This window comes from Pristiophorus japonicus, chromosome 26, assembly GCF_044704955.1.
Source record: "Pristiophorus japonicus isolate sPriJap1 chromosome 26, sPriJap1.hap1, whole genome shotgun sequence".
NCBI classification, from domain to species: domain Eukaryota; kingdom Metazoa; phylum Chordata; class Chondrichthyes; family Pristiophoridae; genus Pristiophorus; species Pristiophorus japonicus.
In genome coordinates, this window is record NC_092002.1 from 7,239,015 (window position 1) to 7,304,556 (window position 65,542).

The 65,542-nt window shown below is 53.6% G+C and overlaps 1 protein-coding gene across 1 annotated transcript; it reads right to left on the reverse strand.

Annotated features, from left to right (window-relative positions):
- Positions 1-780: 780 nt before the first annotated feature.
- On the reverse strand, positions 781-58,365 carry exoc3l2b (exocyst complex component 3-like 2b). The gene is made up of 12 exons (XM_070867583.1): positions 58,248-58,365; positions 37,828-38,531; positions 26,256-26,898; positions 23,484-23,598; positions 22,631-22,735; positions 21,283-21,383; positions 16,192-16,302; positions 15,366-15,501; positions 11,742-11,864; positions 10,608-10,763; positions 7,725-7,846; positions 781-1,049 (listed from the first exon to the last, which is right to left on the reverse strand). Exons 2-12 carry the CDS (start codon positions 38,507-38,509, stop codon positions 809-811), a joined length of 2,535 nt encoding a protein of 844 aa, XP_070723684.1. The 5' UTR covers positions 38,510-38,531; positions 58,248-58,365; the 3' UTR covers positions 781-808.
- Between the last annotated feature and the right edge of the window lie 7,177 nt (positions 58,366-65,542).

The following is a 65,542-nucleotide window of genomic DNA, read 5'->3' on the forward strand; positions in this document are numbered from 1 at the left end:
TCCGCACTTTCGGAGCGACAGTACTGAGGGAGCGCAGCACTGTCGGAGGGGCAGTAATGAGGGAGCGCCGCACTGTCAGAGGTGCCGTCTTTCAGATGAGACGTTAAACCGAGGCCCCGTCTGTCCTCTCAGGTGGACGTAAAAGATCCCACGGCCACTATTTCAAAGAAGAGCAGGGGAGTTCTCCTCGGTGTCCTAGGGCCAATATTTATCCCTCAACCACCATAATAAAAACAAACAGATGATCTGGTCATTATCACATTGCTGTTTGTGGGAGCTTGCTGTGCGCACATTGGCCGCTGCGTTTCCTACGTTACAGCAGTGACCACTCTCCAAAAAGTACTTCATTGGCTGTAAAGCGCTTTGGGACGTCCGGTCGTCGTGAAGGGCGCTACAGAAATGCAAGTCTTTCCTGTCAATTAGTGCCACTTTCGATACAAGCCAATCGCCCGGGCTGGATTTCAAAACGGGAGCCAGAAGTTGGGGGAACAGTGTCTGACTCCCCGGATTGTGAGACGGTTTTGCTCCCAACGTCTAGACGCCACCTTTAAGGGGAGGAGGGGAAGGGGGGGGGGGAACCGTTTGAGGGTACGTCTCGGAGGGGGTCTCCTGCTAACTCTGGGTGAGCCTTGCGATCTCGGTCGAGTGCATGCCTTAATTCGGTGGGCTTCAGCCGCTGAATATTACCGCGATCTCACTCTTCCTGTTCACGGGGGTGGGGGGGGGGGGGGCTGATGGGGGGCCTCCGTCACCCCGCCCGCCCCCCCCCCCCCCTGCCCCGCCCCACCCCCACCGCCTCCGCCGGTGGTCACCGGGCGCAAATGCTGCGGCGGCGGAACACGGAGAAGCAGCCAGCGGTGCAGCTCGCGTCGAGGTTGACGCACCACATTTCCGCCAGGACGTCAATCTCGGCGAACAGCGCTCTGTCGCGGGAGGGGCCCTGGCTGCTCTCGCCCCCGTCAAAGTCCTGCAGCGTCTCCAAGATGTTCTGCCGGTTGGCTTGACTGACGTCTCCTCTCACGTTCAGCACGGCAGCGATGTGCTTCTTGCTGTGGGGTGGGGGGGCAAACGGAGAAAGAAAGTTAGCGATTTATTCTTTGACTTCTGTCACCCCCCCCCCCCCCCTCCCTTTCCCCCACTCCCGCTCCCAGAGACCGGGAGATGGTACTATGGGTGTCGCCAGTGGCTCAGTTCAGTGCTCTCCTGAGTCAGAAGGTTCAAGTCAACGATAAGGGAGTCGCGGGTTATGGGGAGCGGGCGGGGAAGTGGAGTTGAGGCCAAGGTCAGATCAGCCACGATCTTATTGAATGGCGGAGCAGGCTCGAGGGGCCGAATCCGGCTCCGATTTCTCATGTAAGTCCTGCTCCAGGGACCTAAGCACGTAAACCAGGCCGACACTCCCAGCGCAGTACTGAGGGTGTTATGTACGCAATAAAGGTTCACACTGAGTACTGTTTAACTAAACAAGGTACAACCTTGCTTCTGCTTTATTTTGGCCCAAAGCGCCTGACTCACAAAATGGCTGGCCTTTTATACCAGAGCAGCACTATGTGCGCGCTGCTCAGTGGCCTCCAACAATGAGGCCACCTGCTGGCTACAAACAGCATCTACATACATGACAGACGGAGCGCCGCATTGTCGGAGGGGCAGTACTGAGGGAGTGCTGCACTGTTGGAGGGGCAGTACTGAGGGAGCGCCGCATTGTCGGAGGGGCAGTACTGAGGGAGTGCTGCACTGTTGGAGGGGCAGTACTGAGGGAGTGCTGCACTGTTGGAGGGGCAGTACTGAGGGAGCGCCGCACTGTCGGAGGGGCAGTACTGAGGGAGTGCTGCACTGTTGGAGGGGCAGTACTGAGGGAGTGCTGCACTGTTGGAGGGGCAGTACTGAGGGAGCGCCGCACTGTCGGAGGGGCAGTACTGAGGGAGTGCTGCACTGTTGGAGGGGCAGTACTGAGGGAGCGCCGCACTGTCGGAGGGGCAGTACTGAGGGAGTGCCGCACTGTTGGAAGGGCGGTACTGAGGGAGCGCCGCACTGTCGGAGGGGCATACTGAAGGAACACCACACAGTCGAAGGGGCAGTACTGAGGGAGCGCCGCACTGTCGGAGGGGCAGTGCTGAGGGAGCGCCGCACTGTCGGAGGGGCAGTACTGAGGGAGCGCCGCACTGTCGGAGGGGCAGTGCTGAGGGAGCGCCGCACTGTCGGAGGGGCAGTACTGAGGGAGCGCCGCACTGTCGGAGGGGCAGTGCTGAGGGAGCGCCGCACTGTCGGAGGGGCAGTACTGAGGGAGCGCCGCACTGTCGGAGGGGCAGTACTGAAGGAGCGCCGCACTGTCGGAGGGGCAGTGCTGAGGGAGCGCCGCACTGTCGGAGGGGCAGTGCTGAGGGAGCGCCGCACTGTCGGAGGGGCAGTGATGAGGGAGCGCCGCACTGTCGGAGGGGCAGTGCTGAGGGAGCGCCGCACTGTCAGAGGGGCAGTGCTGAGGGAGCGCCGCACTGTCGGAGGGGCAGTACTGAGGGAGCGCCGCACTGTCGGAGGGGCAGTACTGAGGGAGCGCCGCACTGTCGGAGAAGCCGTCCTTCGGATGAGACGTTAAACCGAGGTCCTGTCTCAGGTGGCTGTAAAAGATCCCACGGCACTATTTCGAAGAAGAGCAGGGGAGTTCTCCCCGGTGTCTTGGGGCCAATATTTATCCCTCAACCAACATCACTAAAACAGATGATCTGGTCATTATCACATTGCTGTTTGTGGGAGCTTGCTGTGCACAAATTGGCTGCTGCGTTTCCCACATTATACATTGGAATGTATACAAGGTAGTTTTCTGGATCAGTATATTGAGGAACCAACTAGGGAGCAGGCTATTTTGAGGGCGCAGAAAAGATTTACGAGAATGGTCCCAGGGATGAGGGACTTCAGTGACGGGGAGAGACTGGAGAAGCTGGGGTTGTTCTCCTTGGAGCAGAGAAGGTTGAGAGGAGATTTGATCGAGGTGTTCAAAATCATGAGGGGTCTGGACAGAGTAGATCGAGAGAAACTGTTCCCATTGGTGGAAGGGTCGAGAACCAGAGGGACACAGATTTAAGGCGATTGACAGAAGAACCAAAGGCGACACGAGGAAAAACATTTTTACGCAGCGAGTGGTTAGGATCTGGAATGCGCTGCCTGAGAGGGCGGTGGAGGCAGACTCAATCGCGGCTTTCAAAAGGGAGTTGGATAAGTACCTGAAGAAAAACAATTTCAGGGCTCTGGGGAAAGGGCGGGGGAGTGGGTCTGGCTGAGGTGCTCTTGCAGAGAGCCGGCACGGGCTCAACGGGCCGAATGGCCTCCTTCTGTGCTGTAACCATTCGATGATTCTGTGCTATGATTACAACAGTGATTACACTTCAAATGGTACTTCATTGGCTGTAAAGCGCTTTGGGACATCCTGAGGTCGTGAAAGGTGCTATATAAATGCAAGTTCTATATAAATGCTGTGTGTATTATTTGGCAGGTAAGCCATTTACGTCTGACTGCCCACCTTTATGTCAACTTGCAAGCGAGTGTGTTTAATTATAAAATGAGTCTGTTTAACGTTAGTGTACCAAAGAGTGAATGCCAATGTCTGTCTATCTCCTCAGCTTAGTCATCTAATGGGAAAGTTGACGATTTATTTCCCGATCTGACCTCCTGCCTTTAGACTAAACATAGTTTTTAATTAACGGTTTCCGTAACTGCTGGATTGGTCTCCTAACATCACACTCGCGAGGAACCTCCCATGATCCTTCTGAACCTCTAGACTTGACTATTCCAACGCACTCCTGGCCGGCCTCCCATGTTCCACCCGACGTAAACTAGAGGTGATCCAAAACTCGGTCCTAACTCGCACCAAGTCCCGCTCACCCATCACCCCCTGTGCTCGCTGCCCCCGTGTCCTAACTCGCACCAAGTCCCGCTCACCCATCACCCCCTGTGCTCGCTGCCCTGTGTCCAACTCTCACCGAGTCCCGCTCACCCATCACCCCCTGTGCTCACTGACCCGTGTCCTAACTCACACCGAGTCCCGCTCACCCATCACCCCCTGTGTTCACTGACCCGTGTCCTAACTCGCACCGAGTCCCGCTCACCCATCACCCCCTGTGCTTGTTGACCCCGTGTCCTAACTCGCACCGAGTCCCGCTGACCCATCACCCCCTGTGCTTGTTGACCCGTGTCCTAACTCGCACCGAGTCCCGCTCACCCACCACCCCCTGTGTTCACTGACCCGTGTCCTAACTCGCACCGAGTCCCATTCACCCATCACCCCCTGTGCTCGCCAACTTACATTGGCTCCCGGTCTGGCAACGCCTCAATTTCAAACAGAGAAATACAAGGTGGTGGTGGTGTTGTTGTTGTGACTGGACGCTCTGTGTCACCGTGGAGCAAACGAGCATTGGAGACAAAGAGCTTTATTTGTGTGTCTTGACAATTTTCGTTGTCTGTTTGTGGGAGTTTGCCGTGCGCAAGGCTATAGTCAGACAGAGAGAGGTGAGGGGGAGAGAGAGAGAGAGGTGTCAGAGAGAGAGAGGGAGGGAGGGTGAGAGAGGGAGGGAGAGAGAGAGAGGGTGAGAGGGAGGGTGAAGGAGAGGTGAAGGAGAGGTGAGAGAGAGAGAGAGAGAGAGAGAGGGAGGGAGGGTGAGAGAGCAGGTGAGTGAGAGAGCGGGTGAGTGAGAGAGCGGGTGAGAGAGAGAGAGGGGAGAGAGAGGGTGAGAGAGAGAGAGAGTGAGAGAGAGAGGGTGAGAGAGAGAGGGTGAGTGAGCGAGAGGAGAGGGTGAGAGAGAGGCGAGAGAGAGAGGGAGATGAGAGAGAGAGAGAGATGAGAGAGAGAGGGTGAGAGAGAGAGGGAGGGAGGGTGAGAGAGCAGGTGAGTGAGAGAGCGGGTGAGAGAGAGAGAGGGTGAGTGAGAGAGAGGGTGAGTGAGAGAGAGGGTGAGAGAGAGAGAGGGTGAGTGAGAGAGAGGGTGAGAGAGAGAGAGGGTGAGAGAGAGAGAGGAGTGTGAGAGAGGAGAGGATGAGAGAGAGGAGAGGGTGAGAGAGAGAGGGTGAGAGAGAGAGGGTGAGAGAGAGAGGGAGAGAGAGAGGAGAGGGTGAGAGAGAGAGAGGGTGAGTGAGAGAGAGGGTGAGAGAGAGAGAGGGTGAGAGAGAGAGAGAGGAGTGTGAGAGAGAGTGAGAGAGAGAGGGTGAGAGAGAGGGTGAGAGAGAGAGGGTGAGAGAGAGGAGAGGGTGAGAGAGAGGCGAGAGAGAGAGGGAGATGAGAGAGAGAGAGAGAGAGGTAAGAGAGAGAGAGAGATAGGGAGAGAGAGTGAGAAAGCTCCCACAGACAGCAATGTGATAATGATCAGGATCATCTGTTTTCTGAAGTTGGTTGATGTAAAAGATCCCACGGCTAGCATTTCGAAGAAGAGCAGGGGCTTTCTCCCTGGTGTCCTGGCCCAATAGTTACCCCTCGACCCCTCAGCCAACATCACTAAATCAGATGATCTGGGTCATTATCACATTGCTGTTTGTGGGAGCTTGCTGTGCGCAAATCGGGCTGCCGCGTTTCCCACATTTATGGGCTCCAGTAAAGCACGTCGGGTGGTTGTGAAAGGCGCCGTATAAATGCAAATCCTTTCTTTCACTGGCACCGACCGCGCTCTGTGTTCCTTCCTCCCGAGCGTCTGTTGTTGGTTGGCATGATCCCGGCGGGCGAGTGTCGTCAGCCTGCTCGACCGTGGGGGGGGGGGGGGGGCGTGGCTGACGCCAACCCCGTCCTCAGCATCCCTGGGGGGGGGGGGGTTCAGAAAAACCCGCCACGGTTCTTGCTCCCGATCACCGCGCGGTGTCCACGGCGGAAACTGCGTCCGCGCGCGCGGAAATCGAGCGTGGAAGGGGGGGGGGGGGGGGGGGCGGGATCCGACGCGCCCCGCGACGCCTCCCACGGCCGAACAGCCCCGCGCTCTCGCCGCGGGGAGCCGCACCGAGCGCGAGGCGGCGTCCTTCAGTGGCGGAAGGAAGCGATCAGGCTCCAGTTCAGTTCTAAAATAAACCCCCCCCCTCTCCCCCACCCCCCCGCACCCTCCCCCCAAACCCCGAGGAATGCCTCCCACGCAGAAGATGAGCTTTGTTTTCCCCTCACGCACCGATTCATTTTTGACGTGGCGATGGCACCCAACGCGGCCAGTGGGGCAGGAAGGGCTGCTGATTTCACTTCCTGTGCACAGCCCCTTGCCAGCACCCCGCTTCCTGCTGAGCTATAAGTAGGATTCCAAACCAAACAGGAAATGGACGCCTGTCACAGTCCAGCGCCACTCGTCAGGATGTCGAGCAGTCGGGGAAAAAGATCAGGGAAAAACAACAAAATAAAAACTAAAAACCCGTCAATTGATAGCACGAGGCCGAGACCCCTCCCTCGCTGACGCACTGTCGCGATGCCAAGAACATCTCAGTCGGAATGGCAGGGATATTTTTGTTGAGATATTTTTTCACATTCCTTGGCGTCGGGCTCCCGAACACTCTTGGGAGTTTGCTAAAGTTCAGGAAGATCTTGTTGGCTTGAAGCGTTTCCCATTGTTTGCACATTGCAACAGGCAAGCGGAAGGATTTAAACTAAGAATACCGGAATCAGGAGCAGGAGTAGAGCCATTTGGCCGCTCCAGCCTGCTCCCGCCACTCATTGGCTGATCATCGACCTCAAACTCATCATCATCACCGTCACAGGCAGTCCCTCGGAATCGAGGAAGACTTGCTTCCACTCTTAAAATAGGTCCTTAAAACAGTCCAATACGAGAGCCACAGTCCCTGTCACGGGTGGGACAGACAGTGGTTGAGGGAAAGGGGAGGGTGGGACTGGTTTGCCGCACGCTCCTTCCGCTGCCTGCGTTTGGTTTCTGCACGCTCTCGGCGACGAGACTCGAGGTGCTCAGCGCCCTCCCGGATGCACTTCCTCCACTTAGGGCGGACTGGTCTTTGGCCAGGGGCTCCCAGGTGTCGGTGGGGATGTTGCACTTTATCAGGGAGGCTTTGAGGGTGGTCCCTTGTAACGTTTCCTCTGCCCCACCTTTGGCTCGTTTGCCGTGAAGGAGCTCCGAGTAGAGCGCTGGCTTTGGGGAGTCTCGTGTCTGGCACGCGGACAATGTGGCCCTGCCCAGCGGAGCTGGTCGAGTGTGGTCACAGAACAAGGGGTACGATGGCATAGTGGTTATGTCACTGGACTAGTAATCCCGCGGCCTGGACTAATGATCCAGAGGCCGGAGTTCAAATCCCACCACGGCAGCTGGGGAATTTAAATTCTGTTAATTAAATAAATCTGGAATTAAAAAGCTCGTGTCAGTAATGGTGACCATGAAACTACCGGATTGTTGTAAAAACCCATCAGGTTCACTAATGTCCCTTTAGGGAAGGAAATCTGCTGCCCTTACCCGGTCTGGCCGGTATGTGACTCCTGACCCACAGCGATGTGGTTGACTCTTAACTGCCCCTCTGAAATGGCCCAGCGAGACACCCAGTTGTCCCAAACCGCTCCGATAAAGTCAGCGCTGTGGGAGCACCTTCACCACACGGACTGCAGCGGTTCAAGAAGGCGGCTCACCACCACCTTCTCGAGGGGCAATTAGGGACGGGCAATAAATGCCAGCGACGCCCACATCCCAGGAACGAATTAATAGAAATTAAACAAAAGGGGGAACTTGAACAGGCAAAAGAGCTGGCGAAGAAAAGAGGGTTTAATTTTACCGGACATCGGGGTAACTTCCCACCATGACACCAACTTCCATCTGGATGGAGGAGGTCTCCTTCAATTTGATGATCTCTGCCAGGTGATCGATCGCAGGATCCAGCCAGGACATTGTGGAGTCCTGGGGAAAGGAACAGCAGCAATTAGTGCTGGGTATCTACCATAGGGCACACCCTGGCCATGTGGTTTCCAGTCTCGGGCGGTTTCGTCCAGGGTCTGATCATGGCTAAAAGCGGCCACCTGTTACTGTCACATAGGCCTTTGTTACCTCCAGACTTGACTATTCCAACGCATTCCTGGCCGGCCTCCCACGTTTCTACCCGACATAAACTTGAGGTGATCCAAAACTTGGTTGCCCCGTGTCTTAACTCGCACCGAGTCCCGCTCACCCATCAACCCCTGTGCTCGCTGACCCTGTGTCCTAACTCGCACCGAGTCCCGCTCACCCATCACCCCCTGTGCTCGCTGACCCCGTGTCCTAACTCGCACCGAGTCCCGCTCACCCATCACCCCCTGTGCTCGCTGACCCCGTGTCCTAACTCGCACCCAGTCCCGCTCACCCATCACCCCCTGTGCTCGCTGACCCCGTGTCCTAACTCGCACCCAGTCCCGCTCACCCATCACCCCCTGTGCTCGCTGACCCCGTGTCCTAACTCGCACCGAGTCCCGCTCACCCATCACCCCCTGTGCTCGCTGACCCCGTGTCCTAACTCACACTCAGTCCCGCTCACCCATCACCCCCTGTGCTCGCTGACCCCGTGTCCTAACTCACACTCAGTCCCGCTCACCCATCACCACCCCTGTGCTCGCTGACCTACTTTGGCTCCCGGTTAAGCAATGCCTTGATTTCCAAATTCTCATCCTTGTTCACAAATCCCTCCATGGCCCTCGCCCCCTCCCTATCTCTGTAATCTCCTCCAACCCCCCGAGATGTCTGCGCTCCTCTAATTCTGCCCTCTTGAGCATCCCTGATTATAATCGCTCAACCATCGGTGGCCGTGCCTTCTGTTGCCTGGGCCCCAAGCTCTGGAACTCCCTCCCTAAACCTCTCTACCGCTCTTTCCTCCTTCAAGACGCTCCTTAAAACCGACCTCTTTGACCAAGCTTTTGGTCACCTGCCCTAATTTCTCCTTAGGTGGCTCGGTGTCAAATTTTTTTTGTTTTATTCTCCTATGAAGCTCCTTGGGACATTTCACTGCGTTAAAGGCGTTATATAAATGCAATTTGTTGGTGTGAAGGCACAGCCTCATTCACCCCATTCGTATCCTCTTTCCCCCCCCCACCACTTCTAATACATTTTTCTCGTCTTTTAACATTAGAAATAGGAGCAGGAGTTGGCCATTCGGCCCCTTGAACCTGCTCCACCATTCAATGAGATCATGGTTAATCTTCTACCTTAACTCCACTTTCTCGCTCGATCCCCATATTCCTTGATTCCCTTAATATCCAAAAATCTATTGATCTCCGTCTTGAAAATACTCAACGACTGAGCCTCCACAGCCCTCTGGGGCAGAGAATTCCAAAGATTCACCACCCTCTGAGTGAAGAAATTTCTCCTCATCTCAGTCCTAAATGGCCGACCCCTTATCCTGAGACTGTGTGACCCAATATCTCTTTGTCTCCATCTCTCTGTCAGAACTGATAGGGTAGATAGAGAGGGGCTATTTCCGCTGGTTGGGGAGTCTAGGACTAGGCCCGAGGGGCTGAATGGCTTCTGCTCCGATGTTCCGATGTCTGTCTCTCTCTGTCTGTCGCTCTGTGTTGTCACCAAATGCCTTTTGGTTACAATCCTTGAAGAGCGAAAATGTAGGAGACAGCAATGGAGGCATAAATATCCCAGCACTCATAGCAGTTGTGAAAAGCCCCTGTTAGGACAAGTGGGACTAGAGGTTTATTCATAAAGCAAAGGCGCGTGTGTCTATTCAATGTCAAGCGGTTTATTACTATAATAACTGAGATTTATTCCCGATGTTAGAGTTTCGAGGGATCTTGTATCAGCTGAAAATTAACCATCACAACACAAGTCCTGAAATTGTCCCGATCCCATTCACCCTCGCACTATCCTGTCCACATCTCCCCCACAGATCTGGCTACTGCCCCACTCTCCATCGCACCTAATGTCCCGCTTCACTACCCCCTCTCCATAACCCGCAGTCCCCCTCCCCCCATTACCCCACTTCCCACTGCCCCACTACCCCCCACTGCCCCTCCCCCCCATTCCCCCCCTCCCCCTCCCCCCACTTACCCACTCACCCCCACTCCCCCTCCCCCCATTCCCCCTCCCCCCACACACCACTCAGCCCTCCCCCCCCACTCCCCCTCCCTCCACTTACCCACTCACTCCCACTCCCCCTCCCCCCACACTCCCCTCCCCCCACTTCCCCCTCTACCCCCTTCCCCTCCCCCATTCCCACTCCCCCCACTGCCCCTCCCCCCATTCCCCCTCCCCCCACACACCACTCAGCCCTCCCCCCACTCCCCTCCCCCCACTTACCCACTCCCCCCCACCCCACACTCCCCTCCCCCCTCCCCCTCCCCCCACTTCCCCCCATTCCCCCTCCCCCCCTCTACCCCCTTCCCCTCCCCCATTCCCACTCCCCCCACTGCCCCTCCCCCGCTCCTCCACTTGCCCCCCCCACCGCCCCACTCCCCCTCCCCCCACTCCCCCTGCCCCACTCCCCACCACTGCCCCACTCCCCCCACACCCCTCCCCCTCCCCCCCCACTCCCCCATTCCCACTCACCCCACTGCCCCTCCCCCCACTCCCCCCCCCACTCCCCCTCCCCCCCCCACTCCCCCTCCCCCCACACCCTGGAAGCTCCAGACACAGCTAGCCGCCCCAGTTGAGCCTCGACATCGCCGTGAACAAACAGTGAACTCACCAGACTTTTGAAGAGCTCCTTGAGCTGTGTGGACTCCTCGCTCAGCCGGCCAGCCACCTTGGTGCGCATCTCCGCCGAGCTGCAGGTGATCCGAACCTGGAGCACCGCTGTCAGGTACCCGGTCACCACCCGCACGTGAATGTTGTTCACCAGGACCTGGGGGAAAGACACGTGTGTTGCTTTTAATCTGACCTAAGTTGATGTGCGGAGGGTTCAAATCCTCGCAGGGTCACACGTCCTTTCGTTAAAGGAGTAAATGTGTATCGCATCTTAGGGTGTGGGGGAGGGGGGGGGCAAGAGAACAGGGGGTTGTAGGGACTGTACACCAGGGGGCTGTACACCGAAGTTCTGTACACCGGGTGGGCTGTATACCAGGGGGCTGTACACCGGGTGGACTGTATACCAGGGGGCTGTATACCAGGGGGCTGTACACCAAGGGGCTGTACACCAGGGGGGCTGTATACCAGGGGGCTGTATACCAGGGGGCTGTACACCGTGAGACTGACAAGTGGTCCTTCTTCATGTAACTTAATGGCAAGCGATCAGGAGCAGGAACCCTGGCTGATTTCCTCTTCCCGAATCCAGCCATTTGCAGGTCAAAGGGAACAAGAAATTAAAGACTTGCATTTAAATCGCGCCTTTCATGACCTCAGGATGTCCCAAAGCGCTTTACAGCCAATGAAGTACTTTTGGAGTGAGGTCACTGTTGCAATATGGGAAACGTGGCAGCCAATTTGCGCACAGCAAGCTCCCACAAACAGCAATGTGATAATGACCCAGATAATCTGTTTTTTGTGATGTTGATTGAGGGATAAATATTGGCCCCAGGACACCGGGGAGAACTCCCCCCTGCTCTTCTTCGAAATAGTGGCCATGGGATCTTTTACATCAACAAGAGAGAGCAGACGGGGCCTCGGTTTAACGTCTCATCCGAAAGACGGCCCCTCCGACAGTGCGGCGCTCCCTCAGCACTGCACTGGGAGTGTCAGCCTGGAATTTTGTGCTCAAGTCCCTGGAGTGGGACTTGAACCCACGACCTTCTGACTCCGAGGCGAGGGTGCTGCCCACTGAGCCACGGCTGACACCGGACGAGGTTTAGGATGCAGGTCGAGGAACAGGGGCAGGTTACCCTACCTGGTAGGGTGGAGATTTCATTTTGCGGAACTGGTTGAAATATTGCTGGATGGTGCTGACGACGCTTTCAAAACTCTCTTTGCTTTGGAGCCATTTCTTCTTCAGCAGCTTTGAAAAGCTTGGCTGGAAGAGAAACCCGCAGACATGGGAATAAGGTTAGGAAACAAATCCAAGCACATAACAACATAAGAAATAGGAGCAGGAGTCGGCCATACGGCCCCTCGAGCCTGCTCCGCCATTTAATACGACCATGGCTGATCCGATCATGGACTCAGCTCCACTTCCCCGCCCGCTCCCCTTATTCCCTTATTGTTTAAGAAACTGTCTATTTCTGTCTTAAATATATTCAATGTCCCAGCTTCCACAGCTCTCTGAGGCAGCGAATTCCACAGATTTACAACCCTCTGAGAGAAGAAATTTCTCCTCATCTCAGTTTTAAATGGGCAGCCCCTTATTCTAAGATCATGCCCCCTCGTTCTAGTCTCCCCCCATCAGTAGAAACATCCTCTCTGCATCCACCTTGTCAAGCCCCCTCATAATCTTATACGTTTCGATAAGATCACCTCTCATTCTTCTGAATTCCAATAAGTAGAGGCCCAACCTCCTCAACCTTTCCTCATAAGTCAACCCCCCTCATCCCCGGAATCAACCTGGTGAACCTTCTCTGAACTGCCTCCAAAGCAAGTATATCCTTTCGTAAATATGGAAACCAAAACTGCACGCAGTATTCCAGGTGTGGCCTCACCAATACCCTGTATAACTGTAGCAAGACTTCCCTGCTTTTATACTCCATCCCCTTTGCAATAAAGGTCTTCCTGATCACTTGCTGTACCTGCATTTTCTTTTGTGTTTCATGCACAGGTACCCCAAGGTCCCGCTGTACTGCGGCACTTTGCAATCTTTCTCCATTTAAAAAATAACTTGCTCTTTGATTTTTTTTCTGCCAAAGTGCGTCGTGACCTCGCACTTTCCAACATTCTACTCCACCTGCCAAATTTTTGCCCACTCACTTAGCCTGTCTATGTCCTTTGGTGGAGTGGGAGGGTGGGGGCGGTTTAGTGTCTCCCCGCCTCAGAAATACTGACCGGATCATCAGTCCTCTCAGGATCAGGCAATCGGTTCATTATTTGATTTCTTTCACATTCTCTCCCGAGAGGCACCACCTCCTTGTATCTCACCCAAGAGGTCATTGTTCACATCTGACCTTCGACCCTGGGCTCAACCCATGTCCACACCTGCCCCCACTGTAATGTATTTGCTTCATGGGTTCTTTGCTTAAGAATCCATAGCAGCACATTGCTTTAAGAACCAGTTGGTTTATTAACAAAGGTTTAACAAATCACACTACACATTAACAGTTCAGCCACTAGGCTCACAACCACCTGCCCCATCGTGGATCCCCCGAACCCAACTGGCTGGGGTTTTATTCAGTCGTGTGAACATCACGTGACTGGCTAAGCCATTCACAATTCAACAGCTCTACAACTATTTTAAGTAGGACATTAATCAAGTGCCCCCTGATTAAGGGGGGCACTAAAACCGACAAACTTAAACAAATTAAACTTTAGACAGTAAACTTGAATCAAATTAAAATTTGGTTGCCGGGGGTGATGAGGCACTCCAGTCCCTCCGGCGCCCACCTCTCGCGGAAGGCCGCGAGCGTACCGGTAGCACTGCGTGCTCCATCTCCCGGGACGCCCTGGCTCGGATGTAACTGCGGAAGAGAGGCAGGCAGTCGGGCTGAACGACCCCCTCGACCGCCCGCTGCCTGGACCGGCTGATGGCCCCCTTGGCAAGGCCCAGGAGCAGTCCTACGAGGAGGCCTTCCGACCTGCCTGCTTCAACAGCTCTACAAAACCTCTGAGCATGCTCACAGGTGCATATCTTACACCCACTATCCGGCAGGATGTCGCAGTCACGCACAGGAGCGGGGGGACCCAGATTGACGTTCTCGTTTCTCTCAACCCTGGGGGCCAATTGTAGCGCTCCCGAGCTGTTACCCCAGCTGAGATCTGCTATCAGCAGAGACTGGGGACAGAACACCGGGACCTCATGGTCTATTTGTCTCAGTAACGCATGGGCTCTCCGGAGACCTCCTTTTGTCAAGTTGGGCCTTGGCCTGGAGGGTGTTGCATGGGGCAGTCCCGTGACATAAGATTTTAAGTCCTTACCTAAGGAAGGATACACTTGCCATAGAGGGAGTGCAACAAAGGTTCACAAGACTGATTCCTGGGATGGGGGGATTGTCCTATGAGGAGAGATTGAGTAGACTAGGCCTATATTCTCCAGAGTTCAGAAGAATGAGAGGTGATCTCATTAAAACATACAAAATTCTTACAGGGCTTGACAGGGTAGATGCAGGGAGGATGTTTCCCCCCGGGCTGGGGAGCCTAGAACCAGGGGTCACAGTCTCAGAATAAGGGGTCGGCCATTTAGGACAGAGATGAGGAGAAACGTCTTCACTCAGAGGGTGGTGAATCTTTGGAATTCTCTGCCCCAGAGGGCTGTGGAGGCTCAGTCGTTGAGTATATTCAAGACAGAGATCGATAGATTTTTGGATATTAAGGGAATCAAGGGATATGGGATTGGGCGGGGTAGTGGAGTTGAGGTCGAAGATCAGCCATGATCCCATTGAATGGCGGAGCGGGCTCGAGGGGCCGAATGGCCAACTCCTGCTCCTAACTCTTATGTTGTCAGTCGGTTCACGGACTCCCGGGCCGCCTGCAATTTCTGCGGTCTGGAGGAGTCCGTGTCCACGTGTATGTTCAGTGTGTGAGGTTGCAGCCCCTCTTCCATTATTTGAAGGGGCTGCTCCTCAAATTCTGGCTGCATTTCAGTCCCACGCTCCTGATCTTTGGGCACCCTGTGCGGAGGGGAGCGGGCCAGTCGGAAGGCCTCCTCGTGGGACTGCTCCTGGGCCTGGCCAAGGGGGCCATCAGCCGGTCCAGGCAGCGGGCGGTCGAGGGGGTCGTTCAGCCCGACTGCCTGCCTCTCTTCCGCGGCTACATCCGGGCCAGGGTGTCCCTGGAGATGGAGCACGCGGCGTCCACCGGTACGCTCGCGGCCTTCCGCGAGAGGTGGGCGCCGGAGGGACTGGAGTGCATGATCACCCCTCCCCCCACCCCCCTCCCCCCCCGGAAAGAGAATTCTGATTTAATTTGTTATGTTTCCTTCAGGTACTTGTCCAATTCCCTTCAATTGCGGCTTCCAAAAGGGAGTTGGATACGTACCTGAAGGGGGAAAAAAAATTGCCGGGCTACGGGGAAAGGGCGGGGGGAGTGGGACTGGCTGAGGTGAGCTACCTTGGGCTGGAGGGGCTGAATGGCCTCTTTCTGTGCTGTAACCATTCTATGATTTTACGTTAGTTTTATTGGTTGTGTCCCTTTAAAGGGTGGGCGGGGGGTCGGGGGGGCTGGTGGAGAACAGGACTCTGCTTCCATTTTATTGGTGATTGCACCAGCCACCAATTCGGGTTTAACTCGAACTGAGGTTGCACATGACTCCCGACCAGAATCTTGATGCCAAGGTGTGGTTGGTGGCCCCCCCCACAATAACGCAGCTTGGGTGGCCAACCCTTCGCCCGAAAGCCCGACAACAGATCAAAGACAGACATGGTCCACGCACCTTCAGTTCATCAAAAAGCCTCTCCATTAGGAGCCTGTTGCCTCCTCTCACCACTTTGTCCAGAGAAGCCGTCGCTTTCTTCTTCATCTCTTCGCCGTCGGTTGAGACTTTCTGCGTCAGCCGTTCGATGTAGTCCCTGAAAAAGCCATGGCGGAGGGAGTGAGTGAGGAGGCTGAGTGCAGTGATGACCAGGAGCGGCAGAGCTAGAGATTTAATCATCGGATTACCTCGGTCAGACTCCAGCCTGTAACTACTCCTGGGTATTTGTTATTCTACATCTGTATATTGCAGAGTTACTCCCCTGTGCATACGGTACAGTAATGCCCTGTGTATATTGTACAGTAATTGCCCTTAGTATATTGTAGAGTAACTATCCTGTGTATATTGTACAGTAACTGCCCTGTGTATATTGTATAGTAACTGCCCTGTGTATATTGTACAGTAATTGCTCTTAGTATATTGTAGAGTAACTATCCCATGTATATTGTACAGTAACTGCCTCGTGTATATTGTACAGTAATTGCTCTCTGTATATTGTAGAATAATTATACCATGTATATAGTAGAGTAACTATCCCATGTATATTGTACAGTAACTGCCCCGTGTATACTGTACAGTAACTGCCTCATGTATATTGTACAGAGTACACAGTCTGGTGTATATGATAGAGAGTGCACAGTCTAGTGTATATGATACAGAGTGCATGGTCTGGTGTATATGATACAGAGTGCACGGGGTCTGGTGTATATGATACAGAGTACACAGTCAGGTGTATATTGTACAGTGTACACGGTCTGGTGTATATTAAGTGAAGATGTGGCGTTACCTGAATGCAGGGCAGCAATTCACCACCGCGATCGTTTGCGGAACGAGCCATTCTGTGCTGGCTGTGTTTTCAGAGCATCGCTCATAAAACCCTTGCGCACTCGTCTGGAAACTGTAAAACAAGAGACAGTGAGATCAGCCCTGGCTCCAAGTCCTCCAAGAGGAGAGCGGAGGGGATTGAGAAGGCAACGAGTGTGGATGGTGGTATCTGAGAACGCGGAGTCCCGTCAACCAGGCACCCAGTATGGATGGGCCACATAGTCCGCATGTTGGACACGAGACTCCCAAAGCAAGCGCTCTCCTCAGAACTCCTACACGGCAAACAAGCCAAAGGTGGGCAGAGGAAACGGTACAAGGACACCCTCAAAGCCTCCCTGATAAACTGACACCTGGGAGTCCCTGGGCCAAAGACCAGTCCGCCCTAAGTGGAGGAAGTGCATCCGGGAGGGCGCTGAGCACCTCGAGTCTCGTCGCCGAGAGCGTGCAGAAACCAAGCGCAGGCAGCGGAAGGAGCGTGCGGCAAACCAGTCCCACCCTCCCCTTCCCTCAACCACTGTCTGTCCCACCTGCGACAGGGACTGTGGCTCTCGTGTTGGACTGTTCAGCCACCTAAGGACTCATTTTAAGAGTGGAAGCAAGTCTTCCTCGATCCCGAGGGACTGCCTATGATGATGATGGTGATAGCTTGATGATGGAGCGCTGTGACAGTGCGATACTGAACTCGAATCATATCTTGTATGGTGTGGGGGCAATCGTTAGAGGTTTTTCAACAACAACCTGAATTTATGTAGCGCCTTTAATGTAGTAAAACGTCCCAAGACGCTTCACAGGAGTGTTATCGGACAAAATTTGACACAGAGCCACATAAGGAGACATTAGGTCAGATGACCAAAAGCTGGGTCAAAGAGGTCGGTTTTAAGGAGCGTCTTAAAGGAGGAGAGAGAGGCGGAGAGGTTTAGGGAGGGAGTTTCAGAGCTTGGGGCCCAGGCAGCTGCAGGCCATGGAAATCGTGGGATGCGCAAGAGGGCAGAATTGGGGGAACGGGGGAGATCTGGGAGGCCCACCTGGGGGCCTCTCGCAAATACCGACGTCTGCTCTGAAACCAACTTGGGGACAAACATTGGTACCTTCCGAAGGAACCCCTGCGAATACTGGCACGCTCCTGCAGACCCCCCCCTTTGTTCTTAGTTGCGAAAGGAGATCTCAGCTAGCCAGGGAAAAAGAAGGTGCGGACACGATGGGCCGAAATGGCCTCCTTCTGCTCTGTAAATTTCTGTGGTGTTTCTAAAACCATGGTGGCCTCACGGGCTTGGTAAAATCCCCAGAACCCCCCCCCCCCCCACCCCACCACCCCCCATGGATGCCAATAGGGACGTCTGGCTTTGTTCAAGGCGCTAGACAAATGTAAGTTGTTGATATTGGAAGAGAATCCCACAGGCGACGGGGCTTAAGGGTTAATGAGCTGCATAGCCAAATGTACTCAATGACCAGACAGAGCAGGAACCATGTCAAAGAACAATTAGTTCCATAACCTGACAGTTCAGGTGCTGTTTGTGTGGCACAACCTGAACAGGTCAAATCTTAAAGGGGAAATGATCAGAAATTAGAATTCACAGAGAAAATGGCAGTGGATTTTCAAGAAAAGAAAGACTTGCATTTATATAGCGCCTTTCAAGACTCTTATGTTTAGAATAACTCCGCAACACTGAGTACTGTAAACTGATGTAACCTTAGTCGCTTTAATAAAACTCCAGAGTGCCAAAGCAGCGTGGCAGACAATGTTTTATACTCCCCTTGCACGAGGTGTGCAGGTGACCCTTGGGCCTCCAACAGGTGCGCCCCCTGGTGGCTCTGTCTGGCCATTGAGTACAGTATAACTTACACAGTTATAATGTTTGCATACATAACACAGACCACCGGACGTCTCAAAGCGCTTTACAGCCAATGAAGTACTTTTCCTCACTGTTGTAATGTGGGAAACGCAGCAGGCAATTTGCGCACAGCAAGCTCCCACAAACAGCAATGTGACAATGACCCAGATCATCTGTTTTTGTTATGCTGATTGAGGGATAAATATTGGGCCCAGGACACCAGGGATAATTCCGCTACTCTTCTTTGAAATTGTGGCCGTGGGATTTTTTACGTCCACCTGAGAGGGCTCATCCGAAAGATGGCACCTCCAACAGTGCAGCACTCCCTCAGTACTGCCCCTCCGACAGTGCAGCACTCCCTCAGTACTGCCCCTCCGACAGTGCGACGCTCCCTCAGCACTGCCCCTCCGACAGTGCGCCGCTCCCTCAGCACTGCACCTCCAACAGTGCAGCGCTCCCTCAGTACGGCCCCTCCGACAGTGCGGCACTCCCTCAGCACTGCCCCTCCGACAGTGCGGCGCTCCCTCAGCACTGCACCTCCAACAGTGCGGCGCTCCCTCAGTACTGCCCCTCCGACGGTGCGGCACTCCCTCAGCGCTGCCCCTCCGACAGTGCGGCGCTCCCTCAGCACTGCCCCTCCGACAGTGCGGCGCTCCCTCAGCACTGCCCCTCCGACAGTGCGGCGCTCCCTCAGCACTGCCCCTCCGACAGTGCGGCGCTCCCTCAGCGCTGCCCCTCCGACAGTGCGGCGCTCCCTCAGCACCGCCCCTCCGACAGTGCGGCGCTCCCTCAGCACTGCCCCTCCGACAGTGCGGCGCTCCCTCAGTACTGCCCCTCCGACGGTGCGGCGCTCCCTCAGTACTGCCCCTCCGACAGTGCGGCGCTCCCTCAGCACTGCCCCTCCGACAGTGCGGCGCTCCCTCAGTACTGCCCCTCCGACAGTGCGGCGCTCCCTCAGCACTGCACTGGGAGTGTCAGCCTAGATTTATGTGCTCAAGTTCCTGGAGTGGGACTCGAACCCACGACCTATCTGACTCAGAGACGAGGGTGCTGCCCACTGAGCCACGGCTGACACAAGGGATGAAGAATGCGAGGTAAGATTTTCTGTGCCCAGCACGTGAAAGTATAAAGTCAGATTTTTGAGCGATAAGGGATTCAAGGTCTATAGGGAGCAGGCAGGGAAGTGGAGCTGAGTCCATGATCAGATCAGCCGTGGGGGGGCTATACAATGGGCTACAGAGACTGTATGCCTGTGTAACCTGGGCCGTTCAGGGGTGATCTCAGAAAGTACATCTTCACGCAAACGCTAGTGGAATCTGGAACTCTCTCCCCCCCATAAAATGCTCTCGAGGCTGGGTGTCAATTGAAAAAGACTAAATTGAGATTGATAGTATTTTGTTAGGCAAGGGTATTAAGGGTTACGGATCCAAGGCGGGTAGAGTGAGTTACGAGACAGATCAGCCATGATCTAATTAAATGGTGGAACAGGCTCAAAGGGCTGAATGGCCTTCTCCTGTTCCTATAAGAACATATGAAATAGGAGCAGGAGTCAGCCATTCGGCCCCTCGAGCCTGCTCCGCCATTCAATGTGATCACGGCTGATCTGATCATGGACTCAGCTCCACTTCCCCGCCCGCTCCCTATAGCCCTTGAATCCTTTATCGCTCAAAAATCTGTCTATCTCCACCTTAAATATATTCAATGCATAGAGTACATGAGTTTGACAGAGGAATAAGAGCTTTCATTGCCTACCAGCAGGTGTCAATATTTTGTCTTGTAACACTCCTGTAAAGCTCCTTGGAACGTTTCACGACTCTAAAGGCGCTATATAAATACACGATGTTGGTGCTGTTAATTGACTGTTGAACTTCCTGGAAGTCATAATGGCATTGATTGATGAGGAAATAAAATGCCAAGTTTGGTTTTAGTTTTAAATAGAGTTAGGGGAAAGTTTGGGGGCGGGGGTGGTGGGGAGCGGTTGCCTCTGGTTTAAGTTATTTGTTAAAAGTGTTGAAATCTTTGCTGGATGAATATTGCCACACGGGGGCGGTTGACAGGGAGATCAGAGAAAGATATCATTCATGCACGAACACCACGACTCGAATTCAGGGACTTCCCTGCTGTGCCCTTGGGCAATGCGGAGCTCGCCACAAGCGAGTGGGAACGGGAGCCCAGAACCAATCAAGAGGCAGATTGGGTGAAGGGCGGGGTTCAGGTATGGGTTCGGAGGTCGGCTGTACTGTCGATGGAAATTCATTGCGATCCTTCAGACCTCACGCCTGTGCACCCGAGCTAATTACACGAAGACTGAAATTCTGCTTCTGTGTCTCCCATTGACGTCTCCCAGGGGTGGGAATGGAGGGGCTCCTTCACCCCGCTCGTAAGCACCCGGCGGCAAAGCGATTAAAATCGGGGATAAGAACATAAGCATTAGAAACGGGAGTAGGCCATTCGGCCCCTCGAGCACTATCCCCATATCCCTTGATTCCCTTAATATCCAAAAATCTATCGATCTCAGCCTTGAATACACTCAACCACTGAGCCTCCACGGCCCTCTGGGGCAGAGAATTCCAAAGATTCACCCCCCTCCGAGTGAAGAAATTCCTCCTCATCTCAGTCCTAAATGGCTGACCCCTTATCCTGAGACTGTGTGACCCCTGGTTCTAGACTCCCCAGCCCAGGGGGGAACATCCTCCCTGCATCTACCCTGTCAAGCCCCTGTAAGAATTTTGTATGTTTGGAGGACAAAATTAGAGGAGTGCAGACATCTTGGGAGGGGTTACGGAGGTAGGGACGGGGGGGGCGAGGGCCATGGAGGGATTTGAAAACGAGGATGAGAATTTTAAAATCGAGGCGTTGCTTGACCGGGAGCCAATGTAGGGTCAGCGAGCGCAGGGGGTGCGTCAAGCTGATTGCTGACATGGCGGAGCGCGATCAAACTGAGATCCCTCTCTTGAGAGCCGATCACTCGAGCCTCCCTCCCCTCCCACTTCATCACGAATGCGATATATTCTTTAGGACGTCGCGAAGCACACTACGCACAAGATGGCGCTGCAGAAAACTTATCATGTGACTTGTCACATCACCCTGTCATGGCATTTGCATCAGTGGGTGCATTACCACAACAGTCCACTAGGCGGAGCAGTCGTCCACTAGATGGCGCTCTACGTGACAGCCACGTGCCTCTTCCTACCCGAACCAGGGAACTTTGGGACGAGTACCTTTGCAGGAAGTCAGCCAGGCTGCGGAGGCAGCAGTCAGCAATTCGAGACCCCAGCTCTTCTGTAATCGCTGCAGAGTTTTCAACGTGTTCTTTCAGGAGCTGAGGACAAGTGACACACATTTTTACATAAACTTTTAAACGGAAATTTCCCCATTAGGGACCCCTTTTACTCAACATATGAACAGAAGAAATCGGAGCAGGACTCGGCCATTCGGCCCCTCGAGCCTGCTCCGCCATTTAATACGATCATGGCTGATCCGATCATGGACTCAGCTCCACTTCCCCGCCCGCTCCCTTATCGGTTAAGAAACTGTCTATCTCTGTCTTAAATGTATTCAATGTCCCGGCTTCCACAGCTCTCTGAGGCAGCAAATTCCACAGATTTACAATCCTCAGAGAAGATATTCCTCCTCATCTCAGTTTTAAATGGGCGGCCCCTTATTCTAAGACCATGCCCCCTAGTTCTAGTCTCCCCCATCAGTGGAAACATCCTCTCTGCATCCACCTTGTCAAGCCCCCTCATAATCTTATACGTTTCGATAAGATCACCTCTCATTCTTCTGAATTCCAATGAGTAGAGGCCCAACCTCCTCAACCTTTCCTCATAAGTCAACCCCCTCATCTCCGGAATCAACCGAGTGAACCTTCTCTGAACTGCCTCCAAAGCAAGTATATCCTTTCGTAAATATGGAAACCAGAACTGCACGCAGTATTCCAGGTGTGGCCTCACCAATACCCTGTATAACTGTGGCAAGACTTCCCTGCTTTTATACTCCATCCCCTTTGCAACAAAGGCCAAGATTCCATTGGCCTTCCTGATCACTTTTAAAGAGGGAGTCTCTCCATCAGGGACTCCCTTTGAAAGAGGGAGTCTTTAAACCAGATGCTAACCCACGCTGATGAAATTAAATTCACCCTTGGGCAGATTGGCCACCGTCTGCTCGTGCCCAATTCTACAACGGCACTCAAGACAGACTTCTCTCGCACAAGAACATAGGAAATAGGAGCAGGAGTCGGCCATATGTCCCTCTCGAGCCTGCTCCGCATTCAATGAGATCTTGGCTGATCATCGACCTCAACTCCACTTTCCTGCCCCATCCCTTTGAGTCCAAAATCTATCGATCTCCGTCTTGAATACACTCAACGACTGAGCCTCCACAGCCCTCTGGGGCAGAGAATTCCAAAGATTCACCACCCTCTGAGTGAAGAAATTTCTCCTCATCTCCGTCCTAAATGGCCGACCCCTTATCCCGAGACTGTGTGACCCCCTGGTTCTCGACTCCCCAGCCCGGGGGGAAACACCCTGCCTGCATCTACCCTGTCAAGCCCCCTCAGAAGGACCTCACCTGGATGACCCTGTTTCCCATCTCCGATTGAAACGTTGTGGCCTCCTGTTTCCACCTCTCCTGTTCTGCGGCGAGCTCCCGTTCCATACCTTTCGCAATCTGCGTCTACAAAACACAAAGGGGGCGAAATTGGTCATGGCCGGTTTTGAGGCGGTGTCACTGCCCGAGATGTTAGTCGCAGCCTCAAAGTCCTCAGTTCAGTTTTTACGCCCAAAGATGAGAGAGCAGCGCTAAAGAGTGGCGTTGCCCGCTCACCCTCGGGCGGGAGCTCAGGAGGCCGACTGAAAATCCCGGCAGAAAAATAACGGGAAGGAAAAAAAAAACCCGAAAACTTCTCCGATCCACACACACACACACACACAAACACTCCCCCACTCTTAAACCTAATGAAAACACGCAGGAATAAATACAGAGCAAAACTTACCCTCCTTTCTGGGCGATTCCGCCCGCCATCCGCTCTGTTACGGCCACTGTTTCCTGTTTCTATGGCGACCCGCACAAAGCAAATGTCGCGAGGGACGCCAAAGAGGCGTTGCACGCGCTGGATGACCTCACCACGCGGGTGGCGTTAGCTGGACCAGCGACGCCTCTTGGCCCTCCGCCAATGAGCCGGCTGGGTTTAGGGGCGAGGCACGGGTGCAGCTTCCCGTCGAGGGTAGGCCCTTGCCACCCATTAGCCGCCTCTCCCTCGCGCTCGAGGGACCATCTGTGAGTGGGACTAGCTGAGAGTTGGCACAGACTTGACGGGCTTAATGGCCTCCCTCCGTGCCATAACAGTGCCCCGATTCCAATTCCTGGGAAGCTTTGGTGTTTTGTCAGAAATGCCGGGGCGGGTGCAAGTTTCTGACCTTACCTTCACCATGGCAACGCTCTCGTCCTCCAGCCTCTGAACGGTTTCTGCCGGTAACAGCGGTCCCAGCTGTTGTTTTCGGATGTGTGCAGCAAGCTCCTCGTGTCCCATCACTTCTCTGGTGAAAACAAGACAGGTGTCAGTCAGCCGTGGCCCAGTGGGCAGCACTCTCTCTCGCCTTGGAGCTCAAGTCTTGCTCCAGGGATGCGAGCGGTACTGAGGGAGTGCCGCACTGTCGGAGGTGCCGTCTTTTGAAAGTGATGTTAAACCGAGGCCCCGTCTGCCCGCTCAATTGGGATGTAAATGTGGGGGAGGCATTATATCGAAGAGGAGCAAGGGCAGTTCTCCCCCTGTGTCCCAGCCAATATTTGTCCCCCAACCGCCACTAAACACACGTGATCTGGTTGGTGGCAGCTTGCTGTACGCAAATTGGCTGCCACATTTTCCCACAATGCAACCGTGACTACGCTTCAAAAAAGTATTTAAATAAAAACAGAAAATGCTGGGAATACTCAGCGGGTCAGGCAGCATCTGGGGAGAGAGAAACAGAGTTAACGTTTCAGGTCGATTGGGGGAAGTCCAGAACCAGGGGACACAGTCTAAGGAGAAGGGGGAAGCCATTTAGGACCGAGAGAGTTGTTAACCTGTGGAATTCCCTACCGCAGAGAGTTGTTGAGGCCAGTTCGTTGGATATATTCAAGAGGGAGTTAGATGTGGCCCTTACGGCTAAAGGGATCAAGGGGTATGGAGAGAAAGCAGAAAAGGGGGTACTGAGGTGAATGATCAGCCATGATCTTATTGAATGGTGGTGCAGGCTCGAAGGGCCGAATGGCCTGCTCCTGCACCTATTTTCTATGTTTCTATGACCCTTTGTCAGAACTGGAAAACGTTTGAGATGTGACAGGTTTTTAAGCAAGTGCAGGGGCGGGGAAAGTGGGGGAGGGGAGGAAAGAACAAAAGGGAAGGTCGTTGACAGGGTGGAAGGCAGGAGAGATTAGAGAGACAAAAGGGATGATGGTGCGAGGCGAAAAGAGATGGTAATGGAACAAGTTAAGAAACAAAAGATGTGTCTAGAGAGGGGGTAAATGAGAATGGCAGCGTCATCAACAGCTGCTGTGTTCAAAAACATGGGCCAAGGTTCTGGTCTGAAATTGTTGAACTCGATGTTGAGTCCAGAAGGCTGTAAAGTGCCTAAACGAAAGATGAGGTGCTGTTCCTTGAGCTTGCGTTGAGCTTCAATGGAACAGTGTAGGAGGCCGAGGACGGAGAGGTCAGAGTGGGAGTGGAGCGGGGAATTAAAAGTTCACATTAAAAATTCAGAAGTACTTCATTGGCTGTGAAGCACTTTGGGACATCCTGAGGTTGTGAAAGGCGAGTCTTCCTTGCTTTATTTTCCAGTTATCTCCATCCCCGGCATGAGCCGAATCAAGGGGTGGTCGCGATGTATGCCCCTGTGAGCATGCTCACGGGTTTGTGGGAGCTGTTGACCCGTGTATGTTCAGTGTGCGAGGTTGCAGCCCCCTCTTCCATTATTTGAAGCGGCTGCTCCTCAATTTCTGCCTGCACTTCAGTCCCCACGCTCCTGATCTTTGGGCACCCTGTGCGGAGGGGAGCGGGCAGGTCGGAGGGCCTCCTCTTGGGACTGCTCCTGGGCCTGGCCAAGGGGGCCATCAGCCGGTCCAGGCAGCGGGCGGCCGAGGGGGTCGTTCAGCCCGACTGCCTGCCTCTCTTCCGCAGTTACATCCGAGCCAGGGTGTCCCTGGAGATGGAGCACGCGGTGTCCACCGGTACGCTCGCGGCCTTCCGCGAGAGGTGGGCGCCGGAGGGACTGGAGTGCATCATCACCCCACGGCAACCAAATTTTAATTTGATTTAAGTTTACCGTCCAGCGATTAATTGTTTTATTTTGTCGGTTGTAGTGCCCTCCTTTAATAAGGGGGCACTTGATTTATGGTTTCAACTAAAATAGTTGTAGAGCTGTTGAGTTGTGAGTGGCTTAGCCAGTCATGTGATGTTCACAAGACTCAATAAAACCCCAGCCAGTTGGGTTCAGGATGTCTAAGTGATCCACGATGAGGTATGCAGTTGTGAGCCTGGTGGATGAACTGGTAATTTGTCGTGTAATTGTTAAACCTTTGTTAATAAACCAACTAGAATCTCATAGAAACATAGAAACATAGAAAATTCTGACGGGATTGGACAGGTTAGATGCAGGAAGAATGTTCCCGATGTTGGGGAAGTCCAAAACCAGGGGTCACAGTCTAAGGATAAGGGGTAAGCCATTTAGGACCGAGATGAGGAGAACCTTCTTCACCCAGAGAGTGGTGAACCTGTGGAATTCTCTACCACAGAAAGTTGTTGAGGCCAGTTCATTAGATATATTCAAAAGGGAGTTAGAGGTGGCCGTTATGGCTAAAGGGATCAAGGGGTATGGAGAGAAAGCAGGAATGGGGTACTGAAGTTGCATGATCAGCCATATTGAATGGTAGTGCAGGCTCGAAGGGCTGAATGGCCTACTCCTGCATCTATTTTCTATGTTTCTATGTTTCTAATTCTTAATAGAAGGTGTTGCTATGAATTCTTAAGCAAAGAACCCATGAAGCAAATACATCACACCGTCCATTAACATAAGAAATAGGAGCAGGAGTCGGCCATTCGGCCCCTCGAACCTGCTCTGCCATTCAATGAGATCGCGGCTGATCTTCGACCTCAACTCCACTTTCCCGCCCGATCCCCATATCCCTCGATTCCCTTAGTTCCCAAAAATGGTCTTACCTGAAGTAAATATTGTGGCACCACTGGAGGAAGGTATAGAGTTCCTGTATTTCCAATTCTTTCTGGCACATCTCTGAGAGACAGGAGGACACCCCTTCATGGTAGCTCCTCACGTAGACATTGAACGCGTCGTACTCTTTCGGGTAGGCCGACATGATGTTCTTCCGGACCGTGATCAAGTCCGCCACGGTCTGCTCTTTGAGGCCGCTCAGCCGCTGGGCGATGGGGCCATCCCCGCTCCCCTGGCTCCGCAACAGCCTGGCGGCCACCGACCCCTTCACCGCCTCCCTCCATTTCCTCCTCAGCTCCCGGGGCCTTCCGGCGTAGCCGCTGCCGGACTCCGCTTGGCGACCGCGGCAGGTCTGGTCGGCCTGTTCCTCTCGCTCGATGGCCTTCACCACCTGCTCCAGCTGGGAAGCAGGGCGCGCCTCCTCCAACGACTCGGCGACGATGTTCCGCAGCTCGCCCTCCAGCGCCTCGTACAGCAGAGTCACGTCCCTCGCCTTCCGCCCCCTGTCCTTGCTCGGGTTGTCGCCCTCGGAGCTCTGCTGCCTCACTCTCTCGCACTCCTCCTCCAGCTCAATGATGTGGCTCCCGGCCGTTACCAGCTCCCGCTTCTTAATTCGTTCGTGGATCTCAAGAACTGGAAAAAATAACACACACACACAATAATGTCAATAACCGTCCAAAACTCGGCTGCCCCCGTGTCCTAACACGCACCGAGTCCCGCTCACCCATCACTCCCTGTGCTCGCTGACCCCGTGTCCTAACTCGCACCGAGTCCCGCTCACCCATCACCCCCTGTGCTCGCTGCCCCCGTGTCCTAACTCGCACCAAGTCCCGCTCACCCATCACCCCCTGTGCTCGCTGCCCCCGTGTCCTAACTCGCACCGAGTCCCGCTCACCCATCACCCCCTGTGCTCGCTGCCCCCGTGTCCTAACTCGCACCGAGTCCCGCTCACCCATCACCCCCTGTGCTCGCTGCCCCCGTGTCCTAACTCGCACCAAGTCCCGCTCACCCATCACCCACTGTGCTCACTGCCCCGTGTCCTAATTCGCACCGAGTCCCGCTCACCCATCACCCCCTGTGCTCGCTGACCCGTGTCCTAACTTGCACCAAGTCCCGCTCACCCATCACCCCCTGTGCTCGCTGCCCCGTGTCCTAACTCGCACCAAGTCCCGCTCACCCATCACCTCCTGTGCTCGCTGCCCCGTGTCCTAACTCGCACCGAGTCCCGCTCACCCATCACGCCCTGTGCTCGCTGCCCCGTGTCCTAACTCGCACCAAGTCCCGCTCACCCATCACCTCTGTGCTCGCTGCCCCGTGTCCTAACTCGCACCAAGTCCCGCTCACCCATCACCCCCTGTGCTCGCTGCCGGTGTCCCAACTCGCACCAAGTCCCGCTCACTCATCACCCCTGTGCTCGCTGCCCCCGTATCCTAACTCGCACCGAGTCCCGCTCACCCATCACGCCCTGTGCTCGCTGACCCGTGTCCTAACTCGCACCAAGTCCCGCTCACCCATCACCCCTGTGCTCGCTGCCCCGTGTCCTAACTCGCACCAAGTCCCGCTCACCCATCACCCCCTGTGCTCGCTGCCGGTGTCCCAACTCGCACCAAGTCCCGCTCACCCATCACCCCTGTGCTCGCTGCCCCCGTGTCCTAACTCGCACCGAGTCCCGCTCACCCATCACGCCCTGTGCTCGCTGCCCCGTGTTCTAACTCACACCGAGTCCCGCTCACCCATCACCCCCTGTGCTCGCTGCCCCGTGTCCTAACTCGCACCAAGTCCCGCTCACCCATCACCTCTGTGCTCGCTGCCCCGTGTCCTAACTCGCACCAAGTCCCGCTCACCCATCACCCCCTGTGCTCGCTGCCGGTGTCCTAACTCGCACCAAGTCCCGCTCACCCATCACCTCTGTGCTCGCTGCCGGTGTCCCAACTCGCACCAAGTCCCGCTCACCCATCACCCCTGTGCTCGCTGCCCCCGTGTCCTAACTCGCACCAAGTCCCGCTCACCCATCACGCCCTGTGCTCGCTGACCCGTGTCCTAACTCGCACCAAGTCCCGCTCACCCATCACCCCTGTGCTCGCTGCCCCGTGTCCTAACTCGCACCAAGTCCCGCTCACCCATCACGCCCTGTGCTCGCTGCCCCGTGTTCTAACTCGCACCGAGTCCCGCTCACCCATCACCCCCTGTACTCGCTGCCCCGTGTCCTAACTCGCACCGAGTCCCGCTCACCCATCACCCCCTGTGCTCGCTGACCTACATTGGCTCCCAGTTAAGCAACACCTCGATTTCAAAATTCTCATCCTTGTTTTCAAATCCCTCCATGGCCCTCGCCCCTCCCTATCTCTGTAATCTCCTCCAGCCCCACAACCCCCAGAGATGTCTGCACTCCTCTAATTCTGCCCCCTTGAGCATCCCTGATTATAATCGCCCCACCATTGGTGGCCATGCCTTCTGTTGCCTGGGCCCCAAGCTCTGGAACTCCCTCCGTAAACCTCTCCACCTCTCTACCTCTCTTTCCTCCTTCAAGAGGCCCCTTAAAACCTACCTCTTTAACCAAGCTTTTGGTCACCTGTGCAAATTTCCACTTATGTGGCTCGGGTGTCAAATTTTTTATCTCAGAATAATCCTGCGCAGCGCCTTGGGGCGTTTCGCTATGTCAAAGGCGCTATATAGATACAAGTTGTTTTTGTTGTTGTCTGTCACAGCTCAAATCTTCTGTCAATCTCCGAACTTTTCAAACTTAGAGATGGGTAACAGGAGGCAGATTGCGTAATTCAATGCCATTTCAAAAAGTTGCAACTTCTATCTATGTAACTGTTGTATTTATTATTTTGCCTATCCGTTTACAATGTTCTTTTACAAGGTTGCAAATTCTCTTATCTACAGTGTCAACCAGTGCCCAGTGATCTTATCGAAACATATAAGATAATGAGGGGGCTTGACAAGGTGGATGCAGAGAGGATGTTTCCACTGATGGGGGAGACTGGAACTAGGGGGCATAGTCTCAGAATAAGGGGCCGCCCATTTAAAACTGAGACGAGGAGGAATTTCTTCTCTCAGAGGGTTGTGAATCTGTGGAATTCCCTGCCCCAGAGAGCTGTGGAAGCTGGGACATTGAACATATTCAAGGCGGAGATAGACAGGTTTTTAAGCGACAAGGGAGTCGAGGGTTATGGGGAGCGGGCAGAGAAGTGGAGCTGAGGCCAAGATCAGATCAGCCAATGATCTTATTAAATTGTGGAGCCAGCTCAAGGGGCCAGATGACCAACTCCTGCTCCTATTTCTTATGTTCTCAGAGGCAGCACTCTCGCCTGAGTCAGAAGGTCGTGGGTTCAAGTCCCACTTCAGGGACTTGAGCACAAAAATCTAGGCCGACACTCCCAGTGCAGTGCTGAGGGAGCGCTGCACTGTCGGAGGGACAGTGTTGAGGGAGCGCCGCACTGCCGGAGGGGCAATGTTGAGGGAGCACCGCACGGTCGGAGGGGCAGTATTGAGGGAGCACCGCACTGTCGGAGGGGCAGTGCTGAGGGAGCGCCGCACTGTCGGAGGGGCAGTGCTGAGGGAGCGCCGCACTGTCGGAGGGGCAGTGCTGAGGGAGTGCCGCACTGTCGGAGGGGCAGTGCTGAGGGAGCGCCGCACTGTCGGAGGGGCAGTGCTGAGGGAGCGCCGCACTGTCGGAGGGGCAGTGCTGAGGGAGCGCCGCACTGTCGGAGGGGCAGTGCTGAGGGAGCGCCGCACTGCCGGAGGGGCAATGTTGAGGGAGCACCGCACGGTCGGAGGGGCAGTGCTGAGGGAGCGCCGCACTGTCGGAGGTGCCGTCTTTCGGATGAGATGTTAAACCGAGGCCCCGTCTGCTCCCTCGGGTGGACATAAAAGATCCCATGGCACTATTTCGAAGAAGAGCAGGGGGCGTTCTCCCCGGTGTCCTGGGGCCAATATTTATCCCTCAATCAACATCACTAAAAACAGATGATCTGGGTCATTATCACATTGCTGTTTGTGGGAGCTTGCTGTGCGCAAATTGGCTGTCGCGTTTCCCACATTACAACAGTGACTACACGCCAAAAGTAATTCATTGGCTGTAAGGCGTTTTGGGATGTCCGGTGGTTGTGAAAGGTGCTATATAAACGCAAGTCTCTCTTTTATTTTACGAGGCTACAAATTCTCTTAACTACTGGGCAACCTTCCTATGTCAACAGGCCCAGATGGCCCAGGCATAAAATATATATTGCTCAAACACAATACTGGGCCGTGGTCTAATTGCTCTTTGAGCTTCCTGCTTCCAGCAGCCGTTGACGGACTTGTTGCCCCACCAACTGCTCGAGAGAGAGAGAGAGAGAGCAGGTTCCTCTCTGTGTCCAGGATGTTCCCATCCCATGTGCGGACCCCTTTAGGGGCCGAAGTTGCCCCCAGCGGGAAACTGGGGGAGGGCACTTTGAATTAACCCCAGAAATTTGTCAGGAGTCAGAGGGAAAAGCCAGAAAATTCGGCTCTTTAACCCTGACACCGCCTCCCCGCGCTTTGGGGCGGGTTTTCGAGGGAGCGGGGCAGCGCACAGTCCCGACGCCCCGCTCTTTCACTTAAAAGGGTCTGGACGTGGGGCCTGCTGGGCCACCGGGGAGGAGTTTGGCCGGGTCAGTGGCCAAGGAGGGGGGCGGTGGGGGGCGACGAGGGGAGTCCGGGCTGCCGGTTGCGTGCCCGGCCGAACCATCGGCCTCCACCGCTGGGCCGACTCGGGAGTCGTCCGGCAATTAAAACAAAATGGTGGCCGCGGCGGTGCGTCTTCCCCTTTAAGGCCGGCCGCACCCACCGCCCGGCCATTGGCCGCGTTAAGCTGTCGGGAGGCGGGGGGCGGGGCGATCGGCGTTGGCAGTGCCCGGGCCGTAAGTGGTCGGCGCAACGGGCGGGACCGAAGCACGTGCGCACGGCGGAAACACGTTCCTGCCGCCCCCGCGGACAATTGCGGATGGGTCGGTCCCGCCTACCCCCCTCCTCCCCCGCCCCCCCTCGGGTGGACCGCCCCATTAGAGAAAGGGGGCAATTCCTCCCCCGCCCCCCCCCAGCTCGCTCCACTGAGAGCCTCTTACAGCGATCCAGGCGAGGCCCGCCAACTCTGATGGAATGGCTTCCTGGAGCTTTGGTCACGTGACCTTCAACCGCCCCTCCCCCCCTCCCCCCCCCCGCCATTGGTCCATCTTCGCGTTGGCCCCACCTTCCCCACGCCAATCGGATAGTGGACAGACTCCTCGCCTGCCGAAAGGACAATGCGAGACTCTCCTTAAATTCCCATGTCCGATATTTTTAGAAACAGAAAACTGTTCAAAGAATTATTTTTATTCAAAAACACAATTTCCTTTATTTTAAATGAGATCAATCTTTAATTCCCTCCACGTTTCGGTTGGCGACCTCCCGATCCAGTGGGATCCCTGCCCACGTTCGAGAAATGAGCAATTAAAGATGTGTGTGAAAAGTACTAAAGTTAGCTCAAGGCCCTTCCTGTCACCATTCTGCCATCAGAGTTCACACAAAAGCTATTTGTAGCTGGTTCAGGATGCGTTCATCTTATAAATCTACATGCCAGCCGTGGCTCAGTGGGCAGCACTCTCTCTCGCCTCTGGGTCAGAAGGTTGTGGGTTTGAGTCCCACTCCAGAGACTTGAGCACAAAAATCCAGGCTGACACTCCCAGTGCAGTACTGAGGGAGCGCCGCACTGCCGGAGGGGCAGTGCTGAGGGAGGGCCGCACTGTTGGAGGGGCAGTACTGAGGGAGTGCTGCACTGTCGAAGGGGCAGTACTGAGGGAGCGCCGCACTGTTGGAGGGGCAGTACTGAGGGAGCGCCGCACTGTTGGAGGGGCAGTGCTGATGGAATGCCGCACTGTAGGAGGGGCAGTGCTGAGGGAGCGCCGCACTGTTGGAGGGGCAGTACTGAGGGAGCGCTGCACTGTCGGAGGGGCAGTACTGAGGGAGGGCCGCACTGTCGGAGGGTCAGTACTGAGGGAGTGCTGCACTGTCGGAGGGGCAGTGCTGAGGGAGCGCAGCACTGTCGGAGGGTCGGTACTGAGGGAGCGCTGCACTGTTGGAGGGTCAGTACTGAGGGAGTGCTGCACTGGTGGAGGAGCAGTACTGAGGGAGCGCCGCTGTGTCGGAGGGGCAGTACTGAGGGAGCGCTGCACTGTCGGAGGTGCCGTCTTTCAGATGTGACGTTAAACAGAGGCCCCATCTGCTCTCTCGGGTGGACGTAAAAGATCCCATGGCACTATTTCGAAGAAGAGCAGGGGAGTTATATCCAGTGATCTGGACAATCAACCTCAACATCACGAAAAATAGATTATCTGGTCATCATCACATTGCTGTTTGTGGGAGCTTGCTGTGCGCAAATTTGGCTGCCGCGTTTCCCACATTACAACAGTGACCACACTCCAAAAGTACTTCACTGGCTGTAAAGCGATTTGGGATGTCCAGTGGTCGTGAGAGGCGCTATATAAATGCAAGTCTTCCTTGTGACATGTATTCAACCAGCATTGTAACCCATGTATAATCTGACCTAAGTTGTACACTGTGAGAACACTGACCACTAGGTGGTGAACTTGTGGGAGACACTCCGAACCTCGACCTTCAGGTATAAAAGGGGAAGCTCCGCCCACTTCCATCACTTGAGTGCTATGAAATAAAGGACAGGTCACAGACTGACCTTCTCTCAAGCATGGGCCTCGTGTGAATTTATACTGTGTAGTAAGGACATATCAATGGCGATCAAGAAACTGGGATTTAAACCATGCGAGCATGGCCACTAGCAGAACAGACGAGAGGTACTGTGTTAAGGAATGGTTGGGACAGAGATTCAACATTGTTAAAGCAGCACACAGTTCTCCAGGCAGACAAGGGCAGTCGGGCATGCCCCAACATGTAGTCGAACCCAGAGGGGGAGGTAGACAGAGACAATGGCAAGCTGAACGGTGATTCATGCCATTGCAAGGGACAATGCGACCAGTAATGGGGCCATCAACACCTGTTAATGGCGCACTCAAGGACAATAACAGGGGCAGTCAGGGACGATCGACTGGCAAGGGACCTTTTGTTTCAAACAGCAGCTCATGCTGGAGGCATGGAGGCATACATTCAGCCGGAGTTTGCAGAGGTGAGCAAAATACCTGCAGAAATTGCAGAAATGAACGCTGGGGGAAATCGCTGGAAGCTGAAGTTCAGCGAGTTCATGTGGAGCACGTATACAGTTCATACACCAGGACGCCATCGATAATGATGAAAGTGCTCCTCAATGGCATCCCAGTATCAATGGAGCTAGACACGGGGGCCAGCCAGTCCCTGATGGGTATCAATCAGTTCAAAAAGTTGTGGGCGTCCAAGGCCAGGAGGCCAAAATTATCGCCGATTGACGCACAGCTACGGACTTACACAAAGCAGATCATTCCGGTGCTAGGCAGCACCACGGTAGTCGTGACCCACAAAGATTCGGAGAACAGACTGCCACTCTGGATTGTTCCAGGGGACGGTCCTGCACTACTGGGGAGGAGTTGGCTTGCTGTCATGAACTGGAAATGGGGCGATGTCAATGCAATTTCCTCTGTGGAGCGAGTATCATGCTCACAGATCCTGGACAAATTTGACTCATTATTTCAACCCGGCATTGGCACTTTCATGGGGGCCAAGGTAGTGATTCACATAAACCCGGACGCCAGGCCAGTACACCACAAGGCCAGAGCGGTGCCGTACGTGATGCGGGAAAAGATAGAAGGCGAATTGGACCGCCTGTTGAGGGAAGGCATCATCTCGCCAGTCGAATTCAGTGACTGGGCGAGCCCGATAGTGCCGGTGCTCAAGGCGGATGGGTCGGTCAGGATATGTGGCGATTACAAGGCCACCATCAATCGGGTGTCACTCCAAGACCAGTACCCGCTACCGAGAGCGGAGGACCTCTTTGCGACCTTATCCGGTGGCAAACTTTTTTCCAAATTGGACCTGACCTCAGCTTATATGACCCAGGAGCTGGCGAGTGAGTCGAAGAAGTTGACCACTATCACGACACACAGGGGTTGTTTGAGTACAACAGATGTCCGTTCGGGATTCGCTCGGCCGCCGCGATCTTCCAACGAAATATGGAAAGCCACCTCAAGTCGATTCCAGAGACGGTGGTTTTTCAGGACGACATCCTCATTACGGGTTACGATACTGAAGAACACCTCCACAATCTGGAGGAGGTGCTACGCAGACTGGACCGGGTAGGGCTGCGACTGAAAAAGGCGAAGTGCGTCTTCCTAGCTCCAGAGGTAGAATTCCTGGGGATGAGGGTAGCAGCAGACGGAATCAGCCCTACTGCATCCAAGACAGAAGCGATCCAGAGAGCACCCAGACCCCGTAACACGACGGAGCTGTGTTCATTCCTGGGGCTCCTGAACTATTTTGGTAACTTTCTTTCCAAATTGACCACGCTGCTAGAGCCGCTACACGTGCTCCTACGCAAAGGTCGCGAATGGGTCTGGGGGGACAGCCAGGAAAGGGCTTTTGATTGAGCATGCAATTTGTTATGTTCCAACAATCTGTTAACGCTATATGACCCATGTAAGAAACTTGTGTTAACGTGCGATGCATCGTCCTATGGTGTCAGGTGTGTGTTGCAGCATGTCACCCGGTAGCTTATGCCTCCAGAAGTCTGTCCCAGGCAGAAAGGGGCTACGGGATGGTAGAAAAGGAGGCGCTCGCATGTGTATATGCGGTAAAGAAAATGCACCAGTTCCTGTTTGGCAGGAAATTTGAGCTGGAGACAGATCACAAACCCCTAACGTCCCTTTTGGCTGACAACAAGGGCATAAATGCAAACGCATCGGCCCGCATACAGAGGTGGGCACTCACGTTAGCCGCCTATGACTACACAATTCGGCACAGACCGGGCACTGAAAACTGCGCCGATGCACTCAGCAGGCTCCCACTAGCCACCACTGAGGGGGCTACCGAGCATGATGCTAAGATGGTCATGGCTGTTGAAGCTTTCGGAAGCGAAGGCTCACCTGTGACAGCCCGTCAGATTAAAGTCTGGACAAATAGAGACCCGCTATTGTCTCTAGTCAAGAAATGTGTCCTGAATGGGGACTGGGCAGCCACGTACAGGGCATGCCCTGAGAAATTTAAACCATTTCACAGGCGCAAGGATGAACTCTCGATTCAGGCCGATTGCCTACTGTCATGCCCCAGATGGGCAGAGAGGTGTTCATCAGAGAACTCCACAATGAGCACCCGGGCATTGTCACGATGAAGGCAATTGTCAGGTCACACGTTTGGTGGCCAGGGATAGACTCAGATCTGGAACTTTGTGTTCGCAGGTGCAACACGTGTGCCCAGATGGGCCATGCGCCCAGGGAAGCCCCCCTTAGACCCTGGCCATGGCCCGCCAAGCCTTGGTCACGCATCCATGTGGACTACACAGGTCCTTTCATGGGGAAAATGTTTTTAGTTGTAGTAGACGCCTACTCCAAATGGATCGAGTGTGACATTTTAAATTCAAGCCCATCCTCTGCCACGGTAGAAAGTCTACGGGCAATGTTCTACCAGACATCGTGGTCAGCGACAATGTGTCAGCGTGTTTCACAAGCTCTGAATTTCAGGACTTCATGGCAGGCAATGGAATTAACCATGTCAGAACGGCACCGTTCAAGCCGGCCTCAAATGGCCAGGCAGAACGAGCAGTGCAGATAATCAAACAGGGGATGCTCAGAATCCAAGGGGGTTCCCTACAAAGACGCTTATCACGCCTCCTGTTGGCCTACAGATCTCGACCACACTCGCTCACAGGGGTTCCACCCGCAGAGCTGCTAATGAAAAGGACCCTCAAAACCCGGTTATCCCTTATACACCCCACCATGACAGAAATTGTCGAGAGCAGGCGCCAGTCACAATATGACTACCATGACAGGAATGCGAGGGCGCGATGTATTGATGTAAATGACCCTGTTTTTGTCCTTAACTGCGCTGCAGGGCCCAAATGGCTCGCAGGCACTGTGATTGCCAAAGAGGGAAATAGGATTCTGGTCGTTAAACTTACCAATGGACAAATCTGCCGCAAACATGTGGATCAAACAAAAAGGAGGTTCAGCAACCCCATAGAAGAAGCAGAGGAAAAACACGATGTAGAGTTTACTCCACCACAGGTGACCGAACACCGGAACCAAGTGGAGGAGAGCCCAGTCACTGTGGGCAGTCCGGACAGGCCTGAGGCACCGCAAACAGCAGACACTCAGGCCAGCGCCCAACAACCGGAGCCCCAACTCAGGCGCTCTACAAGGGAGCGTAAACCACCAGAGAGACACAACCTGTGATCCCAATAAGACTTTGGGGGGGGAGGTGATGTCATGTATTCAACCAGCATTGTAACCCATGTATAATCTGACCTAAGTTGTACACTGTGAGAACACTGACCACTAGGTGGGAGACACTCCTAACCTGGACCTTCAGGTATAAAAGGGGAAGCTTCACCCACTTCCATCACTGGAGTGCTATGAAATAAAGGACAGGTCACAGACTGACCTTCTCTCAAGCATGGGCCTCGTGTGCATTTATACTGTATAGCAAGGACGTATCAGTAGTAAGTTCCATAATCTCACCACTCTCTGCACAAAGAAATTTGTCCTGAAATCCCTATTGGGCTTATTAGTGGCTATCTTATATGTTTGGTCATCTAGATTTCGGACGTGACCACTCACCTACTTGTCCCTACCCTCCCCCACCCCCTCAAAATCTGGGCTGTAACCCGGACAAGATTCCCCAATATTTCTTCGGCAGCACCTCCCAAACCCGCGACCTCTACCCTCTAGAAGGACAAGGGCAGCAGGTGCGTGGGAACACCACCCCCTCCACGTTCCCCTCCCAGTCACACACCATCCCTTGACTTGGGAAATATATCGGCCGTTCCTTCATCGTCGCTGGGTCACAATCCTGGAACCCCCTCCCTAACAGCACTGTGGGAGCACCTTCACCACACGGGACTGCAGCGGTTCAAGAAGGCGGCTCACCACCACCTTCTCGAGGGGCAATTAGGGACGGGCGATAAATGCTGGGCCTTGCCAGCGACGCCCACATCCTGGGAATGAATAAAAAAATCAATGGAATGGCCGAGAAAACCCTTTCCCTCGGTAAGCGAATATTGGCCGCTGTGGCATCCAAGTCTGGTCACGCCACATAACATCGATGGCAGTGCTGGTGGAGGGATAGAATCCATGGGGTTTTCATTTATCCCTTCGTGCATATCGTTCACATGCATCGGATTCCAAAACAAAAAATTCCAGATCACAGTTGATGGGGAGATGGTCTTGAAGTGACCGTTGTAGGCGGGGCCTGCGTCTGCCGCGATATTTTTAAAACTAGCGCAAAAGATGGCCGAAACTTGAGGTGTGCTGAACGCGGATTGCGATTAAGATTCCGCCATCTTTCGCGCCGATTTGGGCCCAGGAAACGAACGCCCGAGGCGGAAACTCCCGCCGCCATCACTCCCCCCCCGGGCAGATTACACGCAGGAATCGGCGCGCGTGTTGCTCCGCGCGGGCCGCGTACCTGACAGAGGCTCCTTGACGGTGGCCACTGGCTCGGCCGCTTTCTCCGCCCCGCCCGCGGCCTCCGGCTTCTCCGGCAGCGACTCCGGTTTGCCCCGGCCGCGTTTCAGGAAGGCCAGCCGCTTCCGAGGTTCCGTGTCCGGCGGCGGCGCCTCCTTGTCCGGGCTGCCGACGGCGCCGGGCTTCGCCGGCGAGGCGAGCTCGTCCGAGGGCCGGCGGCCTTTCCCCTTCTCCGCGCTGTTGCCGGGCGGGTCCTGGTCGGCCGGCGACGACGGCGGCGACGGCAGCCTGAAGAACGACTTCTTCTCCGGGCTCTTGTCCTCGGTGGGCGACCTCACCTTCTTCTTGCCCTTCACCCACACCTTCCTCAGAGACGACCTAATGGTCACCGCTTTCTCGCCGATGATGGTCTTCGGCGAGGGGCCATTGGCCGACTGCTGGAACCCGTTGGGACTCTCCAGCTCCACTGCGGCATTCCCTTCCTCCTGCTCCTCCTCTTCACCAAAAGGGTTCTTCTCTTGGCTTAAGTCTTCGGCGAAGGGATTGGTCTCCTCGTCCTCCTCGAACGGATTCAATCCACCATTCATGCTGCCGCCCAGTATCAGTTCTTTCCGGGGTGTAACGGGTCCCCCATACAGTTTCGTAGGGCTGAGCCAGGATAAGCTGCTTTTCAGCACTGGCATCTGATTGGCCCTTTGGCACCCCCTGCACAGAGAAAGAAAGGCACATGTGTTACACCACGCCACTTGCAATCAGCTTTCTCTTACAATGGCCCATAACATAAGAAATCGGAGCAGGAGTCGGCCATTCGGCCCCTCGAGCCCGCTCCGCCATTCAATAAGATCATTGACTGATCTGATCCTGGTCTCAACTTCACTTCCCCCGCCCGCTCCCCATAACCCTTGACTCCCTTATCGTTCAAAAATCTATCTTCACCTTAAATATATTCAATGACCCAGCCTCCACAGCTCTGTCGGGAGGAGAATTCAACAGATTCACGACCCCCTGAGCGAAGAAATTCCTCCTCATCCCCGTTTTAAATGGGCGGCCCCTTATTCTGAAACTATGCCCACCCAGTTCTAGATTCCGCCACGATCTTTTATGTCCAGCTGAGAGGGTAAACCTCGGTTTAACGCCTCATCCGATAGACGGCACCTCCGACAGTGCGGCGCTCCCTCAGCACCGCCCCTCCGACAGTGCGGCGCTCCCTCAGCACTGCCCCTCCGACAGTGCGGCGCTCCCTCAGCACTGCCCCTCCGACAGTGCGGCGCTCCCTCAGCACTGCCCCTCCGACAGTGCGGCGCTCCCTCAGCACTGCCCCTCCGACAGTGCGGCGCTCCCTCAGCACCGCCCCTCTGACAGTGAGGCGCTCCCTCAGCACTGCCCCTCCGACAGTGCGGCGCTCCCTCAGCACTGCCCCTCCGACAGTGCGGCGCTCCCTCAGCACTGTCTCTCCGACAGTGCGGCGCTCCCTCAGCACTGCCCCTCCGACAGTGCGGCGCTCCCTCAGCACTGTCTCTCCGACAGTGCGGCGCTCCCTCAGCACTGCCCCTCCGACAGTGCGGCGCTCCCTCAGCACTGCACTGGGAGTGTCAGCCTAGATTTTTGTGCTCAAGTCCCTGGTGTCCCAGACTCAAAAGGCGAGAGTGTTGCCCACTGAGCAATTCGGTAATTCCCAACTAACTTTCATATTACTGGACGAGGCTATATCCTGTTGCTCGAAACCCAGATCCAACAAAGTATGCTCGATGTGTCTGGGCTTGATGCTGAGTGCGAGATTTCACACAATCAGTGATCCAGAATCGGTACCAAACATGGGTCGGACTTCCAAGAAACTGCTGAGAACTTGAGTTATCTTGGCCACCTTCCAAGGCTATGTACAATAGACCGCCAAACTGCTACTACATTTTTGTCCCCTGCAAGTCACAGCAAACCTCGGGGCGAAGTCTTTCACTGAGGAACGAAGCTGCTGTTTCATGGAGCCGCACGCAACCAAAACCGCAAAGGTTAAAGGTCAAAGGTGAGCTCAACCGGTAGCTGGTGGGTTTGGCAACGCTAGGCCCTGGGGGCTTGAATGCATGTAGATGGTGGCCGGACAGGAAAACAGAAGGGAATCCCACAGTATCTCGGGAAAGGACACTCAGCTTAGAAAGACTTGCATTTATATAGCGCCTTTCACGACCACCAGACGTCCCAAAGCACTTTACAGCCAATGAAGCGCTTTTTGGAGTGTAGTCACTGTTGTAATGGGGGAAACGCGGCAGCCAACTTGCACACAGCAAGCTCCCACACACAGCAATGTGATAATGACCCAGATCATCTGTTTTTTTTGTTATGTTGATTGAGGGATGAATTTTGGCCCCAGGACACCGGGGAGAACTCCCCTGCTCTTCTTCGAAATAGCGCCATGGGATCTTTTACGTCCACCTGAGAGAGCAGACGGGGCCTCGGTTTAACGTCTCATCCTGAAAGACGGCACCTCCGACAGTGCGGCGCTCCCTCAGCACTGCCCCTCCGACAGTGCGGCACTCCCTCAGCACTGCACTGGGAGTGTCAGCCTAGATTTCTTTATGTGCTCAAGTTCCTAGAGGGGGACTTGAACCCACAACCTGCTGACTCACTGAGCCACGGCTGACACTGTGCAGACATTGAGGAGGAAGAGCTTGTTCTGGAGGCTGTGTTTGGAGGAACAGTTACGAAATATTTTCAGCTCAGAAACACCATTGGGCCCCACCACTCCGTGCCGGCGTTTATGCTCCACTCGAGCCTCCTCCCGTCTTTCCTCATCTAAATCTATCAGCATAACCCTCTATTCCCTTCTCCCTCACATGTTTGTCCAGCCTCCCCTTAAATGCATCGATATTATTCGCCTCAACCCCTCCCTGTGGCAGCGAGTTCCACATTCTCACCCCTCTGGGTAAAGAGGTTTCTCCTGAATTCCCCATTGGATTTATTAGTGACGGTCTTATATTGATGGCCCCTAGTTCTGGTCTCATCCACAAGTGTCTGCGCTCCTCCAATTCTGCCCTCCTGAGCATCCCTGATTATAATCGCTCCACCATCGGTGGCCGTGCCTTCTGTTGCCTGGGCCCCAAGCTCTGGAACTCCCTCCCTAAACCTCTCCGCCTCTCTACCTCTCTCTCCTCCTTTAAGACGTTCTTTAAAACCTCTTTAACCAAGCTTTTAGTCACCTGCTGTAATTTCTTCTTCTGTGGCTAGGTGACAAATTTATCTGTTGTGTCTTATAACACTGCTGTGAAGCACCTTGGGACGTTTTACTACATTAAAGGCGCGATATAAATACACGTCACTGTTGTGCAATTAGCAACAAAGCAAACTCGAGTAGTTCACCCTGTGGTACACACCACCCTCCCTCCTCTACGCCCAGGCCCTCCTCCCACCTTCACCACCCCTCCTCACCCCCACCCCCTCCTCACTCCATCACCCACCCCCTCCACCCTCAGCCCCTCTTCCATCCCCACCCCCACCCCCTCACTCCAAGTTAAAGACATGGGATTGGGGGTAGTGTGCTGACATGGATTGAGAACTGGTTGTCAGACAGGAAGCAAAGAGTAGGAGTAAATGGGGACTTTTCAGAATGGCAGGCAGTGACTAGTGGGGTACTGCAAGGTTCTGTGCTGGGGCCCCAGCTGTTTACATTGTACATTAATGATTTAGACGAGGGGATTAAATGTAGTATCTCCAAATTTGCGGATGACACTAAGTTGGGTGGCAGTGTGAGCTGCGAGGAGGATGCTATGAGGCTGCAGAGTGACTTGGATAGGTTAGGTGAGTGGGCAAATGCGTGGCAGATGAAGTATAATGTGGATAAATGTGAGGTTATCCACTTTGGTGGTAAAAACAGAGAGACAGACTATTATCTGAATGGTGACAGATTAGGAAAAGGAGAGGTGCAACGAGACCTGGGTGTCATGGTACATCAGTCATTGAAGGTTGGCATGCAGGTACAGCAGGCGGTTAAGAAAGCAAATGGCATGTTGGCCTTCATAGCGAGGGGATTTGAGTACAAGGGGCAGGGAGGTGTTACTACAATTGATGCCACACCTGGAGTATTGTGTACAGTTTTGGTCTCCTAACTTGAGGAAGGACGTTCTTGCTATTGAGGGAGTGCAGCGAAGGTTCACCAGACTGATTCCCGGGATGGCGGGACTGACATATCAAGAAAGACTGGATCAACTGGGCTTATATTCACTGGAGTTCAGAAGAATGAGAGAGGATCTCATAGAAACGTTTAAAATTCTGACGGGTTTAGACAGGTTAGATGCAGGAAGAATGTTCCCGATGTTGGGGAAGTCCAGAACCAGGGGTCGCAGTCTAAGGATAAGGGTTAAGCCATTTAGGACCGAGATGAGGAGAAACTTCTTCACCCAGAGAGTGGTGAACCTGTGGAATTCTCTACCACAGACAGTTGTTGAGGCCAATTCACTAAATATATTCAAAAAGGAGTTAGATGTGGCCCTTACCGCTAGCGGGATCAAGAGGTATGGCGAGAAAGCAGGAATGGGGTACTGAAGTTGCATGTTCAGCCATGAACTCATTGAATGGCGGTGCAGGCTCGAAGGGCCGAATGGCCTACTCCTGCACCTATTTTCTATGTTTCTTATGTTTCTATCAACCCCCTCCTCCACCCCCAGGCCCTCCTCCCTCCTCTCCCCCACTCCCTCCTCGCTCCATCACTCCCTCCCTCCTCCACCCCCACCTCCCCCTCCCTCCTCCACCCCCATCCATCAGCCCAAACCTACTCCATCCTACTCCTCCCTCCCCTCCTGCCCACTCCATTAATGCCTGGCTCCCGGTCCGGCTGTACACCCGGTCCCCTTGCTTTGTGTGTACAGATGAGGCGACGGCAAGCAGCGACACTTGGACGCGTTCCCAGTGGGGCAGTAGCTGGTCGCATACACACACACACACACACACAGCACCTCGCAGACAGCCCTCCCGAAAGCTCTGCGACCCGAAACGTTGCCTCTGGTTAATCTCTCTCCCCGCAGACGCTGCCACGCCTGCTGAACGTTTGCAGCAATTTCTGTTTCAATTTCCTTGCGCCCGCACTCACTTACAATCAACAAACTGGTCCAGCCAGCTCGCTCAGAGCTGGGATTGCGAGCGACAGTCGGGAGTTAATTGTCCCGCCGCTTGGCTGTGGGAGGGAGGGAGGGAGGAGCGGAGGTGTGTTGAGCTTGAACACGTCTGGGGTACAAGAAGGAGAAGATCCAGAGGTTACACGCCTTTTTTTTTGGCAAGTGTCCATGAGTTGAGGGCTCGTCCGCGGCTGTTCTGCCAACAACAATAACTTTTATTTATATGGTGCCTTTAATGTAGCAAGAAGTCCCAAGGTGCTTCACAGCAGTGTTACAAGACACAATTTTTTTTTTTTAACGTGTGCAACGGCCACCACACGTTAAAAATAAAATCCACGCACAGGCATCTTCCACCCTTCAGGATGTAGTTCAGGATCCGGAATATTAGGTCCTTCATTGAACTCATCCCTTTTCAGCGTGGAAGCAAGTCATCCTCGTTTCGAGAGACTTCCTACGATGATGATGAGACACCAGATATATTTGACACCAAATCACCGAAGAAGAAATTAGCGCAGGTGACCAAAAGCTTGATTGAAGAGGAATGTTTTAAGGAGCGTCTTAAAGGAGGAGAGAGAGGCGGAGAGGGTTTAGGGAGGGAGTTCCAGAGCTTGGGGCCCAGGCAGCTGAAGGCACGGCCACCGGTGGTAGAGCGATGGAAATCGGGGGATGCTCAAGAGGTCCGAATTGGAGGAGCGCAGAGATCCCGGGGGGGTTGTGGGGCTGGAGATAGGGAGGAGGGGGAGAGGGGGCCATGGAGGGGTTTGAACACAGGCATGAGAATTTTAAAATCGATTGGCATTTGTTTTGCTGGCCCAGAGAGAGGGAAGAAAGTTACCGTTCACACCTTGCTGGAAGGCGCACGCGTCAGGTGAGAGCAGGATTGACTGATGACCCCCATGGTCCGGGGTCGGCGAGAGGCCTATAAAGGCCAGCGGGAGTCGAGCAGTTCGAGCAGTCAGTCGAGGAGGCGGGAGCTCGGAGCAGCGCGAGTCCGGGGTCGGCGAGAGGCCTATAAAGGCCAGCGGGAGTCGGGCAGTTCGAGCAGTCAGTCGAGGAGGCGGGAGCTCGGAGCAGCGCGAGTCCGGGGTCGGCGAGAGGCGTACCGGTGCAGCTACAGGGAGAAGGCAAAGATACAAAGGTGACGTCACAGCCTAGGGGGTAAGTGATTGGCTGGTGATTGGTGAGTAGTTTTTCTTTTTCTTCTTATATTGGTCAGTAACTTTTAACATTGTTATTACCAGTTTAAGTGTATCTAAGGGTTAAGACATGGCAGGAGAGCTCGGTCGGGTGTTATGCTCCTCCTGTACCATGTGGGAACTCAGGGACGCTTCCGGTGTCCCTGACGACTACGTGTGCGGGAAGTGTGTCCACCTCCAGCTCCTGACGGCCCGCGTTGCGGAGTTGGAGCTGAGGGTGGATTCACTCTGGAGCATCCACGATGCTGAGAATGACGTGAGTATCACGTGTAGTGAGTTGGTCTTACCGCAGGGAAAGGGTCCACAGCCAGATAGGGAATGGAAGACCAGCAGGAAGAGTAGAGCAAGGAAGGTAGTGCAGGGGTCCCCTGTGGTCATCCCCCTGCAAAACAGATACACCGCTTTGGGTACTGTTGAGGGGAATGACTCATCAGGGGAGGGCAGCAGCAGCCAAGTTCATGGCACCGTGGCTGGCTCTGCTGCACAGGAGGGCAAGAAAAAGAGTGGGAGAGCAATAGTGATAGGGGATTCAATTGTGAGGGGAATAGATAGGCGTTTCTGCGGCCGCAACCGAGACTCCAGGATGGTATGTTGCCTCCCTGGTGCAAGGGTCAAGGATGTCTCGGAGCGGGTGCAGGACATTCTGAAATGGGAGGGAGAACAGCCAGTTGTCGTGGTGCACATTGGTACCAACGACATAGGCAAAAAAAGGGATGAGGTCCTACGAAACGAATTTAAGGAGCTAGGAGCTAAATTAAAAAGTAGGACCTCAAAAGTAGTAATCTCGGGATTGCTACCAGTGCCACGTGATAGTCAGAGTAGGAATCGCAGATGAATACGTGGCTTGAGCAGTGGTGCAGCAGGGAGGGATTCAAATTCCTGGGGCATTGGGACCGGTTCTGGGGGAGGTGGGACCAGTACAAACCGGACGGTCTGCACCTGGGCAGGACTGGAACCAATGTCCTAGGGGGAGTGTTTGCTAGTGCTGTTGGGGAGGATTTAAACTAATATGGCAGGGGGATGGGAACCAATGCAGGGAGACAGAGGGAAACAAAAAGGAGACTAAAGCAAAAGACAGAAAGGAGATGAGGAAAAGTGGAGGGCAGAGAAACCCAAGGCAAAAAACAAAAAGGGCCACTGTACAGCAAAATTCTAAAAGGACAAAGGGTGTTAATAAAACAAGCCTGAAGGCTTTGTGTCTTAATGCAAGGAGTATCCGCAATAAGGTGGATGAATTAATTGTGCAAATAGATGTTAACAAATATGATGTGATTGGGATTACGGAGACGTGGCTCCAGGATGATCAGGGCTGGGAACTCAACATTCAGGGGTATTCAACATTCAGGAAGGATAGAATAAAAGGAAAAGGAGGTGGGGTAGCATTGCTGGTTAAAGAGGAGATTAATGCAATAGTTAGGAAAGACATTAGCTTGGATGATGTGGAATCTATATGGGTAGAGCTGCAGAACACCAAAGGGCAAAAAACGTTAGTAGGAGTTGTGTACAGACCTCCAAACAGTAATAGGGATGTTGGGGAGGGCATTAAACAGGAAATTAGGGGTGCATGCAATAAAGGTGTAGCAGTTATAATGGGTGACTTTAATATGCACATAGATTGGGCTAGCCAAACTGGAAGCAATACGGTGGAGGAGGATTTCCTGGAGTGCATAAGGGATGGTTTTCTAGACCAATATGTTGAGGAACCAACTAGGGGGGAGGCCATCTTGGACTGGGTGTTGTGTAATGAGAGAGGATTAATTAGCAATCTCATTGTGCGAGGCCCCTTGGGGAAGAGTGACCATAATATGGTGGAATTCTGCATTAGGATGGAGAATGAAACAGTAATTTCAGAGACCATGGTCCAGAACTTAAAGAAGGGTAACTTTGAAGGTATGAGGCGTGAATTGGCTAGGATAGATTGGCGAATGATACTTAGGGGGTTGACTGTGGATGGGCAATGGCAGACATTTAGAGACCGCATGGATGAAGTACAACAATTGTACATTCCTGTCTGGCGTAAAAATAAAAAAGGGAAGGTGGCTCAACCGTGGCTATCTAGGGAAATCAGGGATAGTATTAAAGCCAAGGAAGTGGCATACAAATTGGCCAGAAATAGCAGCGAACCTGGGGACTGGGAGAAATTTAGAACTCAGCAGAGGAGGACAAAGGGTTTGATTAGGACAGGGAAAATGGAGTACGAGAAGAAGCTTGCAGGGAACATTAAGGCGGATTGCAAAAGTTTCTATAGGTATGTAAAGAGAAAAAGGTTGGTGAAGACAAACGTAGGTCCACTGCAGTCAGAATCAAGGGAAGTCATAACGGGGAACAAAGAAATGGCGGACCAATTGAACAAGTACTTTGGTTCGGTATTCACTAAGGAGGATACAAACAACCTTCCGGATATAAAAGGGGTCAGAGGGTCTAGTAAGGAGGGGGAACTGAGGGAAATCTTTATTAGTCGGGAAATTGTGTTGGGGAAATTGATGGGATTGAAGGCCGATAAATCCCCAGGGCCTGATGGATTGCATCCTAGAGTACTTAAGGAGGTGGCCTTGGAAATAGCGGATGCATTGACAGTCATTTTCCAACATTCCATTGACTCTGGATCAGTTCCTATGGAGTGGAGGGTAGCCAATGTAACCCCACTTTTTAAAAAAGGAGGGAGAGAGAAAACAGGGAATTATAGACCGGTCAGCCTGACCTCAGTAGTGGGTAAAATGATGGAATCAATTATTAAGGATGTCATAGCAGTGCATCTGGAAAATGGTGACATGATAGGTCCAAGTCAGCATGGATTTGTGAAAGGGAAATCATGCTTGACAAATCTTCTGGAATTTTTTGAGGATGTTTCCAGTAAAGTGGACAAAGGAGAACCAGTTGATGTGGTATATTTGGACTTTCAGAAGGCTTTCGACAAGGTCCCACACAAGAGATTAATGTGCAAAGTTAAAGCACATGGGATTGGGGGTAGTGTGCTGATGTGGATTGAGAACTGGTTGTCAGACAGGAAGCAAAGAGTAGGAGTAAACGGGTACTTTTCAGAATGGCAGGCAGTGACTAGTGGAGTGCCGCAAGGTTCTGTGCTGGGGCCCCAGCTGTTTACATTGTACATTAATGATTTAGACGAGGGGATTAAATGCAGTATCTCCAAATTTGCAGATGATACTAAGTTGGGTGGCAGTGTGAGCTGCGAGGAGGATGCTATTAGGCTGCAGAGTGACTTGGATAGGTTAGGTGAGTGGGCAAATGCATGGCAGATGAAGTATAATGTGGATAAATGTGAGGTTATCCACTTTGGTGGTAAAAACAGAGAGACAGACTATTATCTGAATGGTGACAGATTAGGAAAAGGGAAGGTGCAACGAGACCTGGGTGTCATGGTACATCAGTCATTGAAGGTTGGCATGCAGGTACAGCAGGCGGTTAAGAAAGCAAATGGCATGTTGGCCTTCATAGCGAGGGGATTTGAATACAGGGGCAGGGAGGTGTTGCTACAGTTGTACAGGGCCTTGGTGAGGCCACACCTGGAGTATTGTGTACAGTTTTGGTCTCCTAACTTGAGGAAGGACATTCTTGCTATTGAGGGAGTGCAGCGAAGGTTCACCAGACTGATTCCCGGGATGGCGGGACTGACCTATCAAGAAAGATTGGATCAACTGGGCTTGTATTCACTGGAGTTCAGAAGAATGAGAGGGGATCTCATAGAAACGTTTAAAATTCTGACGGGTTTAGACAGGTTAGATGCAGAAAGAATGTTCCCAATGTTGGGGAAGTCCAGAACCAGGGGTCACAGTCTGAGGATAAGGGGTAAGCCATTTAGGACCGAGATGAGGAGAAACTTCTTCACCCAGAGAGTGGTGAACCTGTGGAATTCTCTACCACAGAAAGTAGTTGAGGCCAATTCACTAAATATATTCAAAAGGGAGTTAGATGAAGTCCTTACTACTCGGGGGATCAAGGGTTATGGCGAGAAAGCAGGAAGGGGGTACTGAAGTTTCATGTTCAGCCATGAACTCATTGAATGGCGGTGCAGGCTAGAAGGGCTGAATGGCCTACTCCTGCACCTATTTTCTATGTTTCTATGTTTCTATGGTCGAATAGCCGGCCACCGCTCACCGCCTGGGCTCGCAGCATGAAGAATGGCCACATCGGGTGATGGGCTGGAGTTGGCTCACATGCATCCAGCCAGAGCCAGCAGTGAGAGGAGAGGAGCGCGTCCAAATTCTGACCACACTCGACCAGCTCCGCTGGGCGGGCCACATTGTCCGCATGCCCAACAGAAGACTCCCAAAGTAAGCACTACTATGAGGAAAGGTTGAGTCGGTTGGGCCTCTACTCATTGGAATTCAGAAGAATGAGAGGTGATCTTATCGAAACCTATAAGGTTATGAGGGGGCTTGACAAGGTGGATGCAGAGAGGATGTTTCCACTGATGGGAGAGACTAGAACTAGAGGGCTTAATCTTAGAATAAGGGGCCGCCCATTTAAAACAGAGATGAGGAGGAATTTCTTCTCTCAGAGGGTTGTAAGTCTGTGGAATTTGCTGCCTCAGAGAGCTGTGGAAGCCGGGACATTGAATAAATTTAAGACAGAAATAGACAGTTTCTTAACCGATAAGGGAATAAGGGGTTATGGGGAGCGGGCGGGGAAGTGGAGTTGAGTCCATGATCAGATAGGCCATGATCGTATTAAATGGCGGAGCAGGTTCGAGGGGCCTGCTCCTATTTCTTATGTTCTTATGTACTCAGAACTCCTTCACGGCAAGCGAGCCAAAGGTGGGCAGTGGAAACGTTTCAAGGACACCCTCAAAGGCTCCCTGATAAAGTGCAACATCCCCACCGACACCTGGGAGTCCCTGGCCAAAGACCGCCCTAAGTGGAGGAAGTGCATCCGGGAGGGGCACTGCTGAGGGAGTGCCGCACTGTCGGAGGGGCAGTGCGGAGGGAGCGCCGCACTGTCGGAGGGGCTGTGCTGAGGGAGCGTTGCATTGGCCGATGTGCCGTCAAATCGAGGCCCTGTCTGCCCTCTCAGGTGGATGTAAAAGATCCCATGGCACTATTTTGAAGAAGAGCAGGGGGAGTTCTCCCCGGTGTCCTGGGGCCAATATTTATCCCTCAATCAACATCACAAAAACAGATGATCTGGGTCATTATCACATTGCTGTCTGTGAGAACTTGCTGTGCACAGATTGGCTGCCGCGTTTCCCACATTACAACTGTGACTGCAGTCCAAAAGTACTTCATTGACTGTAAAGTGCTTTGGGACGAGTGGTGGTCATGAAAGGCGCTATATAAATGCAAGTCTTTTTTTCCTGATCTCTGCAGCCTCCTGCTACTCTACAACCTTCCGATATCCCTGTGAAGCACGTTGGGGTGCTTTACTGCATTATAGGCGCTCTCTATACAAATATAAATAATATATATATATATTATATAGGTGCTCTTTGTATTTTGAAACCTGCCCTATCAGTGGATTTTCCATACAAGTCACGGTAATCTCTTGCCAGCAACTTTATCATGTTTATATCATATAAACAAAGTTGGCAATTTGCTTAAAGCGCATATCCCACGTGATTTCCCAGAAGGGTGCCTCTGCTTGAAGGGCGATTGCGAATGTATCACAGGTTGTAGGCAGGCTTGCTAACTAATCTCATGGGCCAGTGTCAACTTGCTAAAGGGGTACTGTCGTCTTAAAGGAGCACCGTCTTCTTAAAGGGGCACTGTCTCCATGCCTCCATTTGTGTTATACCCCTCCCCATCATGTTATACCCCTCCCCATCGCGACGTACCTCTCCCCATCGCGACGTACCCCTCCCCGTCATGACGTACCCCTCCCCATCATGTTATACCCCTCCCCATCGCGTCGTACCCCTCCCCATTGTACCCCTCCCCATCGCGACGTACCCCTCCCCGTTGTACCCCTCCCCATCGTGCTATTCACCTTGCTGTCTGTTTTCTCTCTGCTCTCGTTCACCCTATATCTCTCTCTGATTCTCTGTCCCTCTTCTCTCCCCAGTATTAAACCTTTCTCCCCCAAACTCCACACAAATAACTGACTCGGGCACTCCCAGCTGCAGCTGCTGGCCACACCCGACCTTGCTCTAAGGCCAGACTTTGAACCCCTTAGACACGATTACAGTCAGGCTAGTCAGGCTAGCGAGGGGGGCCTGCGGTTAAAGGGACAACCACAGCCCTGTCACACATCGCACAGAGAAGGCCAAAGGTGGAGACAGGTAACAAGAGGCAGAGAAGAGAAAGACAGAGAGCGAGAGAGCGCCAGTCAGAGAATGAGAGAGAGAGCAAGTCAGAGAACGAGAGAGAGAAAGAGAGAGACGGGGGGAGAGAGTGAGAGAGAGCGAGTCAGAGAACGAGAGAGAGAGAGAGACACGGAGGGAGAGAATGAGAGAGAGTCAGAGAACGAGAAAGAGATGGATGGAGAGAATGAGAGAGAGAGAGAGAGAGAGAGAGAGAAAGCAGAGTGACAGAGAGAGGCAGAATTAGAAAGGGAGAGCACGAGAAAGGGAGAAAGAAAGCAAGACAAAGAGAGATCGAGCGGGAGAGTCAGAGATAATGAACTAGAAAGAGAGAGATGGACATAGAGAGAATGAGAGAGAGAAAGCAAGAGAAAGAGAGATAGAAAGAGAAAAAGGGAGGAGAGAAAAAGAGAGAGGGCGACACCAAATTCAGTCCCTCTCCCTCGGTTGGGTTTAAACGCTGGCTCTGTTGCTAATTTTGACTGAAATAATTGGATTTTGAAAGGTTACCTTACAGGTGGTGGAAAGATGCAAGTCAGTCCTACCTGGGAATGGAGCAGCAAACCTGACTGATGGATTGCCCTTGGGTTCAGAGCTTTAACCCGAGGACACTTTCACTTTCAGCTGCTCAGAACCAATCCATTTGGGAGACAGCTCTCGGTGAACATCTCGCGCTGCACAGAGAAATCACCCGGTTGGTGCTTAACCCTTTGTCACTTTTTGCCCCCTTCTCTCCTCTCCTGAAGGCGCTGAAACACTTGCCGCCCTCCCCCAGCTTCACTGGGACCCCGTGCCATTCTCCAGTACCTGACCCGGCTGGCCAACCTCCGAACACCGAGTCTGCACTGCGAGTGTTGGCCGGCTATTCAACTACGAGGGCGTCACAACCAAAAACAGATTCATCATCACAGGCAGTCCCTCGAAGCGAGGATGACTTGCTTCCACGCCAAAAAGGACGAGTTCACAGGTGTTTCAATGAAGGACCGAATATTCCGGATCCCGAACTACATCCTGAAGGGTGGAAGATGCCTGTGCGTGGATTTTTTTTACGTGGGGTGACCGTTGCACACCAGCCACCACACGGGGCTTGACAGAGCCAGGTCTTGGTTCAGTGGCAAGGGTTAACCAGGACGACTGGAGACCAGCTCTGCTGCACGGGCCTAGTGCGTGCGCACACATATCGCACAGTGTGGGCCGGGCCCGTGCTGCCCCCTGGGCCCTCGGCTCTTCTGTTCCCCGAACTCGCGCCTCTCCTGGGCCCCGATCACATCCCTCTACGAACTCTCGCCGCTTCTTTGCCCCGACCTCTCCGCTCCTGCTGTACCTGCCAGCACTGCAGTCAGCCGTCGCCCTCCTGCAGCAGCACGCGCTGCTCCCTCTAATGGGTAGATGCTGAGAGGTTGATTCCCCGCCCTCCTGTATGGCTCAGAGACATGGACCACGTACAGTAGACACCTCAAGTCGCTGGAGAAATACCACCAACGATGTCTCCGCAAGATCCTGCAAATCCCCCGGGAGGACAGACGCACCAACGTTGGCGTCCTCGACCAGGCCCAACATCCCCAGCATCGAAGCACTGACCACACTCGACCAGCTCCGCTGGGCAGGGCCACATTGTCCGCATGCCCCGACACGAGACTCCCAAAGCAAGCGCTCTACTCGGAACTCATCCAGGGCAAACGAGCCAAAGGTGGGGCAGAGGAAACGTTACAAGGACACCCTCAAAGCCTCCCTGATAAAGTGCAACATCCCCACCGACACCTGGGAGTCCCTGGCCAAAGACCAGTGACCGCCCTAAGTGGAGGAAGTGCATCCGGGAGGGCGCTGAGCACCTCGAGTCTCGTCGCCGAGAGCGTGCAGAAACCAAGCGCAGGCAGCGGAAGGAGTGTGCGGCAAATCAGTCCCACCCTCCCCTTCCCTCAACCACTGTCTGTCCCACCTGTGACAGGGACTGTGGCTCTCGTATTGGACTGTTCAGCCACCTAAGAACTCATGCTAAGAGTGGAAGCAAGTCTTCCTTGATCCCGAAGGACTGCCTATGATGATAGTTTCTTCTCCCCATCCCAGACTGAGTGCTCGGACCTTGTAGAGGTGAAGCAAGCGAGAGCAAGCTATGGCCTCACTTGCCACCTTTTCTAACCCAAGTCTGTTTGCCTTTTCTGGCCCAATACAGTTCGTCCTTGTTTCGAGGCTTCTGTCTGAGTGGCCCATGTGTATTCCAATGATGGCTGGTTGATAGGGTTTTGCTTCCAACCGGCCTGAGGCTTAATGGCTTTCTACTGTTTTGGTGCCTGGAGGGCAGTGCTGTGCAGCGAGGACAGGCTGGTGGAAGAACTTTGTCTTACGGATGTTTGGCCTAAGGCCCATGCTTTCGTACGCCTCAGTAAATACGTCGACCATGTCCTGGAGTTCTGCCTCTGAATTTGCGCAGACGCAGGCGTCGTCCGCGTACCGTAGCTCGACGACAGAGGTTGGGGTGGTCTTGGACCTGGCCTGGAGACGTTACAAGGACACCCTCAAAGCCTCCCTGATAAAGTGCAACATCCCCACCGACACCTGGGAGTCCCTGGCCAGAGACCGCCCTAAGTGGAGGAAGTGCATCCGGGAGGGCGCTGAGCACCTCGAGTCTCGTCGCCGAGAGCGTGCAGAAACCAAGCGCAGGCAGCGGAAGGAGCGTGCGGCAAACCAGTCCCACCCTCCCCTTCCCTCAACCACTGTCTATCCCACCTGTGACAGGCATTGTGGCTCTCGTGTTGGACTGTTCAGTCACCTAAGGACTCATTCTAAGAGAGGAAGCAAGAATTCCTCGATTCCGAGGGACTGCCTATGATGATGATGATGATTGTTGTGGTTTCCCGCCTCTTGGGGTTATCTCATCCAGGTAATGGCTTGATCACTGACCAGTTCATATCTGATCTATCTCTGACAAGTTCACATTGCTTAACAATGGACCCTCCATCTTTGGCCATTACCTGTGATGAATTGCCTTCTCCTGGCCATTGTAACGTGTCCCAGACCACCCCCGCCCATCAGACGTGGTATTTTCATGTACAACATGGAAAAATACCTGGGCCCCTCCCACAACAGGGGCTGCCAGCTCTTTTCTGCTGTGACAAACATTAAAACGCAATGTCCAGAAAATGTCCAACAATCCTTGGGGAGCCGATGCCTACATAGTGGCCCAAGCAATAACTCTCCTGCTCTGCTCTGAAATAGTGGCCATGGGATCTTTTACGTCCACCTGAGAGACCAGACGGGGCCTCAGTTTAACGTCCCATCCGAAAGAAGGCACTTCCGACAGTGCAGCGCTCCCTCAGTACTGCCCCTCCGACAGTGCGGCGCTCCCTCAGTACTGCCCCTCCGACAATGCGGCACTCCCTCAGTACTGCCCCTCCGACAGTGCGGCGCTCCCTCAGTACTGCCCCTCCGACAGTACGGCGCTCCCTCAGCACCGCCCCTCCGACAGTACGGCGCTCCCTCAGTACTGCCCCTCCGACAGTGCGGCGCTCCCTCAGCACCGCCCCTCCGACAGTGCGGCGCTCCCTCAGTACTGCCCCTCCGACAGTGCGGCACTCCCTCAGCACCGCCCCTCCGACAGTGCGGCGCTCCCTCAGTACTGCCCCTCTGACAGTGCGGCGCTCCTTCAGTACTGCCCCTCCGACAGTGCGGCGCTCCCTCAGCACCGCCCCTCCAACAGTGCGCCGTTCTCTCAGTACTGCCCCTCCGACAGTGCGGCGCTCCCTCAGTACTGCCCCTCCGACAGTACGGCGCTCCCTCAGTACTGCCCCTCCGACAGTACGGCGCTCCCTCAGTACTGCCCCTCCGACAGTGCGGTGCTCCCTCAGCACCGCCCCTCCGACAGTGCGGCGCTCCCTCAGTACTGCCCCTCCGACAGTGCGGCGCTCCCTCAGTACTGCCCCTCCGACAGTGCGGCACTCCCTCAGCACTGACCCTCCGACAGTGTGGCGCTCCCTCAGCACCGCCCCTCCGACAGTGCGGCGCTCCCTCAGCACCGCCCCTCCGACAGTGCGGCGCTCCCTCAGTACTGCCCCTCCGACAGTGTGGCGCTCCCTCAGTACTGCCCCTCCGACAGTACGGCGCTCCCTCAGCACCGCCCCTCCGACAGTACGGCGCTCCCTCAGTACTGCCCCTCCGACAGTGCGGCGCTCCCTCAGTACTGCCCCTCCAACAGTGCGGCACTCCCTCAGCACCGCCCCTCCGACAGTGCGGCGCTCCCTCAGTACTGCCCCTCTGACAGTGCGGCGCTCCTTCAGTACTGCCCCTCCGACAGTGCGGCGCTCCCTCAGTACTGCCCCTCCGACAATGCGGCGCTCCCTCAGTACCGCCCCTCCGACAGTGCGGCGCTCCCTCAGTACTGCCCCTCCGACAGTACGGCGCTCCCTCAGTACTGCCCCTCCGACAGTACGGCGCTCCCTCAGCACCGCCCCTCCGACAGTGCGGCGCTCCCTCAGTACTGCCCCTCCGACAGTGCGGCGCTCCCTCAGTACTGCCCCTCCGACAGTGCGGCACTCCCTCAGCACTGACCCTCCGACAGTGTGGCGCTCCCTCAGCACCGCCCCTCCGACAGTGCGGCGCTCCCTCAGCACCGCCCCTCCGACAGTGCGGCGCTCCCTCAGTACTGCCCCTCCGACAGTGTGGCGCTCCCTCAGCACCGCCCCTCCAACAGTGCGGCACTCCCTCAGCACTGCCCCTCCGACAGTACGGCACTCCCTCAGCACCGCCCCTCCGACAGTGCGGCGCTCCCTCAGTATTGCCCCTCCGACAGTACGGCACTCCCTCAGCACTGCACTGGGAGCGTCAGTTTGGATTCTTTTTGTGCTCATGTCTCTGGTGTGGGACTTGAAACCACAACCTTCTGACTCAGAGGCGAGAGCGAGAGTGTTGCCCACTGAGCCACGGCTGACACCTAAAAGGTCACTGAATGGTCAACATGAACAACCAACACAGAGCAACCATCAACAAAACCACCACACCGTCGAGCTACACCGCCAGAAATAACAGAACGGAAACAGGATGAGTTACTGATCTCACAGCACCGAGCTCCCTGCTCACAACGCGCTCTCAGCATTGTGCACTGCTGTGGTCCCTGAGAAATAAGGGAAATGTTCCATCATTGTCGATAGGGCAGCGCAGAGTTACGAAGCTAATCATTGGTGAAGTTATCAGAAAAGACTGGAGCAACATAAATTTTTCAATTAAAAGAAACTTGTGTTTATATAGCGCCTTTCACGACCACCGGACGTCCCAAAGCGCTTTACAGTTGATGAAGTACTTTTGGAGTGTAGTCGCTGTTGTCATGTGGGAACCGTGGCAGCCAATGTGATAATGACCCCGATAATCGTTTTTTGTTATTGTCATGTATGTAGATGCTGTTTGTAGCCACCAGATGGCGTCATTGTTGGAGGCCACTGAGCAGCGCGCACATGGTGCTGCTCTGGTATAAAAGGCCAGCCATTTGGTGAGTCAGGCACTTTTGGGCCTAAGTTGCAGAGTCAAGGTTGTACCTTGCTTAGTTAAACAATACTTTATTGCATACATAACAGTTATGTTGTTTGAGGGATAAATATTGGCTCCAGGACACTGGGGATAGACTGGGAAAGGACCTTATTGCACGGGAAAGATAAATCCAGATTATTACGCAAGATTGAATTGCGAGAGTCATCATAGGCAGTCCCTCGGAATCGAGGAAGAATTGCTTGCACTCTAAAATGACTGAACAGTCCAATACGAGAGCCACAGTGCCTGTCACAGGTGGGACAGACAGTGGTTGAAGGAAAAGGAGGGTGGGACTGGTTTTCCGCACGCTCCTTCCGCTGCCTGCGCTTGCTTCCTGCATGCTCTCGGCGACGAGACTCGAGGTGCTCAGCGCCCTCCCGGATGCACTTCCTCCACTTAGGGCGGTCTTTGGCCAGGGGCTCCCAGGTGTCGGTGGGGGTGTTGCAAGAGTAGGATGGGGGGAGGGGGGTGGGGTGGGCGGATACAGGTTCAAACAAGGAGACGGTACATTTAGGGCTGATGTCAGGGAGTGATTCCTCACACTAAAAGCGAGTCTCACGTGGAAGAGATGGCCAGATAAAATACTGGAGGCTGAAACCCCAGGAACAATCGGAGACGGCAATGGTAGGGGGTCTCGAAAAGGACCAATGCCTTTTTTCAACATGTGATCTAATAGAAACACATTGCCGAAACTCTGAGCAGAGAAAGCACCTCAAACATGGTCACAACATCTCTACACAAACTGACACAATTAACTATTAGGATCTGGATAGAGGAGGGAGTTAGAGAGATACAGGGGAGAGAGGCAGAGGGGGGGACATAGAGATAGGGAGGGGGAGATAGATAGAGGGAGGGGGGAAATAGAGAGAGGGAGGGAGGAGATAGAGAGGGGGAGGGGGGGAGATAGAGAGGGGGAGGGGCAAATAGAGAGAGGGGGAGACAGAGAGGGGGAGGGGGAGATAGAGAGGGGGAGGGGGAAATAGAGAGAGGGAGGGGGGAGATAGAAAGGGGGAGGGGGGAGATAGAGAGGGGGAGAGGAGAGAGGCGGGGGAAGATAGAGGGGGGGGAAGATAGGGGGGAGATAGAGAGGGGGAGGGGAGAAATAGGGAGAGGGAGTAGGAGATAGAAAGAGGGAGGGGGGGAGATAGAGAGAGGGAGGGGGGAGATAGAGAGGGGTAGGGGGAAGAGAGAGAGGGAGGAGAGGAGAAAGAGGGAGGGGGCAGAGGAGAGAGAGTGAGGGGGGAGAGAGAGGTTGGAGGGAGATAGAAAGGGGGAAATAGGGAGAGGGAGGGGGAGATAGAGAGAGGGAGGGGGAGATAGAATGGGGGAGGGGGAGAGGAGAGAGAGGGAGGGAGGAGAGGAGAGAGAGGGAGGGGGAGAGGAGAGAGAGGGAGGGAGGAGAGGAGAGAGAGGGAGGGGGGAGAGAAGAGAGAGGTGTGAGAGGAGAAAGGGAGGGGAGGAGAGGAAAGAGAGGGAGGGGGAGAGAGGGGGAGGGGGGAGAGAGGGAGGGGTGAGAAGAGAGAGGGAGGGAGGGAGCGGGGAGAAGAGAGAGAGGGGGGAGAAGGAGAGGGGGAGGGGGAATAGAGAGAGGGAGGAGAGGAGGAAGGAGAGAGAGGGGAGAGGAGAGAGAGGGAGGGGGAGGAGAGGAGAGCGAGGGAGGGGGAGAGGAGAAAGAACGAGGGGGAGAGAGGGGGAGCGGGGAGAGGAGAGAGGGGCAGAGGAGGAGAGGGGGAGTAGAGAGAGGGAGGGGAGGGGGGAGAAGAGGAGAGAGTGGGGGAGAGGAGAGAGAGGGAGAGAGGTGAGGGGGGAGAGGGGGAGGGGGAGAGAGAGAAACGGAGAGAGGGAGAGAGAGAAACACAGATATATAAATGTGAACCGCACGGATTAACGCAGAGAAGAAGATAAACATATAGACAGGAGAGAGAGAGAGAGAGACGATGTGGAGAAACAATAGAGGAAGGTAGAGAGAGGGAGTGAAATACAGAGAGAGGGAGGGAGAGAAACTGAGAGAGAAAGGGAATGGACAAGGAGGCATCAGAAAAGAGAGTAAAACACAGGGGGAAAAATACAGAGGATTGAAGCCAGGTGAAGATGTAAATATAGATAAAGGACACATTTTCTGTCTGTGGAAAATAAGACAGGGGCTAGTCGGGCACCATGTGCTGGTACGGACTCCGCAGCTGCCGACAATAAAAGCTTGTAAATATTAATATTAACCCCCCAGACTCTTGGTGCCTGTGCTCGGAGAGTGAGGGACCTTCCCTTTAGAGTCAGGAACATGCACAGAGCCCCGGGGGGAGAGAGAGGGAGAGATCCCAGTCAGCAGTTTAAAAGGGAGAAGAATTGTCTGTACCTGTCTCGGAGAGTGCAGAGATAGAGATAAATTAAACAAGCACAACTATTTTTGCAGAAGAAGCTCTCCCTCTGAGAGTGGCTGGACAGAGTTGCCAGGCTGCAGTGTCCTGGTGTGTGTGTGTGGCAGTCTTGCAGTAAAGCAGTCTGAGAGAGCGGAGGAGTCTCCCCACATGGGACCTCCCCACTCATCTGTCTTCAGGACACTTTGTGGAAATCTGCCTTTTGGGCCAGTTCCACATGTCAAGTAAACACAATGGTGTTTCTGTCTCTCAAAGTGTGGCTTAAATCTTCAGCATCTGCTCCCAAAGGGCCACTCAGTGCTGTCCTGCTCCTTCTCCCACACTCCTGTCCGCCCCTCCCCACAAATAGACTTGCATTTATATAGTGCCTTTTTTACAGCCAATGAAGTACTTTTGGAGGGTAGCTTCTGTAATGTGGGAAATGCAGCAGGTAATTCGTGCACAGGCGTCAGAGATTTGAACACAAAATACAGGCCAGCTCTCCCAGTGCAGTGCTGAGGGAGCGCCGCACTGTCGGAGGGGCAGTGCTGAGGGAGCGCCGCACTGTCGGAGGGGCAGTGCTGAGGGAGCGCCGCACTGTCGGAGGGGCAGTGCTGAGGGAGCGCCGCACTGTCGGAGGGGCAGTGCTGAGGGAGCGCCGCACTGTCGGAGGGGCAGTACTGAGGGAGCGCCGCACTGTCGGAGGGGCAGTGCTGAGGGAGCGCTGCACTGTCGGAGGGGCAGTGCTGAGGGAGTGCTGCACTGTCGGAGGGGCAGTGCTGAGGGAGTGCCGCACTGTCGGAGGCACAATACTGAGGGAGAGCCGCACTGTCGGAGGGGCAGTGCTGAGGGAGCGCCGCACTGTCGGAGGGTCCTCTTTTGGATGAGACGTTAAACCGAGGCCCCGTCTGCTCTCTCAGGTGAACCGAAAAGATCCCACGGCACTATTTCGAAGAAGAGCAGGGGAGTTCTCCCCGGTGTTCTGGGGCTAATATTTATCCCTCAATCAACATCACAAAAAAACAGATTATCCGGTCATTACCACATTGCAGTTTGTGGGAGCTTGCTGTGCGCAAATTAGCTGCTGTGTGTACCACATTACAACAGTGACTACACTCCAAAAAGTACTTCATTGGCTGTACAGCGCTTTGAGACGTCCGGTGGTCATGAAAGGCGCTATATAAATGCAAGTCTTTTAGTTCTTCATCTAACCTTTATCTTCTTTTAATTCTCTTTATTTAAATGTAAAAATAATTCTCAGGATGTGGGCGTCGCTGCCAAGGCCCAGCATTTATTGCCCGTCCCTAATTGCCCCTCGAGAAGGTGGTGGTGAGCCGCCTTCTTGAACCGCTGCAGTCCGTGTGGTGAAGGTGCTCCCACAGTGCTGTTAGGGAGGGAGTTCCAGGATTGTGACCCAGCGACGATGAAGGAACGGCCGATATATTTCCCAAGTCGGGATGGTGTGTGACTGGGAGGGGAACGTGGAGGTGGTGGTGTTCCCATGCGCCTGCTGCCCTTGTCCTTCTCGGGGGCAGAGGTCGCGGGTTTGGGAGGTGCTGCCGAAGAAGCTTTATGTTCATTTTAAAATTACAACTCAGGATGGATCTATGGGCCTTGGTTCAGCGCAGAAAGGGTTAAATTAGGACAGGTTGCATGAACTTGGCTTGTTTGCCTTGAGGTTAGAATGTCATGGGGTGATATAATTGAGACGTTTAAAACATTGAAAAGATTAGATAGGGTAGAGTGAGAGAAACTATTTCATCTGACGGGGGAGTCCAGAACAAGGGGACATCACCTTAAAATTAGAGCCAGGCCGTTCAGGAATGATGTCAGGGAGCACTTCTTCACACAAAGGGCAGTGGGAATCTGGAACTCTCTCCCCCAAAACGCTGTTGAGACAGGGGGTCAACTGGCACTTTCAACACTGAGATTGATAAATTTTATTGTTGGGTAAGGCTATCGAGGGTTATGGAGCAAAGGTGAGTGTAATGTATTTGCTTCAGGGGTTCTTTGCTTAAGAATACATAGCAACACATTGCTATTAAGAACTAGTTGGTTTATTAACAAAGGTTTAACAATCACACCACACATTAGCAGTTCATCCAGCAAGCTCACAACCACTTGCCCCATCGTGGATCCCCCCGAACCCAACTGGCCGGGGTTTTATTGAGTCTTGTGAACGTCATGTGACTGGCTAAGCCACTCCCAACTCAACAGCTCTACAACTGTTTTAATTAACAGATAATGTTGAGTGCCCCCTTATTACAGGGACACCAGAACCCACTAATTACCAAATTATCTTTAAAGGAACCTTAACAGGTCAAATTAAAATGTGGTTGCTAGGGCAGCAACAGCTCTACAACTATTTTAAGTTGCGCCTGTAAATCAAGGACCCCCTGATTAAAGGGAGGGGGGCAGTAAAGCCGACACATTGAACAAATTAAACTTTTGATGGTAATCTTAACTCAAATTAAAATTTGGTTGCCCGGGGTGATGATGCACTCCAGTCCCTCCAGCGCCCACCTCTCGCGGAAGACCGCGAGCGTACCGGTGGACACTACGTGCTCCATCTCCAGGGACACCCTGGCTCGGATGTAACCGCGGAAGAGAGACAGGTAGTCGGGCTGAACGATCCCCTCGACCGCCCGCTGCCTGGACCGGCTGATGGCCCCCTTGGCCAGGCCCAGGAGCAGTCCTACGGGGAGGCCCTCCGACCTGCCCGCTCCCCTCCGCACAGGGTGCCCAAAGATCAGGAGTGTGGGACTGAAATGCAGCCAGAATTTGAGGAGCAGCTCCTTCAACTATTGGAACGGGGGCTGCAACCTCGCACATTCGACAGCAACAGCTCTACAACTCTTTTCGGGAGACAAAAATAACCATTAAATCAAGTGCCCCCCGATCTGGGGGACACTCCAGACATTTTTTCAACTGCCCTTTTTTTCTTTATTTTTTTTGTTGTTTTTTTTTGTGTGGGTTTTTTTTGTGTTTTTTGCAACAGCTCTACAACTCTTTTGGGAGAAAAAGTAAACATTAAATCATGCCCCCCCTATCTGGGGGACACTCTAAACATTTTTCAGGGCCCTTTTTTGTGTTTTTTTTTTGTTTTTTTTTTTGTTTTTTTTTTGTTGATTTTTTTTTTGGGGCACTAAACTCATATTTTTTTCAAGTGCCCACTATAAAAGGGGAAGGGGGACACTAAAACAGGCATTTAAAATAAATTAGACTTTAAAACATATAAAATCAAATTAAAATTTGGTTGCCGGGGGTAATAATGCACTCCAGTCCCTCCGGCGCCCACCTCTCGCGGAAGGCCGCGAGCGTACCGGTGGAGCATACTCACAGGTGCGTATATTACAGCGGGTAAATGGAGTTGAGGTCAAAGATCGGCCATGATCTCATTGAATGGCGGAGCGGGCTCGAGGGGCCGAATGGCCTCCCCCTGCTCGTAACGACGCGAACCCCGGACTGACAGTTTGCGCTGCGCTAATCCTCTGTGAAAGGGAGGGAGAGGGCTGCCTTCCGTTTCTGGATAATAATCGTTGTGATGGTCCCTCAGGGAAATCCACTTGGCAGCTGTCAGACTTTTAACTCTGTGGCTCCAGTCCAGACCAGGTCCCAGAGGTGAAAGGGCACGACCGTGATTGACACACGACCCCGTCTCCCATCGGAGGCGGGAGACCACTGCATCCCACTCCCCTGGACGGCACGCCAGTTCCCGATCCTTTGCGGGATTAGGGTGTCGTTTCAATTTATTCTTCACGTAAAAATTTGCCAATCGGGTTTAAACTCTAAAACCCCTTAAATCTGTTTAGAGGAATATTAGAGGAGGCACTGCCCCCTGGTGGCCAGTTAACGTCATCAACTCAAATAGTTGGCTCTTTTGGGGAAAAAAATAGGTTATTGGCCGGATTTGCCGCCGGTGAAACCGTCAGCGTTTGCCGTCATTCAAAAAAAAGACTTGTATTTATATAGCGCCTTTCACGACCACCGGATGTCTCAAAGCGCTTTACAGCCAATGAAGTACTTTTGGAGTGTAGTCACTGTTGTAATATGGGAAACGTGGCAGCACCTTGTGCACAACGTGATAATGACCGGATCATCTTTTTTTGTTATGTTGGTTGAGGGATAAATATTGGCCCCAGGACAACTCCCCTGCTCCTTTTCGAAATAGTGGCTGTGGGAACTTTTACGTCCACCTGAGAGAGCAGACGGGGCCTCGGTTTAACATCTCATCCTAAAGACGGCACCTTCGACAGTGCGGCGCTCCCTCAGTACTGCCCCTCCGACAGTGCGGCGCTCCCTCAGTACGGCTCTCCCTCAGTACTGCCCCTCCGACAGTGCGGCTCTCCCTCAGTACTGCCCCTCCGACAGTGCGGTGCTCCCTCAGTACTGCCCCTCCGACAGTGCGGCGCTCCCTCAGTACTGCCCCTCCGACAGTGCGGCACTCCCTTAGTACTGCCCCTCCGACAGTGCGGCGCTCCCTCAGTACTGCCCCTCCGACAGTGCGGCGCTCCCTCAGTACTGCCCCTCCGACAGTGCAGCGCTCCCTCAGTACTGCCCCTCCAACAGTGCGGCTCTCCCTCAGTACTGCCCCTCCGACAGTGCGGCTCTCCCTCAGTACTGCCCCTCCGACAGTGCGGCGCTCCCTCAGTGCGGCGCTCCCTCAGTACTGCCCCACCGACAGTGCGGCGCTCCCTCAGTGCGGCGCTCCCTCAGTACTGCTCCTCCGACAGTGCGGCGCTCCCTCAGTACTGCCCCTCCGACAGTGCAGCGCTCCCTCAGTACTGCCCCTCCGACAGTGCGGCGCTCCCTCAGTACGGCTCTCCTCAGTACTGCCCCTCCGACAGTGCGGCGCTCTCTCAGCATTGCACTGGGAGTGTCAGCCTGGATTTTTGTGCTCACGTGTCTGGAGTGGGACTTGAACCCATGACCTTCTGACTCAGAGGCGAGGATGCTACCCACTGAGCCATAGCTGACACTCTGAAACTGACCATCACTTCAGGATTTAGCGCCTGCGCAGCTAAGCGTGGAAATCCTGACGTTGCGGTGTGTCATTCACTGCTCTGCCACCGGTTGTGCTGTGGAGCTCCCCAGAGCAGGCAATCAGTGAGTACACTCGATCCAACAAACACTTCCTCTCGCTGTTAAACACCCCATAAAAAGTTAAACATTGTTCAAATAGGCCTAAATGGGATTTTAACGATGTATTGACTGCTGTACAACCATTCTGGTCCTGAAAAACCAATTATATATTTGTCAAATGTCAAATTTCTCCATTATGCTAAAAATGACCTGATTTATTTACTATTAAAACTATTTATAATCTATATTAATGACTTGGATGAAGGGACTGAGTGTAATGTAGCCAAGCTTGCTGATGATACAAAGATGGGTGGGATAGCAAATTATGAGGAGGGCACAAAAAAATCTGCAAAGGGATATAGTGAGTGGTCAAAAATTTGGCAGATGGAGTATAATGTGGGAAAATGTGAGGTTCTCCACTTTGGCAGGAAAAACAGAAAAGCAAATTATAATTTGAATGGAGAAAAATTACAAAGTACCGCAGTACAGAGAGACCTGGGGGTCCTTATGCATGAAACACAAAAAGTTAGTCTGCAGGTACAGCAAGTGATCAGGAAGGCCAATGGAATGTTGACTTTTATTGCAAGGGGGATAGAGTATAAAAGCAGAGAAGTCCTGCTACAACTGTACAGGGTATTGGTGAGGCCACACCTGGAGTACTGCGTACAGTTTTGGTCTCCATATTTAAGGAAGGATATACTTGCATTGGAGGCTGTTCAGAGAAGGTTCACTAGGTTGATTCCAGAGATGAGGGGGTTGACTTATGAGGAAAGGTTGAGCAGGTTGGGCCTATGCTCATTGGAGTTTAGAAGAATGAGAGGTGATCTTATTGAAACATATAAGATAATGAGGGGGCTGGATAGGGTCGATGCAGAGAGGATGTTTCCCCGTGTGGGAGAATCTAGAACTAGGGGGCATAGTCTCAGAGTAAGGGGTCGCCCATTTAAAACTGAGATGAGGAGGAATTTCTTCTCTCTGAGGGCCGTGAATCTGTGGAATTCTCTGCCCCAGAGAGCTGTGGAGGCTGGGTCAGTGAATATATTTAAGGCCGAGACAGACAGATTTTTGAGCAATAAGGGAATAAAGGGTTATAGGGAGCGGACAGGGAAGTGGAGCTGAGCCTAAGGTCAGATCAGCCGTGATCTTATTGAATGGTGGAGCGGGCTCGAAGGACAAAATAGCCAACTCCTGCTCCTATTTCTTATGTTCTTATTTTTAAAATAATTTTTAAAATGCTTTTTAAAGTTTGTTTCTGATATTTCAGCTTCTACCTTAACTCCGTATGTATGTCCCAAACTTTATTTTAATGTCTGTAAAAAAAAAATTAAAAGTGAATTGTTAGTCAGTGCTTTTTATTTCCTGGTTTGCTGTCAGTGAGAATTCTGCAGTGTGATTGGCTACTTAGACAGCCTGATGACATCACTGCCAATCAAATTAAGGCCGGGAGAAAGCTAATGTTTTCACCACAGAAATCGCAAGAGTTTTGCGGGAAACTTCCTTGGATGTCAGCGTCAATTGCCGTCACTTTCTGCAAATTCCAGGCCAATCTCTCTGGAACATGCTGACACTTCCACAGGTGGCCCCAATATGTCCAAGTGGTCGTTCTTCATCTGTGGCTATTCAGCCGTGGGGCGGGTTATCACAGCCGAGCACCGATCCCACTCTCACACGAGACAGGAACCAGGACCAGGGACGAAAATATCGACCTCCGTTTTGCCACCACTTAAAGGCATCCCCTGTGGGGTGTCCGAGTGGCAATTAGCACGGAGATCGCAGATAGGTACAGCAAGTGATCAGGAAGGCCAGTGGAATCCTGGCCTTTATTGCAAAGGGGATGGAGTATAAAAACAGGGAAGTCTTGCTACAGTTATACAGGGTATTGGTGAGGCCACTCCTGGAATACTGCGTGCAGTTTTGGTTTCCATATTTACGAAAGGATACACTTGCTTTGGAGGCAGTTCAGAGAAGGTTCACTCGGTTGATTTCAAGGATGAGGGGGTGGACTTGTGAGGAAAGGTTGAGAAGGTTGGGCCTCTACTCTTTGGAATTCAGAAGAATAAGAGGTGATTTTATTGAAACATATGAGATTATGAGGGGGCTTGACAAGGTGGATGCAGAGAGGATGTTTCCACTGATGGGGGAGACTAGAACTAGAGGGCATGATCTTAGAATAAAGGGGCCACCCATTTAAAACTGAGATGAGGAGGAATTT

Coding starts and splice junctions, on each gene's coding strand:
- exoc3l2b (XM_070867583.1), bottom strand. CDS start 38,509: ATGCCAGTGCTGAAAAGCAGCTTATCCTGGCTCAGCCCTACGAAACTG. Junction 21,384..22,630: donor TGGGAAACAGGGTCATCCAG/GTGAGGTCCTTC, acceptor ACTTGTCCTCAG/CTCCTGAAAGAACACGTTGA. Junction 10,764..11,741: donor TGAAATCTCCACCCTACCAG/GTAGGGTAACCT, acceptor TCTTTCCCCCAG/GTCCTGGTGAACAACATTCA.